Here is a 72089-nt window from a genome sequence, read left to right as displayed (position 1 = left end):
TTGCAAAATTTTGCTTTCCCTCCACCCTGTGAAGAAATCCAGGGTGGCAGGACCTGAAATATCTTTGACAGTTTAACCTAGTACAAAAACAAGCAACAGCCTAAAGCATGATGGCCTGCAAATCTTCTTAATACTGTTGGATTAACCCAATTCCAAGCTAGCCTGAGACTAAAGAAAAATAGTATATCCAAGCAAGACTCTTGGCAAGAATGAAATAATCTGCATCACATCTCACATCTGTCCTTCATATCCTGGATTTCTCAAACAGTAAAGAAGCAGTAATAAAGATCAATGTCCTGTTGTCCCTCTTCCTGGCCATTGTTTCATCTTTCATGCTTCACTATCAGAATAATTTATTTATTTTTATTTTAGATGTATTTGCATACTTTCACCTGTGCTACCATTCACTTAGATCCCAATTTAAGATCCCAATTTAAAGGTGAGATTAACTGATCCCACCAGAATGCAGACATACCTCTCTTAATTAAACGCCCCAGTTCAGAATTTTACTTACTGCACATCAGTATGCCTGACAGCCTTAACCAACAAATGTGGGCAAACTGTAAGTGTAGGCATAATAAAGAGAAGGCCCTCCCAACAGTATCACCTAAGTATCCCGCATAGAACAAACATTTCCTGACCAATGTGATTAATTGCTGCTCATTCTAAGGAGTCCCTGATATTTACCCTGTGGCAGTACATAATGGGTAAATATTCAGCCCTCACTTTGCATTTTGGGAAGTTTGGGAGGATTAATTTTAATTTTAATAGATATTGTAAGCTTACTATCTTAATAAGAGAGCCAGTTTGGTGTAGTGGCTAAGGCAACAGGCTAGAAATTGGGAGACTTGGGGTTCTAGCCCATTAGGCACAAAGCCAGCTGGATGACTTTGGGCCAGTCACTCTCTCTCTGCCCTAGGAAGCAGGCGATGCCCTAGGAAGCAGCCCTTCAAGATACCAAAATAATTCTGGCCTCCAGTCATCTCATCCAGATTATTATTTATTTGAATTTATTAGCCACTCAACTCCAATGGACTCTGGGCAATGATTGTAATGAGGAAGGTTGGAAACTGCCTTTCTATCCTCCCAGCTGTCCACTTTGTCAAGGGAGGCATACAGCTCATTGCTGGCTTAATTTAGACAGGTCTTGCTACAGCCCAAAATACATGATATTGCTATACAACTCTGAAACTTAAGGCTGATTGTAACCTGCAGAATATATCTCTATCTATCTCTATCTCTCCATCTCATATTTATATAGCCACCCATCATACAGAGCATGACTCTGGGTGGCATACAATAAAAACAAATCATAAAATCCAACAATTAAAAAACAGTCTACAATTAAAAACACCAATTAGTATCATTAGTGACAGAGTAGCAGAGAAATTATTTTTATAGGCAATGAAGCCATCTTGCTAATTCACCACTTCCTTGAGATCCCCAAGCCTATTGACACAACCATGTTTTGAGGGACTTCTGGAAGGATGTCAAGGATGGGGCCAGTCTTACCTTGGGGGAATGATGCTTCACAGGGCAGGTGCCACAGCAGAAAAGAACCATCTCCTGGGTCCCGCCCCATGTAACTCCTTCACAGATAGGTCCCACAGCATACCTCTTCCACTGGACCAAATGGGACGAGCAGATTAATCAGGTAGAAGTGGTCCCTCAAATAACCCAACCCTATGCTATGAAGGGCTTTAAAGGTCAAAGCCAGAACCTTGAATTGGACCCAGAAGCAGACTGGCAGTCAATGCTGCTCGCGGAGTAGAGGTACTCTAGAGGCATACATAACTGCCCACGCTGCTGCATTTGTACCAGCTGAAGCTTTTGAATATTTTTCAAGGGCAACCCATGTAGAGCACATTGCAATAGTCTATCTGTGAGGTGACCAGGGCATAAGTGACTGTGAGCAGAGCCTCCCAATCCAGGAATGGGCACAACTGGTGTATAACGCTAAGCTGTGCAAAGGCCCTCCTAGTCCAATCTGCCACCTGCTCTTCAAGCAGGAGTCACAAGTCCAGGAGGACCCCCAGATTGCCCACCATGTCTGGGGCAGTGCAACCCCATCCAATACCAAAGATGGCATAGTGCCTGAACCAGAGGGCCCCATGAGCAGAAAGATATAATTGGGTATCAGCAGCATACTGATGACACTGAATCTTGTGGTGATGGATGATCTCACCCAGTGGCTTCATGTAGATATTAAAGAGGAAGAGAGAGAGCACCAAACCAAGCCTTGCCTTGCTGCTCCAGCTGAGTCCAGTTGTGTCATTCCAGCCAAGTCTTGTCTTGTCACTCCAACTCAGTCTTGCCTTGCCATTTCAGCCGTCTAATCTTGTCATTCCAGCCAAGCCTTGTCTTGCCGTTCCAGTCGAGTCTTGCCTTGCCCCCCTGCCACGCCTTTCAGTCGAGCCTCATCCTGTCACCTTGCACTCCACTTCAGCCATGTCCTGCCTTGTCACCTCGTCGCCAGCTTCTGCTGACTCTCATGCTCCCTTCTTGCCATGTGCTCTAGCTACATCTTGCTTTGTTGTGAGAATTAGCCAAGTTCTGCCTTGCTGTCTTGCCACGAACTCCCTCCACACATTGCCTCGTGGCTTCAACGCAATATTTAGCCAAGCCTGGTCTTGCAGCCGTGCCTTATTCTTCTACACTCCCTGGGTGGGTTGATTGAATTGCATTTGTCTAATTGACAGACCTTTGATCAATGTAAATAGTTTTAATTGTAAATAAAGGATTGCTTCTAAAAATCTTCCTGGCTGTCTTCTAGTCTGAACAGGACAAGTCCTCTGAAGCTGCTGCATGACTACCTTCTCAATTACCTTCCACAAAAAGGAGAGCTTAGATACTGGGCAAAAATTGTCCATTGTAGTGGGATTCAGCAATGGTTTCTTGAGGAGGGGGCAAACCAATGCTTCCTTAAGGAGCAGAGGAACAACCCCCTCACTCAAGGAGAAATTCACCATCACTAGAACCCACCCACACAACCCCCCCTGGCCAGCTTTAGTTAGCCAGGAGGGGCATGCATCTAAGTAGCAGGTGGCCAAGCTTACAGTCATAAGGACCCTGTCCACTTCAAACAGATTTAAACCGATCCCAGGCAACAGGGCAAGAATCTGCTTTGGGCATCTCCCTAGGGCCTGCAACAAGGCTGGCATCCAACTGAGAATGAATTTGGGTGACCTTGAGCAAATTTTTCTACACAGCCTTGTAGTAGGAAGATTTCTGAGCCACACTTTCCCAAGAGGGCACATGTCACCTGAAACAAGGCTGTGGGACAGTTCTCTGATATCTTCTGTCATCTCATCTACCTCAATTCTTCCATGAACCATGAATAATGATAGATTCCATGAGAGGGGAGACGTCACATATGTGTGCCTTCGAGTTCAGCCTTGATTCCTAGCAAATGCCTGGACATGTGGTTTGCCACTGCTTTCTTTCTAGGGCTGAGAGAGGGTGATTGGCCCAAAGTCACCCATCTGCCTCACTCAAAGGCAGGAGTAGACTTCATGGTCTTCTGGTTTCTAGTCCAGGATCTCAGTTCTTCTTGTGAAAAGGTGTGTCAGACTTCTGGCTCTGAAAATAGTAATAAATCATAAATATTCTAACTATGCAAACATTCTCCTCTATCTGCTTTCATATATACTTGGACTTTACAACATCAGTCAGCTTGATGGCCACACCAGACTTTGTGCAGCATACTAAGGCTGTACTCCAAAAGTGGGCAGAACCAGGATCCAACTGGAGATGTTTCAGATGGTTTAAGGAGTAAAGTAGACTATGACTCCCAGTCTGCCCCTTAAGCTCCTTTTCTAATAACAACAACAAAAAAAGACATCAATTTGGCTGTACCTACTTTTGACATGTAAGTTACCACCTTTCTGATCTGATTTAGACTGCCACACTCTAACAGTTAACGCCTTTCTCAAAACATGAATGTTGTTTGTCTATAATAGCCTGTCTTTATTATCTCTAAAGGAATGCTTCAACTATTTCCCAACTTGAATACAGCACAAATGCCAGCAGTGTGGCCGCAGGAAGAAGAAGCTGCCTTGATTGTAGAGAGACAATCAATTTTGTGAACTTATTCAGAATGATCTCCAACACATCCAGCTTTACCAACTTCAGTTATCTGCAAGAGGTGATGTTATCCCTAGTTCAGCCTTCTAACATTTTTCTAATTTGAAGATTCTTAGTTGCATTCAGCTATCTTCGGGTTAAAACCTAAAGTCAGAATGGTGCCAATAACAATACTGGAGGCTAAAAGTTTCTGGGTCAGGAATATGAAAAGGATGAAAACCAAGTAGACGAGAGAGAGAGAGAGAGAGGTTTTTGTTTTAAATGCATTCTTCTTCTTAAAACTTATTTATTTTCTTGAAAAACAAGTTCAAAAAATGAAAAAGATATGGGCACAACCAGTCTCCTCCTTGCCTCCAAAATACTGCAGTGGACATTTGAGGAAAATTTAATATTTAGATCAGTTGTGTTTCCAGATTCTGTAGATTAACAGAGATTTTTGGATACTGCTTTACTTGGGAATATTGGTTCAGTTTTATTAAAACTTTAACCCAGAAAAAGCAAAAATCCTTTCACTGAGGGTATACTTGATCTCAAGAAGTTTCATGCTGGCCATTTCCCCAGATTTTGCTTGGCCTTTGAGGGGTTGGGTGGGCATGTTAATTATAGAGTGAGGCTATACAAAACTCATTAAACTTTAAAAAAAATAGTCTGATGGTGTAATGATTGCCTACCCTAACAGAACCATGGGTGTAATACAAATCAATCAAGGACCCCCAATATTGGTCTCCTCCCATCTCAACCCATGTACTAATGCCTGAAAATTAGTTAGTCCTAGAATCCCCACCCTGGAGTATCTGCAGTTTAGCTCCCAGGTTTGGAAATACTGAAGAAGAGAGAGCATATAGAAGTTCCCTATGGCTCTAAAATCTCCTGCCTACGAGATAACAGGGAAGGGGGAAACTCATTTACTGCTTCCAAACTAGTTGTTACCAAATTACTTTGGTCCTTTTTCTTCTTTCAATCTGGCCATGGGGCCACTGCTACTAGTAGGAAAACTGATGTGAGCCTAGTCATCCCTAAAGTTCTGCACTGTTGAGCAAAAGCAGAAGCCAAAAAGGGGCCAAACCAGATTGACCAGATGCCCTGTTCAGCAGGGAAATGCCATAGCAATCTTGCCATATGTTCCTGTTGGATTCCAAACTGGAAAGGGGGAGGGCCAAACTAATTTTTGCTTGAAGTGTGTGTAAAAAGATTACTGTGTTAACTTAAAAAAATAGTACTAACAAGAGGAATCAACACACTGCCATCAAACAGGCAGCATTGTCCGTTTTCCCCTCCTTGCCATAGTAACAATGTAGAAACAGTAATCCCCACCTCCATCTGCTATTCATCAGTAAGGGAGGTCAAAGAACTAGATTACCTTTTGCACTATGATCCTGACACTGCTGTGTGTGTGTCTCTGTGTGTGTGTATGTGTATTCTGTCTGTCTGTCTGTCTAAAGCAGTGCTTCCCACTCTATTTCCTTCGGGCAGATCCTACATTATTATTGGTGGTTGCTATGCAAGCAAGTTGATATGTATGTATGTATGTATGTATGTATGTATGTATGTGGGCATTCCAGATAAAAGCCAGACATTCATTTTTGGATTTCCAAGTTCTGATCACTGAAAGCGCAAAGAGCATTGCTTCACACTGATGCTATGAAAAAATGCCACTATTTGCGTTATATAATAATATACAGTATATGAAATAGATTACATTACAAATAATAATATAGTATCAAATATGATACATAAGAGGCACACAGGATTATATTATATATCTTTCCCCTACCACCACCACAGCCCATGGACCACCTGTAGTAAACTGGTGATTACACATAGGTTTAAACCCAATATTGCATTTAGTTTTTGCTCTGATTTATAGTAGAATTATGTGCAAGGCAACTCAGAAGTACTGTGAAGCTTGTTCCCATTTGAATAGGTATGAAATTACAGTCCTAATTGGTGCTTAGCTGGCAGAAGGTAAGTGCTTGCTTAGGCAGATGTCGTTACTTCGGCTGTTATATTAAGATCTCACTCATTTACTTTTTGAAATCTGAGCTGGAATTGGTGCAAAATCCTGAACAAATTCATTATTAAGACATTGACTCCCCTTCATAGATTTACATAACATTGTTTTTAAAAATTCGAAACCTTAGCAATTCCAAGAAGCAAAAATACACTTCATTTGATCTTAGGTAAAAGCTGAGAAGTGAGTTAGAAGGATGTACAGGAAATGGCCATGGGTTGGGTCAGGACTGCAAAAGGAAAATCAGAAAATATGTGGGATGGAATGCCACAAAAAGTTATAACGTTTACTAATTATCACTGAGCACATTATAGCAAGCATATCTGTTAGTTATTGTTATAAGTCTTTAAAATAATTACCACTAAAATTAGTGTGAATGATATACTGCCTGATCCTGGGTTCATCTCAAGATCTACAGTAGCATGAGGACCACTGGTGGCCCTCAAAACTGTGAGAGGAGGAGGAGGAGGAGGAGGAGGGGCAGTGGGAAGCACAGGACATGTTTTCCAAGGTGAGCTGTTCTGACACTGAATTGAAGCTCAGGTCTCCCCGTGCCTTTCCAGATAAAACTCTCTCAGTGATAGGGACCGTGTGCAAACTGACCCATCCTCCCCTTTTCCTTTCATGCAATGATGGGGTGCGGGTGGCATGTAAATGTCAAGCACCTGTAATCCACAAGATATATTTGTACTTTAGCTTGCCCAGACCATATCACAAGCATGTGCTACTTGGAATCTGTGGCAGTATGCACAGCTTTAGAAAGCTAGAGAGAGAGGTTTAGGGAATGATACTGCTGCACATAGGACCCCTCACCTAGCCATGTTTCCTAGGTGAAATACAAATGCTCCCAACCCCTGGACTCCTTTGTACTATCGTAGTGGCAGTGCTAACAGCAGTAACATGAAGGCTGAAGCCTGGTGGTTCTAACTACAGGCATGAGCCATATTCCAAGACCACTTCTAGGTTCTGGGAAAACTGCCTGCTTTCAGTAGGCCCTCATTTGTCTCCTTCTTGCCACTGCCATGCTTGCCATTCAGATTTCCTGGGCCCAGTCCACACAGCCAACCAAAATGAGAGTGCAGGAGACATACTGGTTATTGTCTGCATGTTTCACAAGGGGAAATGAACTAGCAGTGGTAAAAAGGAGACACAAGTCACTCATGCCAACCATCACCACAGACTCATTGAACGAGAAGAGTTGGAAGGGGACTTTTAGTCTCTCTGATGCAGGAATCTTAACTAAAGCATCTCTGGCCATCCAACCTCTGCTTGAACCCACCTATTACAATCCCAGTCAATGATCTTGAATCTGAACGTACCAAATTCTGGAGTAGGAAGTAACTTTTTATATAAATGCGTGTTTTACCAAGAAGAAACAAGAAAAGCAAGTATGTTACTACAATTTATAAATAGAGCCAGCAATCCAATCATTTCCCTAACTTCCTTTCCTCTGTATTTTGTGTGTTTTGAGTAGAGTTTGTATGCAAGATGCACACTACTGCTTTAAGCCACCATTGTTTTTTAGAGTATGACTGGATGGTTCTTTCTGCATATACTTTGTAAGGCTGACTTAAGTAAGTCTTGACAACTCTGTTTCCCCAGGGAGTAGACTAAAAGTATTGTTTAGAAATCTAATATATGGTTTATTTACTCAATTTGTGCTGAGCTCTACAGTTCTTTCAGGCCGGCTTTGTTGGTCCATTACTCTATTAATGCTCCATTACTGAAATTAGTGTTGTAATTGGAGGGATGGGGGAGGGAAAAGAGGAAGGGGACACTTAAAAAGAAAAAAAGAAAAAAGGAGCAGCTTCACTTTAATCCTATCACTCATTAAACCATCAGGAAGCTAAATCCCTTCCCGCACACACATGCTTGTACTTAGAGTCACTCCTTGAGACAGTGCATTCACATGGAATGAAGAGCCAGCAAATTGCACTGCCAAGTAAATCAGTGTACATTTAAATCTAAAGTCTGCCCTGGTGATGCATGGATGATAAGAGGAATATGAAGAGAAATGCCATCTCCAAATTCAAGAGGACAGATTGAGTTACTAATCCGAAACACACTAAAGAGCTGGACGTTCTTCAGAGCAAGCCTACATAGGATTTTACTGAAAGTTGGGTGGCAATTCATGCATCAAAACCAAAGCCTTAAGTTTATATAGATAAGTTCATGCCTAGATGCAAATTTAGAAATAATTGCTACTATTTAAGTAAAAATAATAAGAAACACCAACATAATATAGGACAGTAGAAATGAGGAGACTTACACAATTTGCTGTCTAGATGCTAACTATTGAAGGGCAACTTCTTTCTTCTTTCCCTTTTTATCAAGAAAGGGAATTGACAGTCCTTCAAATGAAAATCTTTCCTCTATAGACTGAGTTACATAGCCAACTTAATTTTACCAATTTGCCTCTGCTGGAGTAGATATTGCAATTAACTCAATTGCCCATGACCTACATAAAACATAATCACTCAGACTGCTAGAAGTTATTAGGACTAATAGACTTGTTACTAGGACAAAAATAAACAGCAGCTTACATGAAGGTTTCATATGATTAGATGTCCAACCAAGCCATCATGTTAAATGTATATCTCTTTTGAGAGAGAGAGAGACAGATACCACAATATATTGCTGCCAAGATAGAACTCCAACCCATATGCAGATATTTAGAAGCCAGAGATAAGTGGAATATATGTAACTAACTCGCAGAGAACTTTTTTTAGAGTGCCTAAATTAATCTCACAGGTGGACAGTGTTAATATGTATGTGTGAACCCTACTGCAAAAATGTTGGCATCATCACATACAATGATATTAAGAATTCTGCCCAATATCCATCTAGCAAACTAATGTGGTATAGTTTTGCTTTAGTCACTATTCTTATAACAGAAGATCTACTGTATATTAATTCCTGGATCCAATGCAAGTTGTAATATTTTCTTTCACTATTTGCTTGTATTCATTACTATGCTCGCGCATTTTGAAAATGCATTTAATAATTTCTGTTCTTCAAATGGTTGTTTTATCATGATGATTTAGAAAACTGGTGAAGCCTCTTTGTATTCCTACAAGACTTAAATATGAATTAGCATGCAGTCAAAGATGATATACAATACTTTGCTATGCAGCTGATTGAAAGACTTGCCTGTATTGATCTCTGGAGATAATCACTATGCTACCAGTAGGTGCAATATGAAAGTACAAGTAACTGAATTCTGCATTTATTCTTCCCACATGAGATCAATAGGTCATATTGTTTGGAAAGCATTATATGGACTTAATCTGCAATCATTCCTGTCAGACTTAAGGCTTAAACCTATTTTCATAATCAGGTTTGCCAAAGTAAAATTTCAAGTATGAGTTAATACTATGTAGAAGCTAAGTGTGTGAGCTATGAATCAGGAAGTCCCTTGTTTGTGCCCACTTGGGTTGGAGACAAGATAACTTTTTTTTTTCCAGAAAAGCTTATGGTAGTATGAGAGGAGTATTTCTGCATTTGTTTTCTATTATATCTCTGCTAGGGCTGTTCTAGCAACAATTTGCGTTAAAGCAATTACTCGTCCAATGTTTCATTTGTGGGATGTGAGAGTCACAAACTCAAGCAAATCCACACACTCATACAAAGCTATTTGGCCCTCTTCCATGAAAAAAAAAGCCAGTTTATTAGCAAATTAGAAGTCAGTTCTAATGGGCCCATAGCTCAACAAGAACTCTCTGATCACGGTTGGAATTCTTTAGCCCTTCTACCATTTCTCAAGTTCAGAGCTGCCAATCCAACCTACTCTGCATGAGTGAGTGACCAGTGACAGGAGGGAGAAAGAGAAGGGGCAGCAGAAACGTCAACTTTCTTCATCTTCTGACTTGGACCACCATGTGGACTGGACTTAGAAGTTGTGCTCGAGGGGATCTGTAGTGGTACTCATGGAAAAGAAGTAGACTCACCTGGAGAGGGCAGCAATATAGCATCTTGCCCAAGAACTGCTCAAAACCTGGATCCCCCACTGGAGCAACATCTTCCTTCAGGTCAGCTGCCAGGAATATAACAGCAATACACTTTCTGTTCACATATTTTGCATATTTGTTTAAAAATAATCATCAGTATAGAGAGACAAGGAAAATGCTTATGCTCTGTGTTGATGAGTAGTAATGGAATGACTACTGGGCATAATAGGCTGTGCAACTGAACCTACATTTTAGATATTCACACATATTGCCATAACATGGGGCAAGAGGTGATGTGGCTGCTGACCTTTTAGCAATACATGTGAACAGAGCCACACACTGAACCTCACTGGGTTCCTTTTATTCATGATTACATTTCTAGCAACACCCAGACTTTTCTTCAAGGAGCTCAAAGTGGCAAACATGGTTCTCCATCCCCATGTTGAGTCTAGCAGAGCCTTAACAGATTGGGCTGAGAAATAATAACTGGTTCAAGGGTATCCAATAAGTTTAGGGCTAGGTGAAGATTTGAACCTGGATTTTAACACTAGGTATGATATTCTAACTCTACATTGCATTGTTCTTTAGATTACAGATACGAGGTTCTGGGGAATTAAGTACATTAAACTCTATGGTTTTAAGTTTATGTAACTAGTTACAGATCTCAGTCTGAGTAATATAGCATATCTTAGAAGCAACAAGCTGTACCCAGTGGACTGGTGATTTAAACCAAACCCATTGAGCAGCAGTAATTTCACAGATGCAAGCAATTCATTAACAGAAAAAGGAAGCAGCCATCCTAATAGAAAGTGACTTGAGGACTGTTTGATGCAAATGGCCACTTGCAGCTGCCACCCCCTGAGGAGGTCAGTTCAAGCAATGCACTGTCAGATGGAAAATCAAACTGTGTATTAATTTGATAGTCACTGATAGCACAGCAGCTTTGCTAGACAGTATTTCTCACTGTGCCATGTGCATTGTGATCTGCTGCCAATAAGTATAATGCTACGTGATAACTAGAGAAGCACACATATTCAATTAAACACAGCTGCCAATGGTATTACAGCAGCATTTGTTAAGTACCTGAACCCCAATATGAATTATTTAAGCCTGAATCTAAAGTAGTGACCTAAAACTCAGTTAGGATCAGAAATAAGCCATTGAATATCAATTCATTTTCACATATCATCAAGACAATAAGGTAGCCCTCATTTAGTGACCACAATTGGGTCCGGCAACTTGGTTGTTAAGCGAAGTGGTTACTAAGTGAAATTGCATCTGTGCTTAGGCTCTTACTTCAACTTTGCTTTGCTTTACAGACCTGCAAAGGTCATAAATGCAAGGATTGGTCGGAAAGTTACTTTTTCATCACTGTTGTAACTGCTAACAGTCACTAAATGAAGCAGTTGCTAAACAAGACTACCTGTAAAACAGCAACATAGCTATTTCCATGTGCTTCCAGAATCTTCCAAAATTATTACATCTGTTTTTTCAATTTTAAAATCAGCCTACAAATCTCTGCTGTATGAACTGGTGTTATATCTAGGGTTTGTTTTTGCTTTCTTTTTTTTGATAGCTAAAGAGTATATCTGAGATAAGGCTATTCTCTCCAAGGCAACAGATCAGAATAGGGGCCTTGAGGAGTTTTGAGTTAGGAAAGATGGATAGGAATCATCCTTTCTGCCTCAGGTATGGGAATTATCCTGATCTACATTGGCTTGATCCAGAAGAGGAACATTGCCCTTAGATCTCAAGTTTTGGTAAAAATGGAAAATGTCATAAACTTAACTTATCCAGCTTTTTGCTACAAATGTGAGTGGGATAGTCTTTCTGAAGCATCACTTGCTGGGCATCTGACAAAACTGACAGGGGCTCATCTCACTGTGGGAGAACCCGGGATGTTGTGCATCCGTTCTACCATTGAGAAGCACAGAGAAACTTATTTAAGCATAAGGCAGGTAAAGTCCTTATGGAAAATGGTAAATCTTTATATTCCTTGACATTAATTACACATTTAGTGCTTGCTAACTCTGTTAGGGCTTTTGTTCTGCTTTGGAATGTAGTACTTACTTGGTGCCCTCTTCAATCAAGAAACATCCTGCTGAAGCTCCAACATCCAATATTAGTTTTATTGCACTTTCTGTCACAATTCATAAAGAATACTTAATACCAGTGCCATTCTTAACTACATCTGTGATACCTGAACAAAAGCTAAACAAAAGCAAATTGCACACTGAACTACATGTTCTTGGAGTGGGCTTTTATTTTCAGCATTAGAGATATGAAACAAACATTTTTCAGGCATCCTCATTATATCTGCATGGAAACAGATTTCTTAATGTTGAAAACTAAGACCTGCGTGGAACCACAAACCTGTCTCAGGAGAGAAGAATGTCCATATTGCCCATTTACTTCATTGCACACTGGCTGTGCAAGAACAAACAACTTAAAAACAGCAACAGTACAATATATGACCACCTGCACACTAATGAATCTCAAGTTTGAACCACATTTTTAGCTCCATATTGCCATCATAAAAAGTGAGAGATTCAACAGATGAAACTTAAGGAAGAAAAAAACACTTCTAACACTTGGATCTGTAAATTCTAAAAATCCAGAAGATATCATACACCAGGTCTTTTCTACCTCCCAAATGCTCTCCCCCCAAAGTATAAATATTTGTATTAATTTATTGATATTATTAAACGTGTTTTTAAATAAGATGTTAAGATGCTTTGTGGATCCAGATTTTACAGATAAACGGTAGTCTTAAGCCATCCATCCAAACTAACCGGAAATTGTAAAAGGCATATATTGGATGATCTGCTTGCAAAGACCTGAATTGTGCTTGGCCACCTTTTCTGACCTCTCATTTCCCTGCATGCTTTTGTGCACTGGGCTAGGCGCCAGAACAAATGGATGTGATGTTACCAAACTGTCATGGGAAGCTTCAGAATCCAACAAGGGTTTAACTTATTTTTATTTGAGAGAGTAAGTGGCAGCTGTGGGTGCCATGTTGCCAGTCCCTGCCATAGGTCTGAATTATTCAGCAAGTTAATTTACAGCCCATCTGAACTCTTTGAAAAGTGCACTGCCCTGACTTCCGGTGGGGACATGGGGTGAACAGCTGTGCCTGTGGGCTCAGTGGGCAGAACTGACAACATGGCAGTTTTTTCAGGCTCAGGCAGGTTTTTCCTGAAGCCCAGGAGTGTTTTTCCAGAAAAAGGAAAACACCTGGAATACCCCATCTGTCCTCTGGACAGCTGCTTTCAGCCAGAAGATCACAAACAGTGTTTGCGTTCAACTGGTATGAGCAGCTGGGTTGCTGGGACATCACCATTTCCAAGCTGTGCTGTAGCCTTAAAGGGACACTAAGACCAGCCACCCCATTTCTAAATCACCCAATTGATATATTTTTTAAGTACACGTACCTTAAGAGAGGCTTTCTACAGCAAGGAGAAGCGGGTTCTCTTGGTGCTTATTGTTATTTTGGCGATCAATTTTTTTAAAAAAAATCTTTTTAAATTTTGGACTTTGTTTTCCATCCAAATATTAAGGAGGACTGAGAATAAATAATTGTCTCCCTGTTACTATTTTTGTACTAAATTTGAAGATATTAGCATTTTCCTACATGTTGAATCGGCTGTTTTGAACTTTCAGTTTTCTGCTTCTACTTTCCCTGGGGAACTGTCTGCCTATCTCACTTTCACTTATGTAAATACATTCTGGAATTCTTTCATACCTTTGACTTTCACTGGTTAAGCTCCTAGGAGGTGCCATAATCTACTGCTTGAGAGATGGAGGATTTTAAACAGACTTTCTCTGACTTCCACCCTGATTTTAAACAGATTCTTTCTGATTCCTACCAAGTTTTTATGCAAGACATTCAGGACATTGTGGAAAACATGAGGTCTAAAATGTGTCATCTGGTTGGGGATGTCGTGTATGAAACTGAGGAATTTAATAGCAACAGAAATGTCTCTTCTAAGAGTGAGATCGGGACTTCTGTTGAAATGCTGGATGATAGTCGAGCTGAAGAAATTAAAAGGAGAGATCGAGTTGCAAGCCATAAGTGAAATTGATCTTCTGATGGAATGCCAGGGAAAAGAAGAGGTTATTATACATGGGAGGTCTCCTGAAGAGAAGTCGGAGTTTTTGAGGGGGGCAGTTGGGCTGTTTGATTTTTTAAAGAAAAAAGCTCTGTGCGCATTGTGGGGACATGTAAATGCTCTGGTTTATTTTTAAGTGGGATAAGGGTTTAAGAATATTTATCTGGACTGCTTTTAGGGTTTGGCTGGTTTCATTTATCTTTAATGATTTGGATTAAGATTATTAAGGTATAATAAAAAATAATAAATGTCCAGTTTTGGGTTTAATATGATTAAGATTATTAAAATTGTTAATACAACAATACTTGATAATACATCAAGTACAATGGCAGACAATTTATATGTTTTTTAGTTTGATCTTTATTATAGTAGACAGGAATGTATCAAATAGTAGGAAGGAAATAATTAAACAAATGTTGTCTTTGGGGGGGAGTTGCTTAGGAGGTTTTTTTTTTTTCTTTTACTATAAGAGGAGGGAGCAACTGTATTTAGTGATTTTTATAATGTGCCAATGGAATGATTTATAGAAATAATGTGATGTTGGTTTAATATAGAGTAAGGGATTGATTATGGAAAATTGTTGTATATCCTTGCTGTTAAAAGTTGGAAATCACCTCTTTTTGTAATTTTGAAAATTTTTCTGTTGTGTTTCTACACTTTTTTAGTTTTTTTTCTTTGTAGTTTTTTGTTTTTCTATAGCTTTTATCTGTGCTTCAAACTTAATAAAATTCTTATTAAAAAAAAGAAAAGTGTACTGCCCTGAGTTTCTACAAGGCATATGTTTGGCCATGGATCCTTTATGTCATCAGAGCAAAGAATTTTGCAACTGAGGTTAAATAAATCAATTTACAAAATATGTTAAACAATGTCCCTCACATTGCTGAGCCATTTAAGCCCAAACATGAAGCAAGAATCACGCAAAATGCTGGTATTACTTCTTTTTAGTCCCTACCTTTTAATGTGGAAAGTAGTTTGACATCACTGCATTTTGTCCTATGTGACAAAGCTGAATACGAAGATGTACAGAATAGTGGTGCCATATTATAAGCAATTTGTGTTACAGGTAAGATAGATTAGAGGTATAGAACAATAAGAGATCTGTATTTCTTATTCTTTTAAACACATTTTGGGATGCAGCATTCAACTTAAGCTTCCAGAATAAATAGAATTGCAGGAATTTCAATATAGTGTGCTTCAGTGGGCTATTTCACAGTAAATACACTTATCACGCATTGATGGTAAATCAAGTAATGGACTCATATGTGCTTGGGTGCAATTGATACATGGCCACAGGAGGAATTTCAACTCTTTTGAGGCCAACTCAAACTCAATACTTTACATCAGTTGGTTCTTCAGGCATTCATCAGGCATTGGGCAATCAGATCACACAATATCAAATTATGCCCATGTTTGTGCAAACCATCTCTTTATTAGAGCATGAAATCATCTGAATTGTAGGATACTTTCTTTTGGGGGAAAAGCATAGCTAAGTGATTAAATTATCTCAACTGCTATCAAGTTTCTAAAATGGAATGGTTTAATCAAAGGAAAAAAGAGAAAACTGAGCCAAGGTACAACAAAAAGTCAATCTGGGCATTGAAATTAAAGACCCATGAGAAAAATACTCCACTTTCTATACTTACTATATATACACCTTATCCAGGCATTTCTCTAATTTTTGTGTTTATCAATCCAAGAGTAACTTGGCAGTCCTATTTATGTGGAAATAAATGGCATTAAAACCAATTGAATTTACTTCAGAATAAATATGAGTAAACATGGACAGAATGGTTTTGCCTGAATTTCATGTGTAAGAAAATGTACGGCTATTATTTCCTGAGATGCTAAAATCTAATATAGCCAAAACCAGGATGTGAAGTGATTACATCACAAACTCCTAAAATTTACTGTGTTTCATTGGTTGACATCTGTAGGAACAAAGAAATTGAATGCAGAGAGCTATGACATTCCACCTTTGGGGCAGAAAGGAGGGGGACAGTTTGAAGAAGCAGCTATATATCTTCCATCTCACTCCAGACTAAAGGGGATATAAAATATGCATTTACTTGCATATTTTTGAAAATGCAAATCTGCAGAGGAGGAGGAGATATGCCGATATTTATCTAGACTGCAGCAATATAATATGGGCATTTAGCATCCCCTTGGGACCAAATTATTCCCCATCCCCAATACGAAAAGCAGCTTTATATGTCAGAGGAGGGGCAAGCTTTTAATTTTTTAATCTTCTTCAAGATTAAAAAAAGTGGTTTTCTTTTTTTACTTCAACAAAATATTTGTATTTTGAGATGTTAATCTTTTTTAATTTGGAGAAATTAAAGGAAAATAGATGTTGATTATTTCTCCAAAAAAGGGGGGATGAGGGAGTTGTGTTGCTGATTCTCCAGACGCTTCAGAAAAATGGGGGTTAGAGTCTCAGGTTGTTCAACTCTGTAATGTACAAAGTTATATTTAACATCACTCCTAATTTGGCCCCGTATACCTTTTCCGGGCCCAGTTATCCCACTGCCAACATGGCACTACAATAAGACAAGATTGCCAGATCTGAAGGCATGATTTTCCTGTTTGAAGAACAGATTTCTTAAGTTCTTAATAGTTCACAGCATTGGTTCCCTGTTTTGAATCGGTTCCTTGTCTTTTCTTTAACAAAAATAAGGAGAGTAAAATGAAAACCAGCCCTCATGGCAAGCAGAACATGGGAACCACTATGGAAGCACACCTGAGCATTAAGTTCAGGGACAGCTTTGTCTTCCCCCTTCCCCAGGATGGGTCATCTCGGAAGCCGCTTTGACAGGATTAGCAAGAGCCTCCCCTTGTCGCTTGGCGACGCTCTTAGAGAGCTGTGGGACTGGGAAGGTGGAAGGGAAGCAGGGGTGGGGGAGGTTATACTTACAGCTTTTCACAGTCAAACCAGAACCAACTGCTGGTAATGTGAGAGTGCTACTCCAGGCGCCAAATGGATAAGACTGTAGACAGCAGGGCCAAAATGCTGATCCTTGCCAGCACCTGCAGATAGGAGACGAATAATTGGCACATGTTAAAGAGAGAGACAGAAAGAGACTTGTTAGATGTCCGTCTTTTCTAACAGTGTCTGGCAGGGGTCCCTGCAAGGAATTTAATCAGCCAGAGTTGTTTGAAATGGGCTTTGAACAACAAGTCCTGCACTGCTAGTAATGAACTTCATATCATCTGCAACTCCTGTTTGCTGACGACATTCAATTTGTTAATTCTGCAGCTGGTGATAGGGGTCAGATAGGAAAGTGACGATTGTTTCTTGACGTTCCAACCCCTGCTCACATCTTTCTAATTAATCCTTTTAGAAGCAACCAGCGACAGAGAGGTGTGGAGCTGAGGGAGGGCAAAAGAGGAAAGCAGACAGAATTTCTGATGCTGCCCTCTGCTTATCTGAGGGTCTGAAATGCAGGAGGAAAGGGAAGTTGTGCAGTGTGACTTGGAGGGCTCAAGGAAGCAACAAAAGATTTCTATTTGTTTTAAAACTTGATGAACATTTTCTGTTGCATTAGATGAGTTAGGAACAATAAGATGAGGGACAGCTATTATACGTATGCCAATGAAGCCAGTCTAACCTGGACCAGGAGGACCAAACCTGACTTCAAATATAGTTGGTCAAATGGCAAGGGTCCAATGGGTCATTTTCTGGGAAAGTGCGGTGGGCAGTCAAGGATGGAAATGGGAGCAGGACATTTCCCAGGGGCTTCCAGCTCCTATCTCCTTTATTTTTATCCAAACAAAAACAAAAAACAAGAGACTGACCCAGCCAATGTGCAGCCACATTTTATCAATGGAATCTTGGGATGCTTGAGAGTTGCATTTGGCCCATGGACAGTGGGCTTATTTATTGATTTTATTGTTTGATTTGTTTGGCCACCCCTTGCATCTAAGTGACCCCAGGGGTGCCTCACAACAGGTAAAAACAATCCAATAAAAACAAGTTAAAAATCAAAACGCAAACTTATAAAAACCATCCAGAATCAATGTAAAACAGAAAATCATGATCTGCAGCAGAATGCATCCTACATCAGCTCAAAACAGCCATTGTAAGAGCTCCTCACCACTGCCAGACCCCCAGGCACAGCAGCAGAGCCATCTTTTCAGGGCCTTCCTAAAGCCTGGGAGGGTCAGGGCCAGTCTAAGATCTAGCGGAATGATGCTGCACTCTCTGTTCTCTTTGTAGGGCTAAATACATCAGGTCCACTAATGGCATGAGGTGGTAGGCAGCCTGGCTCTTATCATCCATCACAAACCTTCTCATGAGGGCTAGATGCACAACATTTCTATTGAATAGTAAATATTTCTCAGTTTGCCTTTATACATTGAAGTCAGCATGTGCAAAATGTGAACTGAACCTATATACTCCTTTTTTAGTTCTTGTCAGAGAACATCCTACCTCTAAAGCTTCTGTGTTACGATCATCCAGACTGGCCTAGGCTACTCTCATTTCTGTTTGTGGTCCTTAGAAGACGCAGGAGTGAAAGAGCAAAAAACTGGAGGAAGGACAGAGAAGAGTTCCACAGAGCCTACTCGCACACTAAGGATGGGCTGGAAAGAATGCCCTTTCCTAGGTGCCTTCTTATGCTGAATTGATGTTTCCTCCAGGTTTGCCTAGTACTGATAGTACTGCTCTCAGTACTATTTTAATTCCCACAATTCCCCCAAATATGTGACATGAAATCAGCCTGGGACTCTGGGAAAATTTAGATGGGAAATGTGAACAAGTTATAGAATGTGGGCCAGGATCAGAGGGCAGGGCAGGTGGGCCATCCAGTTGCAGGTGCTGGGCCTGGACCACAGAAGAGGTCACCACAATTCTTCTGTTCTGTGCATGTTGATTCCATCATAAGTCTCAATGCTCAGGTAAATTAAGATTTGAAAAGGTCTTGTGATAAATAAAGACCGATGCAAAAGTAGCATAAATTATAAAGGAACATAATCTGGTCATGTTCATAGCCAATCGCACAGAAGCGTGCAACAGTGCCTGGAAATAACATACCAAAATAAGATAAAAATAGCAAGAGAAGATGGATTATTTCTCTGTAAAACTAGTGAAAATGCCATGTGGTAGTGTTTGGGGTCACATTCCCAGGAAGGAGGGATTCTGGATGCAAGAAACTATAATTGACCAAGAAGCTGCAGCGTACAGAAATGAATGACACCGGGTATGCTACAGTACTTACTGTACATGTATGTACCTGTATATGTGTCATTTCCCATATTTCTCTCATGGATTGCCAGATAAAGCAAGAAGACCTGGTGGTAACAATGAGTTGTATGGTGATTCTAAGAACTTGATACTGCAAGAGTATTGAAAGCTGTCAATCAAGCTTACCTCAGTAGTCAGATAAATTGCAGTGACTGCATAATAAACAATATGCTAATATGTCTAATGGAAGTAGGCTGGTGCAGACATAGTCTAGATCCAAAAATCAGCACTGTGATTTTCTTGTATGAGATATCATTCCAATGTTCAGGGCAATTGTTTCTTAGTTTCCTTCATTTAAGCCAACATGTAGTCTTCAGATATTGATGGACTAAAACTCACATTTTCCTTGAGTTGCAAGTTGGAGTCCAACAATATCTGAAAGATTACAGTTGCCTAGCTCTGATCTTAAATGATTTTGTTCACAGGAATAGTAACAAAAAATGTATACTTCAGACCAAATCTAAAAAAAAAAGCCAAATCCAGGTGTAAAAGGCTGAATGTAGAAAGGTATGCAGAGATCTAGAGAAATAGAAACACTATAATGTCCCCATCTTCTGATAAACCTGTCTTAACCAGGTTTTTCTCTATCACCAAATACCATTCAAGATTTTAAACAAAGAATTTTAAATCACTCCCAAACAATACTTAATGCAATATGCTACACCATCTGTATCTGGAATAGCAGTTTTACAGTTTCTGGTTGCAAGTCTAACCCCTAGGAGATACAGTCCTGTGGCTCCATAGCTGTAGCAAACAAGAATCAATATTTTAGCACCCTAAAGTGGGCATAGTGGAGAATAGAACTTGAAAAGATGAAAAGGGATGAATAGTTTAAAACTTCAAAGTGGGGAAGTTCATATGGGAATCACGGAATTGTTGACTGCATTCAGAGTCAATGCTGGAAAACTGTCCTTCACACTTCAAATACCCCAATCCCCACTTAGAGGAACAAAATCTCATAGGAGCACAAACAACCTCTTTATGCTGCTAGAATGAATCTCTGGAGATTTGAAAGAAATATTTCTAGGTCCTAGTTCCATCAATAAACCTTTGCAACTTGGACTACCAAGTCTGCAATCTATATACATTTACCTGGGACTAAGCACTTATGAACATAAAAGAACTTTCTTTTGAACAGGCATATATAAACTTGTTCTTTTTTATGACAGCAATGAAAAGTTATGTAGCATCTTAAAAATGAACAATTGATTGTGAACAGCATAGAATATTATGCCTTTTCAATGTAATAAAGTGGAAAAGAAACTGAGCTATAAATCAAGATTTGCCCAGTTCATGTATAAACTCTTCCAGAGTTGGGCTGCAAAACTCTAGATGACCACTTGATATCAGCAAAAAATCAGTGTTTTCTGTTGACCTTAGAGAAACTCATTAAATGCCCTTCAGCACTTTGCTTTTGCTCAGCTTCAGGCCCCCATCTGAGTTATGGGGATACTAATACTGACTTACGTTCCAGTCTTATAAAAATGACTACACAGTAATGTATCTGAACTATTTTCAGTACTCCAAAACATAAATGCCAGATGATCATCATCATCATAATCACCACCACCATCATCATCAAGCTCTCAGAGATCTCTTTAGTCCACGAATGAGATCACACTTTCTCTAGCTTGAGAAGAAAAGTAACCTAATTGTTCCAGTCCACCTACAGGATGCACAGTGAAACTTGAATTGGCTGTAGAAACTAGATAGCAGTACAGTTGCAACGTCTTTACTACAGCTTACATAATTAAAGCTGTTGGAGTTCCAAGAGTCCAAATTTTTCAGCAAAGAGAAGGATGCCTTCTTCTTCACTGTGGGTACATAGACAATTCTTTCAAAGAAAGACACAAGGACAATCAAGTTACCAACCCCCCTCTGTGTACTGTCTCCTTTGTTGTCCATTTTATCTGTTAAAAGAAAATCTACAGTATCCGCACTAAGGATAAAACGTAGTTCCCTCTTTGCTCAATCCCCTATAGTAATCTTATTAATAGAAGGCCTTTATTACTGGTTAATGGAATTCTTTTAAAATCAGACCAAGTTCAAAGTAAACTGTTTTTCATTGATCGCATGAAGTATAGAGCTCAACCAGTCTATTTAGGTTGTAAGCAAATTAAAAGCCTTAAGCCTATAGAGCAAGGCTGCATAATCTCAAGCAAAAAAATCAATCTCTTGCTATCCTCATGGGGTACAGATATTTTTTTTTCCTCTTTTTCTGATAAAGGAACACTTTCAATCTATTTTGAGGAAGAAGTTAATTAATGGTAGAGTTTGGACTAGTTTTTTAAATCATATTTTGGCTTCAATATCTAGTTTAGTCTACAGGGGGGGAAAAAAAAACTACTCTTCCAGACTGCATTTCTACATCCAGTAAGATGCAATCTTTCATGGACACGATTATCTCAGCACTTAAAAGTGAAGGACTGGGATAGGATTTTTCCACTCTGAAACACCTCAGCACCCCCTGAAGGCATTTTGTCAGGTAGGATTCTGTAGTGATGTGCAAAATGCTAAGAATGGAAATAATTTCAAACTCACAACTCACAACAGTCCATTTTAAAAACAAAAACATTGTTTTATATTCAAAATGGCCCATTTTGATCCCTTTGAAAGTATTCGGAGTTTGGCGCACTCAGCACAGATCCATACTTTCTGCTTGGCCCGTCACCATAGGCCCCTCACTACTTCCAAGGGCAGAAAGAGGGGACATTGTTCTCTTCCCACTCCTGACCCACTGGAAATGCGCCCTGCTCCTGGGTTTTCCAGGTTTAATTCGAGACACCTCTTTTCTGACCTGAGCGGTCTGAGGTCCTTCAGAGCAGATGGTCTCTGGCGCTGCATTCCATTCTGGTAGCAGGTCCAGTTCTGATTGGCTGCAGTGCTGGCACACCCTCTTCCCTCCAGCCACTTTGTTCTGGGATGCCTGTGTTCCCTGCTGGTTGGCAGTTGCTGTTGTTGTTTTAATAACCTTGCGGCTGGTCCAACAATAGCCCATTAAGTTAATGAACGATGTTCAACCATAGACGCTCAGGCCCCATCCAACCTGTACATCTCCCCGTGCACACCCTTTCAGTTTCTGTCCAGGCTGCATTTCTGCTCCTTGCTTTTAAGTTGCATGTAGGCGCCTTGCCACTTTGTTTCTATGAAGTTGAACTCTCAATTCTTCCTTGCTACAAAGTTAGTGTGGACCTCCAGAGGAAGTAGAAATGAAAGAACCCCCTGTTCCCTATTGCTTTGCTGTAGCATTGGAGCTACAATCATACCATAAAGGAAAACAAGGTGGGGGGGAGTGGGGACAGGGCGTGTTAATGTCAAAGGATTTGGGAAAAGAGGGCGAAGGCATATGTGCAAACATTTAGAATAGGAAAGGCACAGGGATTAGGGAGAAGGGAACAATTCTTAAAAGAAAAATCAGGCACTGGTAGATCAGTCTACACAGAAGCCAACCAGTGAGGCTGACCTTCCTTGCATGGAGGAAAAGCGCAAGAGACAAGGGAATCAGTTCTTGCAGTGGCTGTAGTCCAGACTGAGCATCAGCTTGGCATATTGCTAGCCCACTGCAATTCAGATTGGAATTTCTGAAGTTGGTTTAAGAAACAGCTGGGAACGGCATAGAAGAGAAGCAGCTCAGGCTACAGTGAAAAACTGCCTTCTGTTTTGAACATGAAGTACAGGTAGTCCTCACTTAACAACTGCCCTGTTTAGTGACTGTTTAAAGATACGATAGCACTGAAAAAGTAACTTTACGACCAGTCCTCGCACTTACGACCATCGAAGCATCCCCATAGTCCTGACTTCAAGATTTGGGCACTTCACAACTGGCAGGCATTTACAATGGTCACAACATCCCACAGTCACATGACCACCATTTGGACACTTCACAGCTGTCTTCCAACAAGCAGAGTCAATGGAGAAGCCAGCAGTAAAATCGCAAGTCACAGTCATGTGATGTCTCACTTAACGACTGCATCACTTAGCAATGGAGTTGCCAGTCTCAATTGTGGTCGTTAAGTGAGGACTACCTGTACCAAGGTGACTAAAGCTGCATGTTTCAAGTGCAGAGCAACTGTGCACTCAGAACAATTGTTTTGATTTTGAAATGGGGCCTTTAGAATTTCACACAGTTTGAATTTGAAACCTATAGTGGAACAAAATTCTGCTTCTTGGCAATGAGAGCTCCAATTTTTCAGCATCTTTTGGAAAACGTATCTATCAAGGACCATTTTTTCCCCACTGGTAGTTTTCAGTGGCCATACATCGGTCCTTGGCAAGGCTAGAGCCAAAGTGATCAGGGGAAATCCTTTTTCTCTCCCTCTTATTTTTTCTCCCCCATTTCCTTCTTGCCCAGCAGATACTGAAGGAGGATCCATTTGCTTTCTAGAAGATTTGTAATTGGGACAAAGGTTGTAGGTTGGTACCCTGATTCACAGAAGGGGGACGTTCAGACAACATGCAATTCTTCTTCAAGAGTTCAGATGTCTCTAGTTCTTATGAAGGATAAAATTTAACTGCAACAAACATTACTAAAACACTCAACTCATGTGTCAAAGAACTGGTGTAGGTAATATCAAAAATTTAAATATGCCTGGATACTCAAAATCAGTGCGTGCCTCCAAATCCAAGAAGTCAATAGGGGCTGATTTGTAAATGAACTGGTTGCACAACAAGCAAACTAAGACTCCATATGTCTTATCTGCACTAATTAAAATCTTTGAGGTCTCCTACATGCTGCATATTAAATGCAACCTCTGCTTTGACTTTAAAATAAGTTCTGGCAGAATCAGGCAGAAAAGTTGGAAATAAAGCTGCTCAACAGATCCCTACAGCATCAGTGACAGTAAAGCAGACTGAATTTCAAATGAAATTTGATACATCGCTGCTTTTATAATACTATAAATGAATAAAACACGTGATAGCCCAATCCAGGTTAGAAATCTATTCCTTCCCGGCTACTGCTGATTTGCAATGCTATTAAATTATATTTTGCACATAGATATTCACCTTTTAATGAGATGCATAAAGGAATGAGTCTCCACAGAGCTAACACTGTATGCATAATTTTTAAATCATCTGCTAAGATCTCAGATCCACTTAATTTTTTCTGACTCTTTGTACATCTGTATGCAGAGATTCTCTCCCCACCCACTTTTTCGTTTTGTTTTTGTTTTTGTTTTGTTTTTGTTGTTTTTGTTTTGTGTTGATATAGCACTGATATATTGGCTGAATATAATAAAAACTTACTTACACCAATATGGATCACACTTCTGCATTTTACAATGAAGTAGAGCCATCTACAGGAAAGATTGTGTTTCGTATTAGGGGCACAGCCAATTCAAATATGTTACCAGTATACCACAAAAATAGTGGTTCTCTTAGATAATTGGCTTATGGGTAATACAGGCATTGACTGATAGATTCATAGGAAGCCTCTTTAAATAGCAATATGATTCCTTCACAGAAAGAACAAAATAAATTGCATCTACCATAAGAAAAATGTTAAAAACCATCTTAGTGCAATTTCTTTATTAGGCCCATCTGAGAAGTCACAACAGTAAGAAAACCTTTGAGTTTCACAGATCCCATCATCTGGAAAAATGCTATAAAATGAAGACAGTGGGCCAGGGAAAGGAAAAGGCTGATCAATTTTTGATCATGAGTCTGCATGTAGAGTTTAGATGGAATACGGAAGGAGCACACAGACATTAAAATTAGCCTCTATTTGGGGTTGCAATGTTTATGTTTCTTCCAGAGCTGTGTCCAGATTAACACCCACAAGATGTCCTTCCTTGCTTTTTCTTGCCTTGCTTTGAGGAACTGAATGATGCAGTTGCACTTCTTCCAAGCTGTGTTTTGTAGTATAGAAATCTGCTGTAGAGGGTCCACTCCTGGGAGCAGATCCTGAGAGGCTGCACTTGGGTTTATACCAGTGTTCCTCAAACACAGAAGTTCTTTTTTCTAGTGTAGCAGCACAATTAGATAGTGATAAAATTGGGAGACATTTGTATAAAGTAGCGTTCGTCAACCTTAGCAACTTTAAGATGTCTGGACTTCAACTTCCAGAATTCCCCAGCCAGCAGCATCTCAAGAAAACAGAACTTCTGTGTTTGCCTAAACGTTTTGCATCTTTTTTCAAAACACATGACATCTGGCAGAGGGAAGCAAGAGAGTGAATTAGCCTGTCTTTTGAGCTATAGATAGTTCTTAGCTTTTAATGTTCCATGAATTATGTTATGCCACACCAAATATGTGAACTTATGTGCACACTTTCTACAGAAGCCTTTCCAAATCTGGTACACTATGCAAGTTGTGGTGGTTCACAATCCCATAATTCCCAGCCAGGAGTGGGAATCAGCACACCAAAGGGGCACATTTCAGGGATGCTATTGTTACACTAATCTTTCTATCAGTCAATATATTTCACAGTTTAAATCTATGTTTTGATTAATAGTAAGGGGCTTTTGAATTTTTTTAAAAAATATAGAATAATAATGCAACATTTAAATACAGTTGTTTTATTGCACTAATTGGATGTTTATTTTTAATTTTTTTTAAGTATCACTGTCATTTTAACAGCATGATGGCATGTTGGCTGTTGCCTCAGAATTTCATTCTAATGTCTTCTGTTTTGAAGAACCAAAAGGAGGGCTCGATTAAAGGGGGTACCTGCATGCATGGAAAATGTGCCGGGGCAGCATTTCTCTTCTCTTCCCAGTCCATGGCTTCTCGACAGCGAGGCTGTCCTTGAGCAGGGTGTCTGTTTCATTACTGCCTCCAGTGAAACCTTGAACAAAGCCATCCTTTGGGCTGAAAATGGAAGTGCAAGTCGCCTAATCCTGACTCAGCTCCCAAATTCTTGCCTAACAAACCTATATTCTTTTCTTCCACAGAAGAAAGGTGCTGTCTGCAGCCTCAGAGTCATTTGGCTTCTTTGATAATACCATATAGGCCTCTCTCTTCTCATAAGAAAAAAGTCCCCCAGAGTAGGGGAGACTCCTGCAGAGTTTCTTTGAGATGAGGTGATATTGTCTGAGAATATCAAGAGATTAGCTGTGCCAGTTGTCTACCTCATGACAACAGAAAGTCATGAGCTCTGGGGAAACTAAAGAGGGAAGTAAATTCCTTCTCTGTGAAGACTTTACAATTTCCTCTTTCCTTCCAGATTAACTCTGAGGAATTTGGTGAGATTGTAAAGTCCCAGACTTCTGTGGAGACTTTCATCTGCCTTCCTTTAGAGCGAACTCTGAGAAGCTTGGGCAAAGACAGGTAGTTCTTTCTTCAAGAAAAGGTTTCCCCCTCCTCAAAGACCTAGAAGGATAGCTTATCATATTTACATTTGGAGTGCTTCTATCTTCCTCAGAAGCCCTGAGATTGAAGAGAGGTCCCAAGGGCAACAGCAAAAACATCACAATTAAAAACTAGGGCTGGTCCATTTTGTTTAGAGAGCTTCCCATTTCCTTCTGGGTCCAAAGAGATAGTTCTAGGGACATTTGTAGGAGACTTGTCAGCTGATGTGATAGCTAAAAAATTCAGGATTGCATCCCATAGCAATACATAGTGCTCTGAATGGGGGTTTTTTTTTTTTTGGCCAATCTTCACCCTGACAATAAATCTAAGATTAGTCACCACATACTCTCCCTCTTGCATCTTGGTAGCAGAGGGAATATGTATAAATGTAAAACTGGAATAAATGGAGAGTATGCTTCAAATTTGTGACTAACTTGCCTTCCCCTGTTGGAGGAGATGGAATACTAAATGTAAAGAGTATTTTGAACATATGGTAATACAACCTGGAAACAGGAAGTTTCTGGAAAAGTTTTTTCCTCTGGGAGTTAGAAGTAGGAGCCTAACTCACCAGGATTTGATATGCTGCAAACTTAAAAAGAATATGTTTAAGCTACTTAAAGAACTCAGTTTCATCTTGCTTTTCCTTTTCAGTCCAGCATTAACATTTGTTATTAGAATCCTCCTCAAAAAAAAGTTCTTCCTCTATTACTAAAAGATCAATAGAACGGAAACTTCTCTTGGCCCTTGCAGTCAAGATTCAGTGAATAGGGAAACATCTCTTGTATGCTTTAATAAGAGATTCTTATAATAGTACTTATGCAGATTATCTCCTTGCTACTCAAGGACCTGACTGTATTTCCTACAGGCATCGAAGATACAGAGAGTGGCGGTCTTCGTATTCTAGAAATTTATTAGAGCTTTTGTTGAGTTCTGTGTCCTAATCTGTGTCTCAGAACAAAAAATTCAAAAATTCTGGCTTAAGGAAAATCTATTTAGCTAACTCAGTCTCAGAATAATGTGCAAGACTATATAACATCTGAGTGTGGGCGGGCTTCTTTAGAATCACACTCCGTTCTCATTATACTAAAGAAAAAAAGTTGTATGAAGACTGCAACTTAGTTTAGCATGACGTAAAAGGCCCCTTGATTCTCACCTCCATCTCTATCTGGTGAATCTATTTTTCCATTCAATTTTTTTGCAGCATTTCTGTGAAGTGAATAGCACTTCATGGATTTTCACTTACTATTATCACAAGGGAATGATTATACTTTCCAGTTTGTGGCTGGCCTAGAATAATCTAATCTAGATGTTCCTCTCAAGGTAATTCTTAATTAATTGATTAATTTTTATCCCACCTTTATTATTTTTTTTATAAATAACTCAAGGCAGCGAACATATCTAGTACTCCTTCCTCCTCCCATTTTCCCCACAACAGCAACCCTGTGAGGTGGGTTGGGCTAAGAGAGAGCGACTGGCCCAAGGTCGCCCTTAGGCTTTCATGCCTAAGGCGGGACTAGAACTCCCAGTCTCCTGGTTTCTAGCCCAGCGCCTTAACCACTAGAGCAAACTGGCTCTCCAATAGTCACCATTATTGTAACATTTGACTGGAATTCCACAAGAGTGCCTCAGTCTAGTAGGCTGAGAAAGGTTTTCTCCTTCTTCATTCAGAAGATCAGGTTTGATTGGGAGTCAGTCAAAAACATCTTCACTGCACTGTATAGTTCATCCCAAGCACTGTAACATAATGTTTTCTATAGACAGAATTTAGAGGGGCTAGACTGAGTTCCCAGGGATTGTATGATGGAAATGAATTAGAGCTTCTTGGGTGTTCCATTTTTTTTATCAGTAGAGTTGACGTTCTGCTAGGAGACCTTTAAAGTGTTTTATTCAACTAAAAACCTGTCAGGTTCCCTGTAAATTTATATTAGCACTTGCATTATGACCTCACCATTGTTTTCATATCTTCGCATTTATCATATCATTGAGAAACTTATCCATGAAGTAGCCCCTCAGTGGCCAAGACGGATGAGGTTTCTCTTCTAGTAGACCTGTGATTGGCCCATTCTTTATGAGGCTGGATTTTCCACTTCCTGCAAACAGAGCTTAGCTGTAGGTTCAGTGACTAAAGGCATGAGCATCTCCTGAAACTGACGGTGGAGGTGGATATTTCAGTTTTTCCAAAAAAGGCAAATCACTAGTCAGGTGATCCATTTGTTATCTGACTTCTGAATTTTAAAGCCTAAAGAGGTTATGATAATGGTTTAGCAATCCTGCCTGCTTTAAGATTGTCCTTTGGGTATATTGAAAGAAGACTGAGAGTTTTAATAAATGTTTTGGTATTACTGTTTCTTGAACTCCTTTAGCTGAGCAGAAAGACTTCCAAAGTGTTATATCCATGACTAATATACATAAAGTCCATCATTTCTGCCCATTCAGCAAAGAAACAGTGCTTTCAAAACTAACTTCCATTTTAATTATTTTTCAATGCTACTTTGATGTCTTTCCATTTTCAGTTCAGTATTTAGACTGACTGTATCATTCAGTGTTGTCTTTGACATTATTTCCTATGTCTCCAAACAAGGACTGGCATAGGTTGCCCAGAGCAATAAAGCTGTAAAACTGAGGATATCTAACATTTGAACTATTTTTTAAATTTCCTTTCAGGAGTGTTGGCAGAGTGCTAGGAAAGCCTTTGGCCCAGGAGAGATCAGAAAAGTCACACACCAGGCATTTCTATAAAAATAATTTTATTTACAGAAAGCAAACATATTTACAGGCTCTCAGTGAGAGCTGCTTAACTCTCTACATGCCTACACAGAAGGGACACTGAAACTAAAACAAGTCCAGGCAAGTTCTTCTCCCCAGGTGCAAAAATTAACATCCGAAAAGAGGACAATTAAATTCAACCTCTTCACCCAGCCAAAATGATTAGTTACCATAGTAACCTTAATCTGTAGTAGAAAACACATTAACAAGGAGAACATCTTAAAAAGTTTCCACATTTCAAAGGAGACATGGTCTGGAAGGGATTCCAAGCTGAACCCACAAAGAGCACAATCACTTCATATATAACATCTGTATGCAGAGCTGCTACATAATCTTCTGTTTTCCTGAGTTAACAAAGTTTCTAAAACTGTTTCAGAATCCTATCTCACACCTTCTTGAGGACCCCTTTGTTATATCTTTACTATCATATTATCCTCATCCACCATACAAAATGGAACATTGAATTTACCATTAAAACTGTTTAAAAATACTTTTAAGAAGCAATAAGTAAGAGATTTATTAAAACGTAGAACCTCCATTTTGGGGGCATGAAGATTGTGGAAACCTGTTTTTCAGGTCCAGGGAAGCTTACACTTGGTTGTTCCTTGGAGGTAAATGTATAATCCTTAGTAGCACACAGAGCAAAACATTAATAATGAGTTATGAGATACTGTTGCTCAGTGAAACAACTCTTTTTATTACATGTTAAGTGCTAAAGGAATAAAGAACTGCTGCAAACAGGTCAAACTAACACATTGAAACTGGCATCTCCTGGAGCAGGGTCAAAACAACTAAGATTATATCAGGTCAGCAATATGCTAGCTCCGCCCATTTTGTATGTTGCACAGACATACAAACTGGCAGGGCTTCAATTGCGCTGCTGCAGTTGTTCATTCATTCATTCATTCATTGAATTTGTGCATCATCCATCTCCCAGTGAATCTGGGTGGTTGACAAAGTAAAATCAATGTAAAATGATTCCCATGTCCTTACAAAATGAGGACAAAGGAGTGAAAACTGGGAAAACTGGGTGATGATGAAAAACATAGACATCTTGCCTGTTTTGACCTCCCATGTGGACACAACTGAGTTCAAAATCCCTTCACTGAAAAATGTACCAAACAGAGCAGATGCAGAATGAACAGTCCAGTACACTCACACAATCTAAGCTTAGCAGGCCAACTAACAGTGTCTTCCACGTGTTTGTGTAGTTTGACTCTACAATCAAAATGATACAAGACAGTACCCAGAATGCAGTCACGAATACCAAAAGCTCAGCAAGCCAAACAGCCAGTTATTTATTTATTTATTTATTTATCTGGCTTTTTTGCAAAGACCCCCAAACTCCACAAAAGCCAAACTAAACAAAGCAAATGAATGAACTCAAACAATGCTGGGAAAGAAAAAGACATTACATGGATGACTCGCTAAGCTTAGGTCCGCATGTGCTGTCTATGCACGGTCTTTTGTTTTGTTGATTGTGGAGCTTCAGAGTACCTCTGAAGGTGACTCCCAGCATTTATAGCAGCATCCTGAATCTCTAAATCAATAGGATGCCATAGAATCCAAGAACAAGCCCAGGTGCCTGCAGACACCACCACCCCAAGTTCAGCAGACCAATCAAACATAGCAAGATGCATACATAGAAAAAAAAAACATGGTATTCTCAGTATGTAGAAAAATATCTGGAATTCCATGTGTAGTTTATGGGAGAAAGCAAATATTAGGTAGAGCTATGAGAACCACCTGTCTGGAAACAACTTACATTCCATTTCTTTAATATGATGGATGTGATACAAAGCAGCTCAGATTTCATCAACTTTCATATGTTTGTACTTATTCAATCACATTTTGTAATGTTATTATTTTAAGTCATCCAGACTTCATCTTTTGAGTTATTAGGAGGAAAAAAAATCAGGCTTACCTTGGCTGAATTTAATCATGGTTTTAATTCAATTAAATCTAACTGAATTATATTAAATGTATCCTGCAATTTTATACATACTGACTTGTATGTATAGTTAGTTAAGTCAAGTCAACACAGTAAGAGTACAGCTTTGGACATTTACTTTAATTCTCATTGATGTGGACCGAGAATAATCAACCACTGGTTCATGGGCCCAAAGTAACCTGCAAAACAGTTTTATCAAGATTTCAGCAACCTTGCCAAATTGAAATCAAGATGTGGGGGAAATGTTGCTCACATGTCCATGTCCATTTATTTATTTATTTAAAAACATATATCTCATTCTTAAGCCATAAAGGCTTCCAGAGCCAATTTCATGTCTGTAAAAAGAGGCAATTTCTGCCCTCAGATTTGTGGTCTAAAAAGTCTTGTCATCAAAGGAAAAAAAGGTAAGCAAAGCAAAGAAAATGTAAACAGCGAAAGGATGATTAAATCTTTGATTTTAGAAAGTTACAAATGGACCAAGGGTTCAGATAAATTTGAAGTAAGATTTTGGAATTAATTATAAAGAATCCTTCCCATGGGAAAATGCTTTTGTTTTGAATTTTTTTTAAAAAACCCCATAAAATAAGACTTTAAAAATTGAACACTAGAGGGAACTAGAAGGAATTAAGTAAAAAGGTAAAGGTTTCCCTTGACGTAAAGTCCAGTCGAATCCGACTCTAGGGGGCGGTGCTCATCTCCGTTTCTAAGCCTTGGAGCCGGCGTTGTCATAGACACTTCCGGGTCATGTGGCCAGCATGACTCACGGAACGCCGTTACCTTCCCGCCGAAGCGGTACCAATTAATCTACTCACATTTGCATGTTTTCGAACTGCTTGGTGTGCAGAAGCTGGGACGAGCAACGGGAGCTCACCCCGCCGCGCGGTTTCGAACCGCCGACCTTCCGATCGACGGCTCAGCGGTTTAACCCGCAGCGCCACCGCGTAAAGGAGAAGAACCCTCAGACTCAACTTACAATTATGGAATGAAGCAAAATATTTTAATATTGGACATATTGAAGGATATTTTTGAACAAAAGACCAAGAGGTTAATTTTAATAGTGTCTGCCTCTAGACAGACTATGTTTTAAAAATGTTATGGAAGAGGAACAAGTTTTACCTGACAAGACAGAGACTGCGTTGAAAATGAATTGACAAATGACAGGCTACAACAATAAAATGGAAAAAGATGTTATACTAGACATACAAAAGAAAGCAGCTGATGTATTAAAAATTAAAAGGGATATACAAGTAACAAACCAAGAGAGTGACCTGGGTAATTTTCCTATGCTGGATTTACAAAAGAGGCTTGTTAAAGTTTTGAAGAGTTTTGTGAGAAGGGACAAAGAAAAAATGAAAAGAAATCAAATTCTACAACTTTATTTGAAGGGAATATAGATCAGGATTGTTAAAAGTAAACAGAAGGAATATAAAGTTGGTTTATTTGATCGAGGTTAAAATAGATATGTTGTTATTTCTGGCAACCCTTAATGGACTTTTGCTGACACCAGGACTGAAATGACAATGCTTCATGGATTTGTTTATAGATAACAGATGAGATTTGGGAAGAAGAGCTCATTTGTTGTATTTTAAGAGAAAGTGATAAGTTACTAAAATTGTTTATACTTGCTGTGATGAAGGTTGGAAGTCACGTCTTTATATGTATGTATGTATGTATGTATGTATGTGTATGTATATGTATATATATTTCTTTTTCTTTACTACGTTCTTGTTTTTTCTTTTCTAGTTCTCTTTCTATTTTGTCTCTATGTTTCTTCCTTTTCTGCAAGTTCTATTTTTTCTTTTTTTCTTTTTTTAATTTGTATTAGTTTTTACTCTCATAATTGTAATTTTTAATAAAATTTCTATTTAAAAAAAGGTTCCCAATGGTGTACTCATCGCCACTGTAACTGAGTCCCTCCACCTTGCTGCTGGCCGTCCTCTTCTGATTGGCTCCAAATCATCTTATAAAATCTGTATAGCTTTATAAATATATAGACATTGTTTTACACAAACCATTTTAAGGAAGCTCTTTAGCCTGCATTTAACCTCTCCGCCCCTGCCCATTGTAATATGTTTACAACCAATGCTGGGGTCTCCCCAGATAGACTCCAGATCCTGGCAAAGGATATCCCTCTTAGTTTCAGCCCTGCTTGCAAAGCAGACTACTTCTGTGTGCTGGGGACATGACAGTGACTTGGATTAGCATAACTGAAGTGAAGGGTGGAGGTGGGGACTTTGCAGTAGATCTAGGAGACACCACTACTGCACAGGGCACAGGGCACAGGGCACAGGAAGGGGAGAATGATATAAAGGTTACAATATACTATACAGAGTCCCAACAAAGTCCGCTATCTTAATGTAGAAGGGTCTGCAGCATTCCCAGCATTAATAGATACAGCAGATGAAAATGTTACTGAAAAGACGAACATTACTTGCATTGGCTGAAATTTTCATATCTGATTGCTTCTGTACTAAGGTCTAGAGCAGCAGTTCTCAAAAGTGTGGTCTTTGAGCACAATAAATGAAGAGAATATGAGTATCAAAAGGCTTGATTTTGTTTTCAACTTGCCAGGACCAAATGATTTTTGAAATTGTCCAAAAGATACTTTTCTTTGATTTGATAATTACATTTCTTTACTAAAACGTCAAACGAATTAGTACGCTATTAAAACATTGGTGCTGGGTCTGTTTTGATTGTGTTCTGTCATTGTTCTTGCTGTGCAAGAACATATTGTTATGTTTTATATTTTAGTTTATGCACTGATATATATGAAGGGATAGCAATTTTCCTCCATTCTGCCGTTTAAACTAATGGAATAATAACTTGGTTGTCTGTCTAAACTGTATTTCATACAACTTCCGGTTCCATTACTGAGGATTCAAATTCAGTTCGCTGTATAGCAAGAGACAAACTGGTGTAACTAGCTATATATTAGCACCACCTTGTGGTCATTAGAGGAAAAATACCCTTGAAATAAAATACCTTTTGGGCTGCCAGATACCTGTTTTTATAAATCATTTTTAAAACTTCAGGACAGGTTTTAATTAAAAAATACTACACTTTGCATTTCAAGGGATAATTTTATTCTGTGGGAAAATAAAACCATGTTCAGGAGAACCAATAAATATTTTTGGATGGATTAGAAAGTTGGGTTATATTGTAGCTCGTGACAAACTTAGTATTTTTATTTGGTATAGATTTCTATCTAAGCACAGAACATAACTTCACTGTGACATCCCTTCAAGTATTGGGAGATGTCTGTCCTTAGCCTCCTCTTCTTTAGTCTGAACATACCTAGTTCCTTTAACTGCTCTTCATAAGATTTAGCCTCCAGTTCCCTCACCATCCTTGTCTTTTTTCTCTGCAGACTTCCTACTTCCTCAGCATTCTTCTGGCGCTGGGACACAGGATTCCATGTGTGTTCTGACCAGTGCAGCATAGAGTGGAACTGTCACTTCTCATGCTCCTGACTTAGGCTGACCATATTTCCTTGAGACAAAAATGGGACGTTGGGATGGCAAAATGGGATGGGGTTAAACTTATGTAATATTCCGTATTCATGAAAAAGATGATAAAAAAACGTTATTGACGGTAAGCTGGGAAGGTGCAGGAGGGGGAGGTGCAGCAGTGGTTGGGTCCAGAGAGGCTGGTGCAGGGGTGGCGTTGGGCGGAGACGTTGCAGGAGGGCTGAGGGCGGCGGCGAGCTGAGATGGGAGGACAGGAATGGAGGAGTCTAGTGAATGGCTGTCCCTGACAACCTGTTCCTCTCTGGCACGCCCTATTATTTTATTTTCTTCCCACCATTTTGGCCTGAGAGCCAATCGGCTTCTTTTCTGCTGGGTGCGCTTTTCCAACCGGCTTCCACTGCACTGATTGGCAGCAGTGCCTCTTCCTCTTGCTCACCGCCAATCAGCTGTTCCTGCAGTTCCCGCTCTAGGTTTCCTGCCGGATTGAGAACTTCTGCCAATGGGTAAGTCAGCCTCCTTTTCAATTTCATTTTCAATTTCAATTTTTCCCCTGCTTTTCCCAATAACAGCTCCAACAAAAAAAACAGGACAAATTTGACATTTATATTAAAACGATGGGATGGTCGGGAAATGTTAAAAAAAGGGACTGTCCCGTTCAAAACGGTATGCATGGTCAGCCTATCCTGACTCTACCCCCCTGTTGATGCAGCCCAAGATTGCATTGGCTGTTTTGGCAGCTGCAGCATGCTGCTGGTTCATACTTAATCTGCAATCTACAGATACCCCCAGATCCTTCCCACAAATGCTACTGCTGAGCCAGGAAGCACCTAACTTGTATCTGTGTATCTGATTTTTCCTACTAAGTGCAGAATCTTATATTTCTTGCCACTGAACTGCAAACTGTTGGATAGATTCAAGTCTATGAAGAATATTTTGAATCTTGGCCCTGTCTTCTGAAGTATTAGCAATCCCCCTTAATTTGTGTCATCTGCAAATCTGATAGACTTCCCTTTTATCCCCTTGTCTAAGCCATTTATGAGTAAGAATACTAGGCCTAGAACAGAACTCTGAGGAACCCCACTACTCCCTTTGTTTGTATAGACACAGATTCCTTAAGGACCAAGCATCGGGTACAATTATTTGATCAACTGCAAATCCATCTAGTGGTGTGACCATCCATTCCACATAATTCAATTTTATCCAGAAAGAGGCTATGGTCAACTATCTTACAAATGTGAACAATGCCATACTCACTCCCTATACTAGGACTTCAAGTTCTCCCTGTTTGTTCCTCATACTGTCCACATTGGTGTACAGGCATCTGAACCCTTTAATACTGCCCTTCTTGGGTTTGCCTGCTTCAGCCCACTTGAAAGCATGTGATGAATAATTCAGGGTCATACCACACATGCTATTAATACTGTTAGATGTAGCTATTTCTAATTACCTGCAGTATTCTTTTGAATACAGCTGCTTTCTCCTACTTGTTGGAGAAGGGAGGATTCAAGAAATCTCTTGTTCTGTCATGCAGGGCAGCAACTAGGGTCTGTGTCACCCAGGGCAAACATGGATTCCACACCCATTTTGGTGCCCCCCCAGTGCGGCACCTGGGGCACATGCCCTGCTTGCCCACCCCCAGTTGCAGCCCTGCTGTAGTGTGTTGAAACTGCAAAGCATGTGCTCATGGAAGAAATGTAAAGCAGCTGGCGCACATGCCATAAAGTATGATGTTCGGATCCCATTCAGCTTGGTGTGGGTAACAAATCTACAAGTAGGTTTATGTATTTGTTTGTTTGGCATTTATATCATGTTCTTCTATACTAAAGGCTTATTCAAGATTGAGCATAGAAGATAGACAGGGAATAAAAATGTAATTTTCTCAAAATTATGGCAAGAATTTACTGCAATAGTAAAAGGACATAATAAAACTTACCAGGAACAGCAGATAAAACATGGACCAGATGCTCTCATTAAACAAAGTTTGCCAAAATAAAACAATTTGAAGGACAGCATCCTGGGAGATATGTTGTCTCATTCCATTTTGATTGGGGTTGGGAAAACAAAAAAGGAGTCTTCTAAAAATAAGAATAGATCTTAGGTGGACATTGCATTTTTCCTGCTGAAAAGCTCTTGTGTTTTACTATACAGATTTTCAGGAGCACACGTGTCTCAATTTTACAGGAGAAATACAATTAGCCAAACTTCCAAAGCATAGTTTGCTCCTTATCTATACAAGTCCAAGACCACAAATTCAAACACTAGGAAAACTCAGATTTTATACCTGGGATTGAATTTAATGACATGGCAATCTCAAATTTTATTAAACCAAAAAATTAAGTTAGCCTCACAGGCTGCAAAGGTAAAAGGTAAAGGTTTCCCTTGACGTAAAGTCCAGTCGAATCCGACTCTAGGGGGCGGTGCTCATCTCCGTTTCTAAGCCTTGGAGCCGGCGTTGTCATAGACACTTCCGGGTCATGTGGCCAGCATGACTCACGGAACGCCGTTACCTTCCCGCCGAAGCGGTACCAATTAATCTACTCACATTTGCATGTTTTCGAACTGCTTGGTGCGCAGGAGCTGGGACGAGCAACGGGAGCTCACCCCGCCGCGCGGTTTCAAACCGCCGACCTTCCGATCGGCAGCTCAGCGGTTTAACCCGCAGCGCCACCGCGTCCCTTCCTGCAAAGGTAAGTTTTCTGAATTATATCTCCAGGGGCTTGTTTCTTCTTATCTTTTCTTATTGCTTTCTTACATTCTATATAATCTGTTAATCTGCAATTTGAACTTTACTTCTAATTCCTTGATTCCTAATTATTTACTGTTCCCTTAACTACTGTAGGTATCAAGACAAAGTAAGGTTTTCAATTATACCAAGCTTATTAATTTTATTTATAAAACTGCCGTGGCAGCATTTAAAATTCTCATAATCAGAGATGTAGATTTGTGGCATTCAGAAATGTAGATAGGTATGAGCTTCATTTAATAACACCTATGATATTTAAGTGTTTGTGACTTGGAAGAGACGCATCCCAATTTTCAAAATATTATTTAATTGTAAAATCTCACAGAGAGAAATTAGCTGTAAATGCAAAAATGTCATTTCACTAGATTTGGTGGAATATAATGACGTTGTATTAACTGAGTAAAACAAAACATCTCCTTAAGCACATTTGGCACATCTCTGAAGACTGCCCTCATATGCAAATGATAGAGCAATCCCTATGACTATATTCTTGTCTTCTTGGAGATTGGCATCAGATTTTATTTGATTTATTTTTATCTTGGGACTGTACACTGATAAAACTCAGTGTAATGGCCATCCAGAGGGCTGAGTGAATCTCAGAATGAAACATCTTGATCCAATGAACAATGAACATTCTTTGGAAAAGAACCAGATTGTTCCCACCAATTTCAGGTAACAGGAATTATTTCCCTATAGTATATTACCGTACATGAGAACTCTGTTGTCACTGAAATCAGTAGTTTTCATATTTTCTTCTTACTCTTCCTTCTGTATTAGTAGTGTCTTGAGAAAGTCCACAGAGTGTAGGTGCTCTGGCCAGTACTTTTTATTTATATTCTCTGATCTTCTACAATGGGAGTTGTCAATTGCCACAAATGGTATCTGCAGTGGGAGGCTGAAGTAGGAGAATTTATAATCCCAACTAAGATTTCTAGTCATGTTTACCCAGTTCTCTTCCTCTGTTTCTGGCTAATTTCTCATCTCAACAGATTTTTTTCAAAGCACCAAAGCAAATTTCATGCACACCAAAGCAAGCTTTTAATCACACTGTTGTCCTTGCAAGTCACTGTGAACTTAATGTGAAGCTGGCTAGGCCAGCATCAGCGCTCAAAGAAGGGAAGGGAAAACGTGTTTTCTTTATGAAGCTCCATCTAAGCATTTCATTATCTTTCTTTCTCAGGGAACACTAATCCTGGGAAACCACAAAAAGGAGGCTCTGCGCAGCCCAGTCCCCCTCATCACACGTTACCCCAAAGGGTTGAATGCAAAACTGCATAAAGATGTTTACTGACAGACTAATAAACAAATGGACCCATTTCAATGTAACCTTGACGAATGGTGTCTCCAGGTGTTTTCAATAATGGCCATAAGCACTACAACTCAGAGTATTTCTGATTCCAGTATAATGCATTATTAGGCCATTAGAGGCTGAGGATCGAGGGCCATTTGTACTCAGGCCTATCAATAATGCTGCTTCCCAGCTTACTTTTAGACCAGGGGAATTAGTCATACTGATATTCTATTTAATAAAAACCTAAAGAAGCCGCATCAAGAATCGCATTACATTTTAACAGGGTTACAGCAGCCCGGGAGGACCACAAGTTTAATTTTCATAAGAGCATTCATTCCTCAATTATGTCAAACATGAAAATGTAAATGACAAATTTAATGCTAACAATATCCCTCAAAGCACATTGGCAGGTAGCAGCCATTATGTTGAGGGAATGCAGGCAGCATAGCAAGCAGGGCCAGGAGGACATGGCAGGGAAGGGAGTCAACAGCAAAGTTGAGTCTCACCAATTAGGCTGCTGAAGTGGGGCAGGAGATCATCCAATATGCATGTGGACAGCAGGGCTTCTCTTTCTCTTCCTCCTGAAAGTATTTGCTGACGGTGCAAAGGCATAATTAACTTGGCTGGTGGCAACAGCCAGAGAGACACCAAAGGAGCTACTTGACATCTCTTCAGGTAAATGGAATGGTTCAGTTTTAGGCTGCAGCCACCCTGTTTAGATAAGAATAATGGAATGGCTTGCCTCTTTTGTTTTTCCTTAACCTGGATCCCCTTTACCTTCCAGGCTGCCTAACAGCCAATAAGATTATAATTCTCTACCATTATGATCTGGATTATAAGTAAGATCTTGAAATCACTGAAGCCATATTGTATGGACATTTTTGTCTCCTGTGTGGAATCCTTCTATTTTCTCTTGGTTCTTACATAACAAATTTTTAATTTAATTTTCTAACGGCTTCAAAGCCAATTAGAACATCTGGGTTTTAACATGTCAATCTCTGAAGATGATCCAGGACTTTTTTTGCTGAGACAAGCCAACACTGCTGCCCCTCTGGAAATAGTTACGAAGACCTCCCAGGTCATTGCTGCCCACTGTCTTGACTTGATGTGGTTTCATAGGCTTAGGAACTGAAAGTCTGAGCTCCCAGAGTAGAATAAGGTTGTTTATTCAATTGACATATAATCTCTGATTATGAAGCTGGAAGCTATTCAGGGGTAAAACCTTAGGTAAGGATTGGTGAGCTGCCTTAAGTACCAAGAGCCAAGGAAGGCAGAAAAATCTCTTGAATGCTTTTGCCTGAATTGTTGGTTCACAAACAGAAGAATGCAAGGACAAGTTTGAAAAACAGAGCTCTCAAGGGAAATATAGAAAGGGCCAGAAATCATTTTTGTTAATTAGAGTTACTGAGTTATTTAAGGGCAGTCCACACAGTCCACAAGCTGGGTTTAGAAAAGGCAGAGGAACTAGGGACCAAATTGCCAATATCCGATGGATAATGGAAAAAGCCAGGGAGTTTCAGAAAAACATCTATTTCTGTTTTATTGACTATTCTAAAGCCTTTGACTGTGTGGACCATAACAAATTGTGGCAAGTTCTTATCGGTATGGGGATACCAAGTCATCTTGTATGCCTCCTGAAGAATCTGTATAATGACCAAGGAGCAACAGTAAGAACAGACCACGGAACAACGGACTGGTTTGAGATTGGGAAAGGAGTATGGCAGGGCTGTATACTCTCACCCTACCTATTCAACTTGTACGCAGAACACATCATGCGACATGCTGGGCTTGAGGAATCCAAGGCTGGAGTTAAAATCGCTGGAAGAAACATTAACAATCTCAGATATGCAGATGATACCACTTTGATGGCTGAAAGCGAAGAGGAACTGAGGAGCCTTATGATGAAGGTGAAAGAAGAAAGTGCAAAAGCTGGCTTGCAGCTAAACCTAAAAAAAACCAAGATTATGGCAACCAGCTTGATTGATAACTGGCAAATAGAGGGAGAAAATGTAGAAGCAGTGAAAGACTTTGTATTTCTAGGTGTGAAGATTACTACAGATGCTGACTGCAGTCAGGAAATCAGAAGACGCTTAATCCTTGGGAGAAGAGCAATGACCAATCTCAATAAAATAGTTAAGAGCAGAGACATCACACTGACAACAAAGGTCCGCATAGTTAAAGCAATGGTGTTCCCTGTAGTAACATATGGCTGTGAGAGCTGGACCATAAGGAAGGCTGAGTGAAGGAAGATCGATGCTTTTGAACTGTGGTGTTGGAGGAAAATTCTGAGAGTGCCTTGGACTGCAAGAAGATCAAACCAGTCCATCCTCCAGGAAATCAAGCCGGACTGCTCACTTGAAGGAATGATTTTAAAGGCAAAACTGAAATACTTTGGCCACCTAATGAGAAGACAGGACACCCTGGAGTAGATGCTGATGCTAGGAAGAGCGGAAGGCAAAAGGAAGAGGGGCTGACCAAGGGCAAGGTGGATGGATGATATTCTAGAGGTGACGGACTCGTCCCTGGGGGAGCTGGGGGTGTTGACGACCGACAGGAAGCTCTGGCATGGGCTGGTCCATGAAGTCACAAAGAGTCAGAAGTGACTAAACGAATAAACAACAACCACACAGAATACATTACTGTAATATATTCTGTCTCTGTGGTTACTAAGGTAAAGATCAGTAGTTAAAGCTCTCTTTTCTAGGAAAAAAAAAACTTCCAGTTTGCAACAGATATTAAAAAACAAGAAGGAATTCCTGGGAACTTTTGTCCTCCAGCTGTCAAAAAATTAGGAGAATTTCCATGTCTGGATTCTTGTGATCACTGGCTGCATTGCTCTCTTAGTTCAGTATTAGATCTCTTCATGTTCAGTTAACGATAAATAAAACTAAGTGTCATCAGCAAATTTGTAACATCCAATTCCCAAATTCCTAATGATTTCTCCCAGCTGCCCCACAGTCTATTGGGAGCAGCCTCAACAGAGACTGCCAGAGACAGTTCCCAGACTGAGAGAAAATCAGAAAGTCTCCACCTTAATGTACACAAGGACGTGTTGCTTCTAAATTGAAAATAGTTCAGTTGCTGGAATTTTGTAATGTCATCTCATCCATCTCAGTAACTCTTGCTCAAGAGAATTCAGCATGATTAATGTACTTAGGGAAAAAAATTACTTTCAATTCAGGCAGTTACCAAAGAGCCCCGCTGAGACCTCTGGTGTACCTCACACAGAAATTTCCTGGAAGTAGAATTAAGTGTCCCCAGTTCTTATGGAATATGTTCCACTAAGATCCAGCGGGACTGGTCCACATTTTGCTGTTTCAAATCAAATCAAAGGTAAAGTCTTCCCACCCAGGATATGTATAGAAACAGCCATCATTTTAACCTTATATACTGTGACATTAGAAATGAGAGACAACCTTTTGCTGTACCTGACAGTAACATCTTACAGCTGTTTAGGGAGGGCAGGTTAGTCAGCCTAGTACATATAGCTCTATCCTTCAACATCTCTCTGTTACTTATAACCCACAAAAACAATTGCTATGTAATTGTTGCTGCCTCACCGTGCTTAGTGGTAAGTTTAACACTATATTCAACTTTCTATTCACTGTGGAAATACTTAATTATTGGGCATGCCCATCTGTAAAAATGTGATGGGGTGTCTAGTAGACCTATGGAAAATGGAGAAGAGAGTAGAGCCATTACAGAATCCCTAACCCTAATCCTGCTTTAATTACACTAGGTATAAATTGATTTGGAGAATTCCTTTGGCAGGTTTCCAGGATTCTGTTACATTGTCCTACAAGCAATAAAGATCTTTCCAAAAATCCAAGTGGTTCTTGTTTCCTGAGTCTGCCAGCCTTGAAGAGCTTGACAGTGAATCAGTATGGATTAAGAGTCTTCAGGTGTCTTTGACTTAGGCTTTGAAGAAGTCACATGCCACTTACTGACCCCCATTTGTTCTGGCAGCAATGAGTTTAGATCAGATGAATGGCCTGCCTTTAAATACACTGACCTGCAAAGCTTGCATGACTTAGGGTGGAAGTAGTTTTAAGTCCGGTGTGATTGTTCATTCTATATCTATAATAAATGATTTTATCATATTTACTGATTCTCAGATGGCTTCTGTCTTCTAGTTAAATATAAGCGTGTGATTCTTTTAAGAAAGAGAAATATTTCAGCACATATTTCTATACCTACTTGAGTTATAACACAGCATCAGTGGTTTCCATTTTAATAGAAAAAATCTTAAGCTTTCAAGGCAGTTGCGTTTCAGCTGTTCAAAGCCTTTGATTATATAGAGGTCTGCTATAAAAAATAATAAGGTGTCACAATGACATCCATCATCTAGGGGATGGTGGTGCAAAATCTACACCTTTTCCAGGATAAACATATCCAGTTCCTTCAATCTTTTTTCATGCTGCTATTTAAAGGGCTAGGGTGGGATAGGTGAGAAGAACGTGTTGTGGGCTGCATGGGAAAGTTTAGCTGTGGGGCCAGTTTTTTTGGTTTTAATATTTTTATTGTAGATAGATGTTGTTTCATTTTTCGGTTATGAACTGCTTAGAGTTTGGTACAAGATGGGTGGCTATAAAATGTAAAATAAAATAAAATAGAAAATAAATAAAATAAAATAAAATAGAAAATAAATAAAATAAAATAAAATAGAAAATAAATAAATAAATAAATAAAATAAAAGCCTTTGGCATAAACTCTGAGACTCTCATCAATCATTTTCCATTGCCTTTGACTAAATATGCTGCGATTCTTTCTTCAACTGTAACAGAGGAGGTACCCTCTTACATCTTAGCATGAATTCTTTTAATCTGGAAGGCTCAGTTATGCCATCAGAACAAAACTTTGAGGAAGGACTCTCAGGTGTGGCAGTTAAGCTGCGAGCCAGAGTTTCTCAGGGGAACAATGTCAGTTCTACCAGCAACAAGCAGTCACCCAGCTTCAGGGAAATACAAAGGGCGGGGGCGGAATCCATTAAACCACGGGCAGGGTAGGAAAAAAGAAGCACCAGAATTAAGTTACAGTGGGTATAAGAAGTAATGGCACATTCATGCTGACAGATAGCAATCCTCTGTTTGAGTGGCTTCATCCAGACATGCCCCAAACAGATTCATATCTAGATGTGCTGTGTCATGTATCTGAGAATCTTCAGCTGACCTGGAGTCTGAGAGCCATGTGAAGTCAAGTGTTTGGAAACTACTGCTGAGTTCTGGCCAGTGAACTTTGCATTGGATCCCACTCAGCAAACTGAGCAGGAGGTCCTCTAAACACTGCATGACTGGCTTGCTATGTTTTGAAAATATGGTAGAATAATAATCCATTTTATCCATCACAACGTTCTTTGAATATTACCTGTTAGTAACATCCAAATAATACCATTAGTCCAGGTCAGGGGTATATTTAGAGAAGGGGGTCAAAAAAGTCAATACGGCAGTCATAATTATGGGATCAAAGCTCTGCCCCTTTTTTACATGTGCCATGTGTGCAATGCACAGAAAAAAGTAGGGCTTTGATCACATGGTCATAGCCACTATCTTATTCTTTTCACCATCGCCTCTGGACACCCCAGCCCAGAGAATACTTTTTTTTATCTGCATCATTGAGAAGTGTGACAAGTTCATAAGTTGGCCTGAAACATGGCGAAAAACCTATTGGGGTATGGTAAATATTATACACTAAAAATATTTTAAATATTTTAGGGTGAAATTAAAAACGAAACATTATAATTTCTTTAATTCAGAAAAGAAATAGCCATAGAGTGAGGTCCATCAGAAGAAGTTTCAGCAACTTCTTTTCTGATTCAGCTGCATTTCTTTGTGCAACTTTCATCAGTATGGAAGGATGAATTTATGGAGTTAAACATCGAAATTATTCACCAACAATATACCATACTCCAGATAAAGGAGTAAAACAGTCTCATTTCACAAAGGCAGCATTGCAAATTAGTTAATTTTATTACTTTCATTACATTCCTTATCTCTTGCTGAATGAAGTTGCCTCCGGGGTAGGAGGATAAAAGACCTTTCTGCTGAAAGATGCCAATTATTTGAAATGGGCTGAACTCACTTGGAGTAATACTCAAATCCTATGCCTGGTGGTGCAGGGAGGAAAGCTATAACAAAGGAAAGAGTGTTAACTTTTAGAAACATCTCAGCTCACTTCCAGTAGCTGGCTTTAATAGATAAAATCTGGGAGGATTTACTGATGCATAATTATGGCTTCTTCGATATAGCTGTAATTCTCACTGGGTTAGAAAGTTTCAAATAGCTGCCTAGGCTGATGCACTATGTTTAGTGAAAAATCGTCTTCTTCCTTCCTCTCTTCTTAAAGATCTAATGTCATCTAATTCTGGATACTTTCCCAGTGATTGATTGATTATGTGCCATCAAGTCATTGTTGACTCCTAGTGACCACGTAGATAGATTTTCTCCATGATAATCTGTTCCTAACCTGGTCCTTCAGGTCCTCCGATGGTGCACTCATTGCTGCTGGTCAGCCTCTTCTCTTTCCTTCCACCTTTCCCAGCATTACAGCCTTCTCCAGAGAGTGAGGTTTTTGCACAATGTGTCCCAAGTAGGATAATTTGAACCTGGTCATTTGTGCTTGAGTGAGAACTTTGATTTGTTTGATGATCCACTGTTTGTTTTCTTGGCTCTTCATGGTATTCTCAGAAATCTTCTGAGGAGAATTTTGCTATTCTTTCAAACAGATTTATGATGGTAGAATATAAAAATTAAATTTTTCCACACATTTATCTGATCAATTTAACGTACAGTGTCAAGGTACTTAACTGGTATTCCTGTTCACCCTAAGTCTCAGTTTTTGAGACAAAGATCAAAACGATTACTGGTTGACAACCCACTTCTCTAACAGAATATCTAACTTTCTCATTAAAATTCTAGCCTAGGTGTGATACCTCCATACTAATTCATCTCCGGTTTTGATATGGTTAAGAGCTCACTAAGGATAATATTGTAATATATTGTACACTAGAGCTACGCAAATTGTTCAAAGGAGGGAGTTTTTTTAAAGGAGCATACATTATACCTCTTTTTTGCATTGTTAAGGCATCTTTTTCCATGTTCCCATGGCTGCTTCAGAAACTGCTGCATTTGCTTCACGTGTGTGTTCATGCACACCTACTTTGCTTTGCTTTTTTCCCCCAGCAACTGACTTTCTATTTCTCAAATGAAATTCCTCCAAGGGATGTTGTGAGGTGGTGTCCATGATCTAATGTAACAGTTTCCTCTTAAGTGATCATGCCTTCCCCTTGACCTTAAAATCTGGCCAAGAGAATGAAAACCTGAGACCAATCATAGGGCTCAACTGCAAAGTTCTAATGAATTCTGTACTTGGAGTCAATTGTGTTTTCCTTTCAGGGTTGTTGTTTTAAAGCCATATGAGAGGTTGTCAGTCACCAGCATAAGAGACCTGCTTGGACCCTTGTTTGTGTTGGCAGTGTCCCATGAGCAACTTCACACAGAGTCCCTAGCAGTATTGGCATGTGGTTATCACCACTCACCTCTCAAGACATCTTAGAATAATAAACCAGTAATTGAAAGGCGAGTTTAATGCTGCTGTTTGCAGTGAACCATGGCTGTTGAATGATTAGCACAGCAGGCGGTGCAGTGGAGGTGCTGAAAGAGTCTATTAGTTTGCTTAGTCTCAGTCAGCCTGGAGTATTAATACAAGCTCTCTGAAAACAAATAGACATAGCAGAAGGCTTGCAGGGAGTAAGGGGTAGGGTTAACTTCTTCATCACTTTCTGTCTGGCCCTTTTAACAAGAAAAAAAAGGTAACAACAAAAGTCAACATGAAGGTTCAAAGTAGTAATTCTGGTTTATACTTAAAGCAAGTGATCATCAATAAACAATACATTTCATACCAGTGTAATACAGAATAATTCAATAGCAACCAAAATTCAATTGCGTTTATTAATAATTATAACAGCTATTAAATGCTATAACTATCAGTGTTATTAACAGTTATGAGTAATCATTAATCACTCCTAATGCAGTGGGTTCCTGGTGCTTCTTTCTTTCAACTCAAAAGTTTAGCAGATTGAAATCTCTTTGGCATTGAGTCCAACTTCTACTGCTGCCTCATGCAGTATTTTTGGCAACACTTCCAAAGGGGATCCCCATTCCATATGGGATCCCCATTATTTCTTCTGGAATCTGTTTTCACTTCCCAGGCTAACCTACAGTTCTACTATTTCCTGATGATCTCTCACCAAGTAGTAACCAAGTGCGATGTTACTTAGCTTTCAGAGATCAACCAAGGTCAGCTAGGTTCTGCCACCATGACAGACCCAAATATTAGAGATTGACACCAAAAAACTATTTTATTTAAGAGGGAGAGGGAGAGGGAGAAAAGCACAAGAGTATTACACTTTGTTCCTACCATTGCTTTAATATACCAAAAAGCTACTGAGCAAGAGCATATCTATACACAATAGGTTTAAACTAATGTAATAAGATTCCTTCTTCCAATAGTAGAGGGAATCTTCAATGGAAATTTCTCAGTACTTCCCCCAATTATGGTTTGTTGGGCCTTTCGATGGAAGCCCTGAAGGTCAAGATATTACAAATATACAAAGGTTTGATATGTACGGAGAAAGCTTTTTTTGTGAGCATGGAACATTTCCTCCATTACTATTGAAGAGTATTAGTTCTAGACGTAACATGTTTCCATTTTCAGTTAGTATGCTAAAATTAGCTTGTTTTCTGGTTCTGATGTGGGATTTGAAGAATATGAGTAAGTTTGTCCTAGGGCTACAACTTCAAAGAATGCATCCTACATGAAGGCCAAGAAACATACTGTAATGGTATGTGGGAATGACCTTGGGAGACGGGGAAAGTGACGCTGCCTAGGGAAAAATCAGATGCTGTGGCGGGGAGCCCACAGCTGCCTAATGGGCAGAGAAGAAACTCAGAAGGGATCCTCCCTAACTTATAAGGCTGTAAGAAGGGACAGCGAGAGATTTGTACTTTCAGATTTGCAAGATTGATGTCAGCCTCCCAGGTAGACCAGACAGGAAACATGACAAGATGAGCTAATTCTGTTTTATTGGAAGGCTACATTAACAGAATCTTGCAAGTCTGAAAGTACAAATCTCCTGTCATCTTCTTTACAGTCTCAGCAGCTAGGGAGAGTCCCCTCTGAGTCTCTTTCTCTGCCCATTATGCAGCTGCAAGCTCCCCCCCGCTTTTATCGGATCATTCCCTAGGCACCATTGCTTCCCCCACCCCCATCTCCCAAGGTCATTCCCACATATCAATACACATCCACACACATCCACCACACACATAGTTACAACTGCTTCTTCTCTTTCTAAATTAAATAATTTTCAGTCAGAGTTTGCATCTGGCAGTACAATTCTGCACATAAACATACCTATGCAGACACCAGTCTCACTAACTTCAGTGAAATTTATTTTCACTTAAAATCTGCACCCTTTGTGTGTTCTTGTGCATACATCTGCAGGTGCATTTAGTGTGCATGTATTTTTATTATTTTATTCATTTAACCATTTTTATAACCTGCCTACATTCTGACGCAGTGGCGGTGCGGGTTAAACCGCTGAGCTGTCGATCGGAAGGTCGGCAGTTCGAAACCGCGCGGCGGGGTGAGCTCCCGTTGTTAATCCCAGCTCCTGCTCACCTAGCAGTTCGAAAACATGCAAATGTGAGTAGATCAATAGGTACCGCTTCGGCGGGAAGGTAACGGCGTTCTGAGTCGTCATGCTGGCCACATGACCCGGAAGTGTCTATGACAACGCCGGCTCCAAGGCTTAGAAACGGAGATGAGCACCGCCCCCTAGAGTCGGATTCGACTGGACTTTACGTCAAGGGAAACCTTTACCTTTACTACATTCTGACAGACTCTGGGCAGTGTAGAAGTGAAATCCAGAACAGAAAACCAAAACGTAACATTCCAAGTAAATTCATCACCACAGGTGGTACTCCTCAGTTTCTCATTGGGACTCTGAGTTGTTTCTGGAAAAGAAGGGGCCATACCCCTTCCAGGGAAAGAGTGTTCCAAAAGGGTAGGGGCTATTTCAGAGAAGGTCTTCCATCTATTCCATCCTGCATACACTTCTGGCACGAGGGACATTCTCAGCAGGCCCTCTCTAGATAACTGGACCAGACAGGCAGATTCATTTCAGGCAAGGCATTGACTGATATATCCTGACACTGTGCCCAAAAGATTTTAAAGGTAATCACTAGTACTTTCATTTGGGCCTGGAAACTTACTGGCAACCAGTGCGGTGACTTTAAAATTACTGGTGTTATTTGAGATTGGCAGGATTAACCTAACTGTGAATAGTCTACCTGCCACATTTGCTACCAGTTGCAGTTCCAGACCATTTCCAGAGGCGGCCCCTTCGAGGGTACATTGCAGTAATCTAGTTGATAAACAAGATGTGAGCCACTGACCTCATGGCATTTTGGTCCAGGTACAGCATAACGTAGATGTTCAGATGCCCATCATATGCCTTTCACATAGATTTAAATGCTATGCATCTGGCATTGCAATGGCCCTTGCAATTTACCTCAGCAAAAGATGCTCTTGTAATTTACACTGACGATATTTCAAGACATTCTCCACAAGGCAAAAAATAGAGCCAAAATACAGGTCTCATAGCTGTGTGAAGCTCATAGCTTCTGATTGCTGCAGATGCTACATTACTGAAGATGCCACATGAACCATTGCCAGAAGATGCCACATGAAAGAGGAGAGACTTTTCCAGCTATGACACTGAATGCTATGAGAATATGGGAAGCAGGGCAGCTGTACATATGCAAAAGGATAGGTATATAAAACATTTTGAAAAAAATGTAATTTTCCATGCTTAAAAAAAGATAATGTTCTTTTAACCTAGGGAGAGAGGGATGCTCTGGGGCTTCTCTGATGAGTATCCCTAAGCAAACGGGAAAGCAGAAAGAGGTTATATATTCTACACCACACCATCAGTGAGTCAGGTATGTAACAGAAGCATTCCCCGCACTCTAAAAGGTTATGGACAAGGCTAAAGTGTTTTGCTGAACCAACAGATACTGTATGTTTACATTTTCACACCCTGAATGGAGCTGACACACTCACAGTATATTATGTGCTTTATGTGGACGGTGCTGGGGTGGAGCCCAGAAGCAAATATCCCACATTGCTCTCTAGCTCCTAATTCATTGTGTTTTGGGATTTTTTTTAAATTCCAGTGAGGCTCATTGATGCTATCAAGAACAAAGGAATGAAAGATTCTCAAATGAACCATTTAAAACATTCAGTGTGTGATGGTGAGGGCACACCCGTAGCCATCCACACATGCACATACTTCCAATGAAAGCAAATTTCCCCCAAATTCAGAAATAGAAATCCAGGAGAGAAGGAGAGTGCCAGACCGCAAGCCATTTATTAAGCGCTTTCCCTCTGCTTTTATTTCTAATAGTTAACATTTATTTCCCTTGAGATAACTTAGGAGGGAGAGAGATGTTGGGGGGAGAGTGAAAGGAAGTGAGACTGTAAGGGATCTTTCATCAGTTTTTACTTTATTCAGTTTTCTTGCGCTTACTTAGCACTAGTGGAAGCCAAAAGAACACATGCTTATATATTCCGTGGCTGACAGGGCTGGGCTGGACCAGTACAAGCTGTACTACCCGTTACAGTAGAGTGTAACTTGTGATGGAGGAGCTTACCTGTTTTTTTGCATTGACCCAAGAAATGCTGGCAGGACGTTTTAGAGCAACCCTTATTATTTTCTGCTTCCTTCTCAATCGCTAAACTCAGAAAGGAGAAGGAAGATCAACATGGATTTGGGTATCCATGGGGTGCGGAGGCAAGTGATATGATATATGTCATGGTGTCACTGTGCAAATTAGAAACATGCCGTCATTGTGACTTCTTCTAGATGCCTATGCCAAGAAGACCACCAGAAGGAAGGGTCAGGGCCGCAACTGGGGGGGGGGGGCAAGTGGGGCATGTGCCCCAGGCGCCATGCTGGGGGGGGGGCGCCAAAGTGAGCGCTGGGGGTGCCAAAATGGGCATGGAATCCATGTTTGCCCTGGGTGACACAGACCCTAGTTGCAGCCCTGGGAAGGGTGCTTGTCAGAATTAGGGGCTGCCCCAGTACAACCAAAGCCCCATCCCCTTCTCACTTGTATGTTAATGTATGCTGAAAGGAATGGGACTTTGGCTGCATGGTCACAACTAACATCTTGAAATTACCCTCCTACAGACACCCCACAAAAAGTGAGAGGTGATGGCAAACTGATCTAGAATTAGCATCTGGGCCAGCAGAGCTTGCTACTACTCAATGGAGCTTCCCATATTTTCTGCTTCCATGTTCATAACACTTACTTTATACAGCTGGTTACATGATAGATCGTATGTGCTCCCTTTGTCATGTATCTTTTGAATGAGACAAACACCATTTTATTCTTGTAGTCACAATAGCAGAATCATGTTAAAATGTGAAATTGCACGCACTCAAACTATTTTTAAAGTATGGATTAGTCTTTTCCCTTTTTTTGCTATGACATATCTGGATGCAATACTGAGCTGTGTGTGCGTGCATGCACACACACACACAACAGAAAGCTTTGCAATTAGGCAGTGCTTAAACGAAAGAGGTGATTAAACAGGATGATGAAAAGGACTTAAACGATTAAATAGTACCCTTCACCCTATTCAGAAACATGTATTTAGAATATTTTAGGCCATATTTCAACATCCTGTAGAGCAAAGAGCACAGAAATGGTAACAGACCCAATTTTAAAGCACCTTGTGATGTTTTTCTTTCTTTTCTCCCTAGAAGTGATTTAAATGATTAAGCCAAGCTGCCAGCAGAGTTTTCAGTTTGCCAGAGTAAATGATCCACTTTGTGGTTTTTAACTATCCAAGTGGATTGATCAGAAGGAAAGAAGAACACAGCTGCAGAATGAGATAATAGTATAGGAGGAACAAACAAAAGGTAATATAATAAAACTACAAGGAAGAAAGAAATCATGGGTAAATAGACATGTGAGGATCATGGGGATTCAGTCAGCAAAAACAGTGAGGCATTCCAGATGACTAGATCATCCAATTTCCAATGAAATGAGAATATTTTCTGGTTATCTTTAATTTTTTTAGAACTATACTGAAACCGAAAGTGTCATAATCATGGGGATGCAATTTTAGAACTTGCAGAGAACATCAACCAATCCGTATTTCACATGGCTGCCTCTAAACTGGCCAACTGCTGAATGTTTTCTAATTTATTTAATCTGGCATCTGTTTGGAGACAAACCCTGCCATATATTCTCTTTCCAGGATTTGTTTTGCTGATAACTTTTTCCTTCAGAGTGTGGCAGAAGGCACAAAAGGATCAACTATCCTAGAAGTGTTACTAATCAATAGAGAAGACTTGGTTGAGGAAGTGAAAAAAGAAAAATCATTAGGAAAAAGGGACCATATTATTGCTGGAGTTCTTGATTTTAAGGGAAATTAAAACTGAGGGTAGTCAAATACATACTGTATTTTAGCCTTCAAAAAAGCAGATGTTATTAAACCAAAACATTGATAAGTAGGATTCCATGTCAGGAGAAGCTAATGGACAAAGGAGCTCCACATGGGTGAGAACTCCTAAAGAAGAAGATATTAAAAGCACAACTACAAATAATTCCAAGAAGAAGAATTGGATAATAGCAAAAGAAGCAAACGTGATTACATAAAAAGCTTGGTGAAGATGTGAAAACAAACCAACAAACAGAGAAAATGAAAACAGAATCAGGTTTAAAAGGTGAAATAGAGACAGGTGGCCCAGAACTATAGAACTGTTGTCTGGTAAGCAACTACTCTAATTAGTAAGAATTAGTATTCTTACCCCTTCTTACATTAGGAAGGGGTAAGAATAATAAAAAGATACGTTCAAAAGAAAAGAAAAGTATGTCAGACTATTTTGATATGTTCAAAATAAAAAGAAAAGAAGCAAATCAGTGCAACAGCTGCTCAACAAAGATAGCAAAATGCTAAGAGACAACAAAGAAAAGACAAAGTTACACAATCTCTATTTTGGTTCATTCTTCTTTAACAGAAAAGCATATGTTCCTCTCAAAAAATTGAGAAGAAAGTTGAAAGAGCAGTCCTGGAGCTTGAGACTGATAGAAATATGATCACAGAATACAGCTCTACTTTGCGTGTGTTTAAATCTCCAGGACCAGATGATTATCTGGTTAAACTGTTAAGTACTACCCAGGAAAAATCCTGAAGAATAGATAAAGTGCCACAAGACTGGAAGAGGGCAATGTTGCTCCTTCCTTCATAAAAAGGGAAAATAAAAACCTGGGAAATCCCAGATGAAAGAAGGATCTAGCAATCTGCAGTCCAGAGTCAATCCAGAGTCAGTCAGTCTGACTCTGATACCTGGGAAAATTCTAGAATACAACTTTTATCTCTAAGCAAATTGAAAACAATGCAATAATTACTAGAAGTTGGTACTGATTTATCAAGACAAATCTTACAACTAAACATCTCATTTTTGGAATTCCTTAATAAATTGTGGGAAAGATGTAAATATAATATATCTTTAATTCAGCAAAGTGTTTGACAGAATACTTCATTATATTTATTTATTTATTTATTTATTTATTTATTTATATTTCAAATTTCTGTCACTGCCCATCTTCCCCCAAAGGGGACAATATTCTTCCTAATATTCTTATTAGGAAGCTGATTAAGCATGAATAAAACAACTAAGTAGATATACAGCAAGCTAAAAAAATCCTACTCAATGAACACAAATGGTACCTCATCCAACTGGAGAAAAATATCAAGGAGCCTTCAGGATCTCTCCTGGGTCCTCTTTTTTTCAATTTTTTAAAATTATTATTTATGACTTATATTAAGAGATGGAGGAGATTTTAAATGACACATATTGAAAGAGATAGCTAAATCCTAGAAGGTATAACTAAAATTCAAAACAATCTTAGTAGGTTGGAGAAATGGACTGAAAATAATAGAATGTACTTGCAGGTACTCCAACTTTGCACATTACTATTAAACATTTCTACGCTTCCCTTTTTTTAAACAAATACTAGATTTAAACTTGCTAGCATTGCAACACCCTCCACACACACACAATCCATAATTGTCTATACATGTTTATCTGGTGGCTTACCAATATTAGGTAGCATTACTTGTTCGGAGAGGTTAAGAAGTGGAGGTGAGCAAAGATGGATTGTAAAAAATGTACATGAATGCTCCTAGAAACATCCTTTTTAAAATAATATTGACTAAGGGAGGTAGTGAAAGAAGATCAGTGTAAAAATGTATCGACAACTTCAGGGTGTGGCAGTTTCATAAATGATACTGTATGCTAAATCTTCAGAGGGATGGAAGATTGATTTCAGATCTTGCACCTCCCTGGTTTCAGACAGAAATGAAATGCTGAAGCTAAATATAGGGACTGGGAGAGAAAGGGCATAGCAAACAATTCCTTCCGTAGAAAAAAAAGCTACTTCATGAGCTGTAGAAACATGATTGAGACTTACCCATGCTATAACAATGTGGATAAAGTTACAACAAAGGAAAAATTGGAGTTTTGTTGTTAGGAAAAATAAATACGGAATGCATATATATTGGGTGGAATAGGGAAAGTTTTACAAAAACTGTCAATGGATGAGGCATTCTCCTGGAAGATTAAAAAAAGATGTCTGGAACACTTCAATGGAAAACACAGGGGAAAAAATCTAGATTTAATGCAAAGATATTTAATGTTTGCTATGCAAAGAAAAACAGCTCAGCAGTTCCACATGGTTTGCATAAGCCAGTTGGACAAGCAAAACTAGTAATCATGGTCTGACAATCCAGTCCAACTGATTTATTCATTTGTTAATTAACTGATTTAACCCACTTTCCAGGTTATATTATCATCCAAGTTAATAGAACCTGCTGCTGAGAACCTGAATCATGGTATAAATTTCATCAAAAACACTGGAACACAGGATACTTCCAAATGCATTGCTTTTAGCACTACTAATCAAAAGTCACTGTATAACTATTCTATTTCTCTCCAAAGATTTCCCCCCCCCCCTACAAATGCAAACCACATGTAGGAATGAGGAAATTAACCTATTCCCTCTGGTTCTCACTTTGTTACCAACAGTTATGGTCATATTCAGAATGGTTCTTGTATGATTATTCTTCTTTAGGCATTGAATTGGATGTCTCCACTCTACAGTGTACTTCCTCTCTAATGTAAGGCTAGAATATCCTTTGTATTTAATCCACTTCTAATGCTGTCTTCTACTCATGGAAAGTTCCTGCAAAAATGTATCATTAATTCATTGACTGATTTATTGATCATGTGCCATGAAGTTGGTGTGGCCTCTTAGTGACCACATAGATAGATTTTCTCCATGACAATCTGTCCCTAGCCTGGTCCTTCAGATCTTTCAATGGTGCACCCATCACCACTGTCACTGAGTCCATCCACCTTGCTGCTGGTTGTCCTCTTCTTTGCTTTCCTTCCACCTTTCCCAGCATTAGAGCCTTCTCCAGAGAGTGAGGTCTTTGCATAATGTGTCCAAAGTAGGATAATTTGAGCCTGGTCATTTGTGCCTTGAGTGAAAAGTCTGGGATGATTTTTTTGATGATCCATTTGTTGGTTTTCTTGGCTGTCCATGATATTCTCAGGAGTCTTCTCAAACACAAAATTTTAAAAGTGCCTATACTGTTTCCATCCTGCTTCTTCAAAGTCCAACTTTCATTTCCATACAGTGTCATGGGGAATACCATTGCCTGCACTAATCTGTTCTTTGTAGATGTAGACACATCAAGGCATTTGAATTATCTTTTCCAAGGCTTTCATGGCTGCTGTACCAAGTGCTCATCTGCAATGTATTTCTTAACTACTTGTTCCATTAATATCGATGGTTCTGCCTTCTAAAAGGCAGAAGCTATCTACCACTCTGATACCTTCATTGTAATTCTAAAGTTGTACCTGTTGTCATTAGTTTAGTCTGCTTTATACTTAATTTTAGTCCCATTTTGCACTATGCTTCTTAACTTTTATTACTAGAGCTTGCAGATCCTTTCCATTTTCAGCTATCAGAGCAGAACCATCAGTATAGTGCAGAGTATTGATGTTACTTTTTCTAGTTTTAAAACCATGCTTAACTTCTTCCAATCCAGCTTCCCGTGATAGATAGATACATAGATAGATATATAGATAGATAGATAGATAGATAGATAGATAGATAGATAGATAGCATATAGGTTGAATAAACAAGGGGAGTGTATTCAGTCTTGTCTCACTCCTTTGTCAACCTGGAACCAGTCTGTTTTGCCATGTTCTGTCCATACTATGGCTTCCTGAACTGCATATAAGTTTCACATGAGGACAATGAGATAGAGTGGGAGGGGATGGCGGTGGCGGTGGCGGAGGAGGAGGAGGAGGAGGAGGAGGAGAAACAGTGGACCACCTAGTTTGCTGCTGCAAGAAGATCTCACAGACAAGCAATGGCATGACAAAGTAGCAAGAAGGGTGCATTGGAATATCTCTAAGAAATACCATTTGCCTGCAAGCAAGAACTGGTCAGACCACAATATAGGCAAAGGAATAGAAAATGAAGAAGCGAACGTGCTCTGGAACTTTAGAATTCAAACAGACAAGCATCTGCCACACAACACCCCAGATTTAACAATTGTTGATAAGAAGGACAAAAAAGTCTGGGTAGTGGACATTGCAATATCTGGAGACAGAAGAACAGAAGAGAAAGAATTGGAGAAAAATCACAAAATATAAAGACCTGCAAATAGAAGTAGAATGACTGTGGCAAAAGAATGCAAAAATAGTAGCAATAGTAATAGGTGCCCTTGGGTGGAATCCCAAAACATCTGGCACACCACTTGAACATCATCAGCATTGACAAAATCACCATCAGTCAATTTCAAAAGGCAGCTTTACTTGGAACAGCTTACATCCTGCGACAATACCTTCAATATTATTAAACAACCTCTGCCTATTCCAGGTCCCTGGGAAGGACTCAATAGGTGGACAAAAATGCCAGATTAAAAAACAAATTACAAGGCGAACTACATGTTCTTGGAGTGGGCTTTTATTTTCAGCATTAGAGATATGAAACAAACATTTTTCAGGCATCCTCATTATATCTGCATGGAAACAGATTTCTTAGTGTTGAAAACTAAGAGCTGTGTGGAACCACAAACCTGTCTCAGGAGAGAAGAATGTCCATATTGCCCATTTACTTCATTGCACACTGGCTGTGCAAGAACAAACAGCTTAAAAACAGCAACAGTACAATATATGACCACCTGCACACTAATGAATCTCAAGTTTGAACCACATTTTTAGCTCCATATTGCCATCATAAAAAGTGAGAGATTCAACAGATGAAACTTAAGGAAGAAAAAAAAAAACTTCTAACACTTGGATCTGTAAATTCTAAAAATCCAGAAGAGATCATACACCAGGTCTTTTCTACCTCCCAAATGCTCTCCCCCCAAAGTATAAATATTTGTATTAATTTATTGATATTATTAAACGTGTTTTTAAATAAAATGTTAAGATGCTTTGTGGATCCAGATTTTACAGATAAACGGTAGTCTTAAGCCATCCATCCAAGCTAACCGGAAATTGTAAAAGGCATATATTGGATGATCTTGCAAAGACCTGAATTGTGCTTGGCCACCTTTTCTGACCTCTCATTTCCCTGCATGCTTTTGTGCACTGGGCTAGGCACCAAAACAAATGGATGTGATGTCACCAAACTGTCATGAGAAGCTTCAGAATCCAACAAGGGTTTAACTTATTTTTATTTGAGAGAGTAAGTGGCAGCTGTGGGTGCCATGTTGCCAGTCCCTGCCATAGGTCTGAATTATTCAGCAAGTTAATTTACAGCCCATCTGAACTCTTTGAAAAGTGCACTGCCCTGACTTCCGGTGGGGACATGGCGGGCTGAACAGCTGTGCCTGTGGGCTCAGCGGGCAGAACTGACAACATGGCAGTTTTTTCGGGCTCAGGCAGGTTTTTCCTGAAGCCCAGGAGTGTTTTTCCAGAAAAAGGAAAACACCTGGAATACCCCATCTGTCCTCTGGACAGCTGCTTTCAGCCAGAAGATCACAAACAGTGTTTGCGTTCGACTGGTATGAGCATCTGGGTTGCTGGGACATCACCATTTCCAAGCTGTGCTGTAGCCTTAAAGGGACACTAAGACCAGCCACCCCATTTCTAAATCACCCAATTGATATATTTTTTAAGTACACGTACCTTAAGAGAGGCTTTCTACAGCAAGGAGAAGCAGGTTCTCTTGGTGTTTATTGTTATTTTGGCGATCAATTTTTTTAAAAAAAATTCTTTTTAAATTTTGGACTTTGTTTTCCATCCAAATATATGGGATATTTGTGGGATAAGGGTTTAAGAATATTTATCTGGATTGCTTTTAGGGTTTGGCTGGTTTCATTTATCTTTAATGATTTGGATTGAGATTATTAAGGTATAATAAAAAATAATAAATGTCCAGTTTTGGGTTTAATATGATTAAGATTATTAAAATTGTTGTACTATCAAGTACAATGGCAGACAATTTATATGTTTTGATCTTTATTATAGTAGACGGGAATGTACGTATAGAATAGTAGTAGGAAGGAAATAATTAAACAAATGTTATCTTTGAGGGGGAGTTGCTTAGGAGGTTTTTTTTTTTTCTTTTACTATAAGAGGAGGGAGCAACTGTATTTAGTGATTTTTATAATGTGCCAACGGAATGATTTATAGAAATAATACGATGTTGGTTTAATATAGAGTAAGGGATTGATTATGGAAAATTGTTGTGTATCCTTGCTGTTAAAAGTCAGAAGTCACCTCTTTTTGTAATTTTGAAAATTTTTCTCTTGTGTTTCTACACTTCTTTAGTTTTTTATTTTTTTCTTTGTAGTTTTTTGTTTTTCTGTAGCTTTTATCTTTGCTTAAACTTAATAAAATCTTATATAAAAAAAATGCCAGATTTAGTCTAAACATTTGGCTGACTGTGCAAACAACCGTAATTATATATATATAATATAATGTTCTGAGAGTCCAATATTGCTAAGCACATTCCACAGAATGATGTGATTGACACAATTGAAGGTCTTTCCGTACTCAATGATATACATATTGACTTCTTTTTGGTATTCCTTGGCCTTCTCAATTATTCAGCATGCAGAAGAAATATTGCCTCAGCTTCCTTGGCCTTTTCTAAAGCAAGCTTGAACACCTGCATTCAGAGATCTTTTGGAAGATGTTCTTGTTTTTCCATGTCTGTTTCCATCTTCAATGTCTTTACAGATGTTGTTATAATTCTGCTTCTTGTCTCTTCTAACAGCTCTCTGAAACTTCGTTAAGTTTCTTCCTGAGATTTTTGTCTTTCTTGGCTTTGGCTTCTTGGCAATTCTTGGCAATTTCCATGGTTTGTTCTGACACCTCATTTGATTTCTTCTATTTCTTCATGTTTTCACATTCCTCCATAAAACTTATTTAAGTTCCTTCCACAGTTCTTCTGGTTGTCTATCAATGAAGACTTCAAAGTGATTCCTGATATTCCCCTTGAAAATTGTGGGTATATGTTCTGAATCATATCATGGAAACTGATTGGCTTTCTTCTTCCTCTTTAGCTCAGCTTGAAACTTGCACATGAACAGTTCATGATCTGTTCCACAGTCAGCACCTTTGATGCTATAACTGAGCTCTTCCATCTCCTGTTAGCAATAATATAGTCAATTTGATTTCTATCTGCTCTATCTAGTGTATGTATAGAGGAGTTATTTTGGTTGTTTGAAGACAGTGTTAGCTATGAAGATCTCATTGGAGTAACAAAAATTGACAAGTCATTCTCATGCTTCATGTTGGTTTCCTAAGCTATTCAATACAACTACGTTTTCCTCCTTAACATTTCCAACTTTGGCATCCCAGTCTTCAATCTCAAGCAGCACATGAACATGAACATGAACATGATCATAAAATGGACCAACATCTTTTTCTTCTGCATCAGTAGTTGGACCTTAAACTAGAATTATCTTCCTCAGTAAAATGTTGAGTGCCATGCAACCTAAGGGACTATCATCTGGCACTATATCATCAATCATTTTATATTTTCTATCCATGTGGTTTTCTTGATGAAAAATACAGGAGTGGTTTATCTTTGCCTTTCCTGCCACAGTAATAATTGATGCCTTGGCCATTGTCACTAAGGTGATCACCTGCCTCCAGCATCTTCCTATATTGCTGCTGCCCAATAATGTGTCTACTTGCTTTGCTTTCACACCTTGGATGAACCTGCTGGGAATATATAGGCATACACTCTGCTAGATATTCTTTGCTCATCCCTCCCAGGAACACCCCCACTACCACAGGGAGGCAGCACAGCAGGATTTGGAGCAGGAGGATGTCATCAATTCATACACATGTATTAAATAGTTAATCTAGAATGGGAGGAGATTTTTGCATTCATATCAAAGGAATAAACAGCTGAGTGTTTTCTGCATCTGTCTTCAGTCATTCATTGACTATGAGCCAAACAATCTATAACAACAACAACAGCAGCAGCAACAGCAACAACAACAACAACAAAACCTGCCACTATATCATCCTGGATACTATATCAGCCTCCTACCTGAGAAAGCAGGGAAAACCAAATAGACTACTTTAATATTTAATGCACATCAACAGGTTGTACATAATCATATGTTCTGGCTTTTGGAAGATTTGTAACAGTACCCTTAAAAATTATTCTCCCTTATTAAAAGAACTGTATGATTCAGAAGTCACCTATATGATGCCCATTCAAGAAGTTAGTGTATTGGTAAAATGTAAGAAATAAAAGGATAAAAAGAACAATCTTTGTTAGACTTAAAATACTGAATTACTAAGCCCAGCTGGAAAGACCTTAATTTTCCTGAAATATGCTCATTCTTGACATTTCATAGAGCATCAAGGAAAATAAAAGAGCCCCAATGTTGTGGAGTAAGTGGCCTACCCTTGCTTCCAAGATTTGATACAAAAGGCTAAGCCAGGCAAGCCAATCTATGTGACCTATGGAGAATGACCATACTCCTAGATCTGTATGCCTGTTCAGGTGCTGTAAGGGGAAAGAGTTGTATTGGATGGTTCTGTAGGATTTGATGACAATAGCCTCAATCTAGGGTGGAATGCCAAAGAGGATTTTATTGAATAATTGTTAAAGGAGTTAACAGAGAAAGATATGCCAATCCATGCCCCTTCAGCATAACAGAAACCCCAAGAATGTCAGTGGATGGGCCCCTGAAGCCAGCAGTTATGCAACAACCTCCTGGGACTTTTGGTCATTGCCAAAGTTCAAACTGTCCGGGGGTTTCTGCCACCTTTTGATACTTTTCTTAAGAGACAGGGAGTACAAACAATAACACCCGCAGATGACGTATCTGGTCAATACCTTGATAAGTGACCTTGGTTTATTGCTGTTAGGCAGTTATTTATTTTTCCTCCTCCTTTAGCAGATGTTATATTAGGGAGCTGGTATTGTCCTCTTTAGCTTAATGGCTATCAGTAGGAATACAGATAGATGGTAAACAGAAGTGCTTAATAACTACGATGCAATCTGCAAAACTCACTAAGTAACTTTTTCTAAGTTCAAGTGGAGACAAATACACACAGTGCTTCAGCTGGCTAAATAACCCTTTCTGCATAGATATTTCTTGTATGTGCAAAGGGGAAAAGGGGTCCACACCACTAACTCCTTTTCCAATCTTCTTTGGTGCCAATACAGTGTTAACTAGTGAAGCTTTCCTCCTCCAACTTGTTTCATGAACAGGATAAAACTGTAAGATATAGAAACTAAAAAGTGGAGCTATGTGGAGTTCATAAGTTTTGAGAATTACTATAACCTGTTTCTGATTGACAGCCAATGGTCTAAAACTTAAAAAATATTTCGAAATTCCACCTTCTCTAAATTTAAGACATTAAATATAAGCCATTAATATCCATTCAATATGCCTGGGGGGCATATTGCCTGTGGAGGGGGGGAATCCAACGGTTAGAAGTCCTGGCAAATCCAGCATGCCGAATTAGCATGTAAATTGAGTTGTCCCACAATGCAACTCTGAGGAAGCTGTTTGTTGCCACTCCCACTTCCTCTTTCTCTCTTTCCCCTTCTTCCACCCAGGGAGAAGCAAGCATGCTGCTCTGCTCTCCATTCATCAGGGCCATTTGCTCGGGCATTGATGAAGAATTCTGCCCCTTTCTTCCACACAGCTCTTGGCAGCTGTAGGGCTGAGAGTTTAGGGCAAACTAAGTATTTAGAAAGAAAAGAAGAACAAAGGAACTTCATCTTTTCCACCAAGATGGATGAAACAGAACAACAAAGAAATAAAGTCAGTAAGAATTCTTTTACTTATCTTAACCTAATCTGTCTAAGCATGTGATTCTTTATGCTTAGGAGGGCTGAGTGTGTAAGATCAATAACCTGTATTTCTCTGGCATGCTCATTGAAGCTATCTAAGATAATTTTCTTTTTCTGTGCCAGCTTTTCAGCTGTGTTATAAGCTCTGCTCCATTTCAGTGGTTCTAGCAGGCCACTAAACTGGCTTCACCAACAAATCAGCTGACTCAAGAGTTCTATGGAAAGCATCTGTCACTGACAGGTATTTTGTATAGGAACAGTTATTACATTTCTGGGGCAAACTCTATGTCTTGAGCTGTATATTACAAACAGAGGTTACAAGGAAGGGACTCATTCTTCTTGATCTATTGATTTGCTCAGTACATTATGCATTGGTAAAATGTTCAGAACTGCAGATAGTATGTGTTTTAAGGGAAGAGCAGTCTTTAAAAGGTCAAGAAAGCAATTGAGAGGTAATACAATTGTGTGCAATTATATTAAAGAGCAGAGTTATTCAGCTTGTTTCATCTGGTGATTAGCTCCTGAACTGTCTATTTATCTGAGCTGGGGTTGATTCAGTTATGTTAATGCTGAAAATGAGAATTTTAGTTTAGTTCTGTTTTGTTACCTTAAGTTCAAGGCATTTCTATTTTTACAGTCAAGCCATTTCAAAGTCAAAGAACTTTTTAAACATTAGAAACTCCCAGTTATATTGTTTTGTACAATGCACTGAATAAGATACCTAAAATAGTAAATAGTTTTGTGGTGGTGGAGGAGGTTGTTTCTATAATAATATTAGCCCTCAAAATAACTAGCATTTGAATCTACTTAGAATAATGGTTCTTAACCTGGGGATAATTACCCTCAATGGGATAATTGAGGCATACCCTGGGGGTAATGGAGCAACCTGTAATTGTGAGTTGAGGGTCCAGTTTGGGACTGATGCTGCTGAGATGCTTGTGTAAAACAACAGAGTCTGGTTGGTTGGTTTCTTGTTTTTGGTGGGGGTAATTATATTGTAAAATATATGTTTACAACAACATCCTTGGACAGGTCAGCAGTTTTGTTCCCATATTTCAAATGGCATCCCAAGGCAGATAGCTATTTGCCCACTTCATACCACTTTATAAATTAAAGGTAGAGTTGAACCAGATGTCTCTTGAAACAGTTTGCAGTACAAACTTACACGTTTATCTCATATTGGATAAAAATGCCTTATTGAAATTTGAATTTGAAAGATCACATCTAAGTTCTTAGATATATAGATAAATTTGTACCATAGTCATAAACACACTCAACTGAAAATAAAGCCTATTAAATACAGAGGGATTTAGTTGTGAGTAAATACATGTATTGAACTGCACAGTTAGTGTTTCTGTTACTTCATATCCTCAGGAGACTAAATGGATTGCAATGCCTTTTCTACCTCCTCTAGTTTAGGAGTTTGGCTAGTGGGAAGAGTCATTCTCAAACTTAATTTTAGAGGGAAAAAATGAAAAAAGTTGCACCACCCAAAAACTCACACCCTGGAACATAGCCTCATCTTCCAGTAGCTCTGTTAAACCTGGAGAATGATTCCATTAACAAATGTCCTGCATGTACTTACTAAAATGTGCAATGCAGCAAAGTAAATGTAGCAATTCTTTACAATATAGTGTTGTTTATTGATTTGTTCAACCTGCACATCATCATACCTGTTCCAATGCTCATCCAGAGTTCTTATATAAGCTATCTCTTCCATTTGCTTCCAGGGGGATGACAACTTGTATGAGCACAGCAATATATGAAGGGAACTTTCACTCACAACAAATTAATTTAAGGAAGTTTATGGAAAGAAGAGTTTTCTGCAAGTGGTGGCGTCCCTATGGCCACAAGAGATCCATTAAATGGGGGAATTATTTTACCTAGTTTTTCATGTCCTATTTTCCTTTCTTTCTTTCATTCTATTTATAAAACACTCAGTGTGGCCTTCCATTCTTTTTGCAAAATGTTCTTGCAAAATCACAGAACATAGTCACTTTAGGTTCAAATGTTCTTTTAAAATTGTCATAAATTATTTGTGTATCCTGAAAGAGTTTGAATACTTTGGTGATTGAAGTGATTCTTTTGCTGGTTTTTTTTTTCAAAGTGAATCTCACCCAGATATTAAGCAACCCCTGAATGATTTATGCATCCCATCAGAACTGTCTGAAGTTGAGGATCTTGCATATTTTCCAAAACGAAACAAAACATTGTTTCAGCTGAGGTTGGTTTTCAGCTTGGAAATGCATCTGAAAGCCAGATGCACAGCAATTAAGATTCTTCTTGCAAGAGTTGAAAAGGTATTGGGTAAATTGATTGGCACTCTTCCAATTCACAAACTCAGATATTGTCTGCATTCATAATATTGTCTTAGATGTGTTTGACGCACACTGGTGCTGTTCAGGCCAAGCACTCACCACACATGTAGGAGTCTGGCTGAAGGACCACACACATGGTTTCATTTTTCTACCTTTCCTTCTACCCTTCTGCAGCCTTCACACCACATCAAACCCAGATCGATAGATAAAGGAAAATCAGCACCTCCATCTCCAATGAGCAGAAGCATTTGGATCACACACTGCAGTATTTTCTCCTGAAATTCAGTTTTTGAAGCTCAGGTCCTTTATGGCAAATTGTGTGTTCAAAAAACTCCATCCAGCACTTCCAAAACATCTCCAGTCTACACCCAGTCTATCTTATTCAAAACCTTCCATTCTAATTGCCCTATCTCACAGGCCCCACCTTTCGCCTTTGATGGCCTTTTGTGCTGAGCAGCCTGCCATGAAAGGCTGGCCCTTTTCTGGTGCTTTTTTGAGGGGAGGGTAGTGAAGTGCTGATCATTTCTTCTTTTTTTCTTTTAATTGGGTGGAATTAACAATAGTTCTGCCAAGTTTCCCCTTCTAGCCCAGCTCACAGGTGACATTTTTCACCAGTTCTCAAAAGAAATGTCCACAGAATGGAAAGTGTTCAGCACTTATTTTTATGGCATGGATGGGAGGCTAAAAGAAACAGGGGAATCTACCAGTCACTGTAGAACCATAATTACTTATTAGGATTATATCCTGTCTTTTCTATAGGAGCTCAAGGTATCATACATAATGCTCTTTCATCCTATTTTTCCCCACAATCACAACCCAGTGAAATACATTGGGCTGAGAGAGAATGACTGGCCCAGAGGGTAGAAGAGAACCTAGGTCTCCCTGCTTCTAGCCCAACACCTTAACCATTCTACCACATTAGCGCTGCATATCTGGTTGAAATCCAGAAAAAGAAATCTGTTAAGTAGGTCCATCTCCAACTGGTCTGTGGCGGGAGTCCAGCAGCTGAAGGCTGTAGTGGGCAAAAGCCTTTAGTCACAATTATAGTAAGATGTATTGTACTTAGGCACTAGAGTGTCACCTCTGTCCTTGGTTTAGTACTGTACTTTTGGGCAGTGTATGCATGGCCTTCCTTCCCACTTCTCCCTTCAGAGAAATAAAATTTTAGAAGGAAGGTTTGGTGGTACTTTTTGGAGACTTTAGGGTGCTTCTAGTCAGCACAGACTTTTGTTACACACACGCTCCCAGGTTCAGCTTATGGTCACTCACTCACACTCTTGCAGCCTGTTGAGGCACGCGGATCTCGTCAGCCCCCCTTGCTTTCTACCTGGGTTTTCCAGATAGGTGCAGCTTGAGCAGACAAGACACACAGCCCTGGTCAACAGCTGGGAAATAATTAGGGACACACACAAATCACTTCCAACTGAACACTGAGGCACATCAGGTTCTTTGGAATACACAGAGACTCAGTGAATTTAAAGTAACAGCAAAACTTTACTGGTTGCAAGGTATATTTGCTCTTCTCACACGCACACATGCACGCACGCTCATCCACACTTACCTATGTCCTCCCAACTAGACTGCCAGGCACTAGCAAGAGGGATGGAAGCCGCCAAGTCTGGATCCAAAGCAACTCAAGGAGTAGGCAGGCTTTGGGACCCTTTCATCCCCAAAAGTTCTTGCTTTGTTGATTCACAAGACTGGCAGCTACTCTGGCCTTGTTAATTTACAAGTTTGGTAGCTGTTGATGGGATTGGGGTGGGGGTTTCCATGTGCTCAGGCCCAACTTCCTTTGTCTGATTCAGGTGACATTTTTCCTTTGTTTCCTTAACAACTTGCTTCCAACTTGTCTACCTCCCTGACAGGATCTTTTAGACAAGTTTCCTGGGATCTTTTAGATAAGTTTCCTGGCTTTTGTCCTCTCTGCATATGTGTCTGCTCCATCTCTAGGTAATGGCAGCTTCAGCCTAGTCTCACACTTTCCTTCCAGAGAAGGCCAGCAGAGAGGGCACCTGTATTCTCATGTTGGTCAGGTGAGGAGGCTTTGATGGGTATTGAGTGTCTTCCATGACTGAAGTTCCTGGAACTTCAACCCCATCTCCACAGAATAATAATAGTCCTAAACTTGGGCATATTCTCTCCAATTCAATTGTCACCCAGAGAATATATCAACCAACTAGAATGAACTTAAAAATATCCAGGTGTGTGTTTATCCTGAAAAATACCATTGCATATGTGTGTCGGTCATTTACTACTAACAACAACAAGTTTCTAGCTATTCTATGCGTGCTAGGTGTGGATAATCCTTAGAAATGAGTGAACTTACAGAAACGCTGAGGATTGTCCAGATTCCAAAAGGAGAATTGGTATTAATACAGGATTATGCATGTGTAAATGTACATCTGAATCTGCAATATGGAGGCCATCATTTCCATTACGTTGATTGACTGGATAGATGTTTCATGGGTATGGAATACACATTCCAGTGGGGGAGCCTGACATGTTGGACAAGACTAATTGTACATGGTTGAAGCTGGATTGTAACCAACTTCTTTAAGGAATTCACACAGTAACTGTTATGAAAGTAAAAGATGAGCTTTGTAAGTGACACGCAGCTAACACTGTGCTTTATTTTCAACATTGGTATCCTTGATCGGAACATCCACCAAGGCAGAGTTTTGCACGTCAGCCATCAGTCATAAGATTTTCCTCCCCCAGACTGAGAAATCATTCATCTCTTTGGTGTGAAAACAAATTCTCCCAGTGTGGCTACAAGCTGAGCTAACATGGAAAACATTTCCTAGCTGTGCCTGCAGAGGATGGGCTTTGTCCCTGGACATTGTATTTCTTTTCAGTTGAGAGCTGTGAAATCAGGCTGAGGCTGAGGCTGAGGCTGGGAAACCCACCCTCCCCCTGGTATGAAGGAAGTGGTGATGAAAGCCAAGCATTTAGCTTTGAAGGCGAGGATTATTTCTGAGTGCCAAATATTTAGCTGTAAAAAATATAGAACAGCCTTCTCCAACTTGGTGCCCTCCAGATGTGTTGGACTTCCAAGTCCCATAGTCCCAAGCCAACATGGTCAAAGCAGCAGTAGAAAACCAATTTTCTTTCAGGGTCTGCATGACCATATGAGCAATTGCTTGCTTGCTGAGGTATATCACATCCCTCAGGTGAGTGGGGACACAGCCAAAAATGAGGAGGGACCCTCTATATCTGGGATCCTTTTTTCATTCTTTCTGGCTTTAATTCTTTCATCCACATCAAGCTCACTAATCCCCAATAACTGATCTGACTGTTCAATTGCTCTTATTTTTGGACCATTTTTCTTAAGATTCAGAGTCCAGTTTCCTGTAACTTACAATCCATTTATTCTGTGATCTGCCCTTTGACAGGTTTGACAAGAATAAATGTTGGCCTTCTTCTTTGCAATAGCCCTTTAGAAGTTTGGAGGGCTATCATATTGTCTTCTCAAGGGTATATCCAGTCCCCTTATTTTTTCCTCATCCAACCTGCTTCCCTGTCTCTTGATTACAAGGGTGTTATCTAGCTGGTTCAGCCCAGGTCGCATGAGCAAGTTCTTAATTTTTTTCTAACATACATCTCATCTTTTGTCATTCCACAGCAAATTAAGGAAAACATACAATTTTTAAAGTTTTTGCAAAATATATGATTGAAGATGGATGGGCCAGCTAGAAGACTGGCAGCAGTAGCAGGAAGACACTGGGAAAATAAGGCGGTAGGTTGAAAGGAATATCTGTGACAGCAACAAGAAGATACTACGGTGATGTGGGGGTACATGCTGTTTATTTATTTATTTGAATGTATTAGCTGCCCAACTCCAATGGACTCTATGGCCTAATTTAAACAGCAAGCCTGCTTACTTATCTTCACTGATCCTCTTTGCATCTGTTCCAGGTCCTCTGAATCCTTCTTCAAGTGTGGTGCCCCAAAGTAGTCAAAATACTTGAGCTGGAGGCAGGGGTGTCTGCAATGGCATGGTATAGTCAAAAAAGTCAAGATGGCAACACATTAAAAAAATCAGTTTCAATTGCACCCTCAAGGCTGTCATACTTGACTTACCCTACAGCCACCCTTGGCTGGTGTCAGCCAAGGAGGATAATGATGTTATTATTCCCTATCATATGGAAACCATTATTGTACTGGCTAACTACTTTTTTGCAGACATATTACACTACTGACTTTCCCCCTATCCCATCTTCCTGTCTTGGTGTAGCTGCCTGGTAGTTACTGCTGCCACCACTTCCTTCCCAGGCGGACATCTTTATCTATCATCCTCCCTCTTAATCATGGTGTGTGAGAGAGACAGGACCACCACAGCCTCATTGACGAATACAAAAGAAAAAAAGATGATGAAAATGAAAAACATTCTTTCATGATACAATACTACCTCCTGGGCCTGAAGTGTGATGTGTGTGACTAGAGAAATGAGCCCCTGTTCCATGGGAGGACAGATCCATTTCACAAGCAAGACATAAAATTACTTTAAAAAAAAAAAGAAGGTAAAAATTCATTTTCTTGTTTTCAGTATTATTTTATTTTATATTTATTTATTTAAATTTGTAAATAGTCACTTGTAAGACATTCAGTGGCAAAGGAGATAAACCTATACGGCTGCTCAAAACGCAGAAAGACAGATGTGTGTCAGCAGGGCTTTCGTGGGGGAAGCGGCTAGAGAGAAAATGTAATGAGGAAAAGATTAAACTCGTGCACTGTCTTCCAGTTACCCTCTGATAGTGATCCCCACCTCTTCTTGCCACATCTGAACTCTTATCAGGCATGTTCTTTGGAAAAGGTCACATCAAGGAAACTTTAATTATTTGCTTAGCCCTCTTATACAACTAGAAAACCTTTGTTGCCCCAAATCTGCTATCCAGTTATTCAAAATTCCCATTACTTTGCTCTCAGAATTGGAAATAGTTCACAGAAATTTGGCCAATCATTAGTAAGGTTTTAGCGTCTCCACCAAACAAGTGCTTTGTGTTAACAGAAGCAGGGTTCACACACACTACAGTATTTTAAAAAAAGGCACATAGATTCCAAGCATTCCAAACATTCTGCTAACAGCCCATTTTAAACAAACCCAACGGTCCAAAAGACAGACCAGAACTGGAGACTGTCTACTTCAGTTTAAATCTGTCCCTGAATTATGTACATGAATTAGTTGAGAGAACTGCAAGAAGATGAATAAACAAACAATAAAAGAAGAATGGGGGTGGAGGAGAATAAACCAGACATTTTAAATAATCAGACTCCAGAATAATTCCCAGGCTAACATCCATGCCTGACCAATGCATTTCTCAGAGCACCTCAGTGCTCAACACCCAGCCTAGCATAATGTGCTGTGAAAATCCATCCGCACAGAGGCCAGGGCTCAGATGATGTATACAAGAATGAGAACAGAAACTCAGCCCCCCAAATCAACTTTTAAAACTTTTCCTTTAAAAAAAAATGTATGCATGTTGTTTTAAGCTAAGCATAACAACAACTGTGAAATAATACAAGATTTGTACTGCTGGATATACTAAGTCTTCCTATTCCATTTCCAGAAGAAGCCAGCTAGGTAAGCCTCATAAACAGGGTCCAAGGAGTTGGGCAATCCTTGTTGTTTTCTCTGGGCCTTTCACCTCTTTGCACTTAATCACAGTAAAAACATGTCTCAGCAACATCTTTTTTCTGATGGATCCCCACTGCCTTTACCTTATTTCAAGCCCCTGAGCCAAACACGCGTACGTCATCCTTAGCTCTCTTAGCACTGGTATATTTTCCTCCTTATGTCAACAGCATTCAATGGCTGCCACAAGGTGTTATGTTTAACCACTCATCATCAGAAGCAGAAGCAGGTGACTACTAGCAAGTGGGATCAGAGGCACTTACTGGCCATTTCAGGCTGCTATGGACATACCCGCTTCCCTCTAGTAATCTCTGCCATGATTCTGCCATTGTCACCGCTGTGCAATTGTCTCCCAAAGTCAGCATTACATTCTTGGTTAAGAATGTAAAAGAAGGGGAGAGAAATCTTATGTAAAAATGCTACTTATGACTCAGCAAACTTTATGACCCCAACCTGTTTCTTAGTTTTAACTTCATTCAGCTTGGAGAATGTGTGTGAAAGGAAGCACAGGGAGGTGCCTAAAAATGCTTGACAGAATCCTGCAGCCAGACCCACCTCATTATTGCTGCAGAATCTTGACTGGTGAATGTTTTTCCCCCTAACCAATGATGTGCTAAAGAGAGAGGGTGGTAATGCAGAAAGTATGAACTTAGCTTATTACTTAGCTTATTACGCCCTGCATATGCAAAATCAGGACAGCACTAGTTGGCAGTGAGCCAGAACAAAAATGATAGAAGCCAGGTAGACCTCAGTAAAAGAGGCAGTAAATTGTTGCAGAGTGCTGGATAGCGTTTGGCCCAAGAGATCAGAAAAAACACACCAGGCATTTCTATAAAAATAAGTGTATTTAAAGAAAGCATAAAACATAAACAGTTTCCTCATCCAGAGCTGGATGGCCTCAAAAGCTTCTTAAATAAACATATTTACAAGCTCATGCACACTTGCAAAGCAGGAAGAAAGGGATGCTGAGCTGAGCTGGGCTGGAAGAGAGGCTGCAAAAGAGAAACTGAAACTCCTGGTAGCAAGTCCAGGCAACTTCCTCCAGGCAATCAGCAGCTTTTGCTTATTTGGTCATCCTTTCCACACCCCAACCTGAGGACAATTAAATCTGACCTTCTCACCCTACCGAGACTTAAGAAAGTATTCAATTACCATGGTAACCAGGCTACCTGGCATCTCTGTGAATTGCTCCTTACACAACAAAAAAATACCAGCATAAACTTCATTTGAGGATATTTTCTGCCAACTCAGGAAGGTTGGAGAACAGTTGAATAAAGCAGTGGAGGAAAGCCCTCAATTAGCAGTTACTCCAAACTGCTCAGCTTTGCAGGTTGAACAGTAACTCCACCTGGAAAAAAGGAAAGTGAGTCTTTGCCTGAACCAAAAGCACATCCTAATTTTGCAGTGCTGTAATAGCTTGAAATAAAGTCCATTACCATAAGAATATATTAGGCTCAACAAATTTCATTAGAGAAATGGTAAAGAATGGGCATTTTCTGAGAACATTTCTGGGATGTTATTTTTTTTCTAACTCCCCCTTCCTCCCACCCCAAAATAATTTTGAATAATGTCCTTGAATATTCTTTACCATTTCTTCTTAATGTATTGCTCTAGTACAGTGTTTTTCTATCTTCAAACTAAGCAAGCTGGCTGGGGATTTCTGGGAGAGATTTTGTTTTATCTTAGAACTTATATTGGGCTATTGCCTTTCAGATATGACCCAAATGCTTCCTGTTTCAGCAAAGTAAACTCATAACCATCTACTTCTATTAAATGAGAAAATACCCATGACTAATCTAACAGTCATATAATTTTAATT

Source organism: Candoia aspera, chromosome 4 (genome assembly GCF_035149785.1).
Source record: "Candoia aspera isolate rCanAsp1 chromosome 4, rCanAsp1.hap2, whole genome shotgun sequence".
NCBI lineage: Eukaryota > Metazoa > Chordata > Lepidosauria > Squamata > Boidae > Candoia > Candoia aspera.
This window is presented reverse-complemented; position numbering follows the sequence as displayed.